General features: G+C 42.5%; 1 protein-coding gene across 4 annotated transcripts; it reads right to left on the bottom strand.

The window, feature by feature from the left end:
• Positions 1-1354: 1354 nt before the first annotated feature.
• CMKLR2 (chemerin chemokine-like receptor 2) lies at positions 1355-41667 on the bottom strand. Of its 4 annotated transcripts, XM_037043505.1 has the most exons (5): positions 41596-41667; positions 37888-38042; positions 25842-25892; positions 22645-22733; positions 1355-2870 (listed from the first exon to the last, which is right to left on the bottom strand). In XM_037043505.1, the coding sequence occupies exon 5, from the start codon at positions 2839-2841 to the stop codon at positions 1774-1776; it is 1068 nt and encodes a 355-aa protein (XP_036899400.1). In that variant the 5' UTR covers positions 2842-2870; positions 22645-22733; positions 25842-25892; positions 37888-38042; positions 41596-41667; the 3' UTR covers positions 1355-1773. The 4 variants fall into 4 exon arrangements, with proteins under 4 accessions (XP_036899400.1, XP_036899401.1, XP_036899403.1 ...); XM_037043506.1 differs by lacking the exons at positions 22645-22733; positions 25842-25892; positions 37888-38042; positions 41596-41667 and adding exons at positions 8898-8964; positions 22517-22637; XM_037043508.1 differs by lacking the exons at positions 22645-22733; positions 25842-25892; positions 37888-38042; positions 41596-41667 and adding an exon at positions 22517-22637.
• Between the last annotated feature and the right edge of the window lie 19281 nt (positions 41668-60948).

Below are 60948 nucleotides of genomic sequence, written 5' to 3'. Positions count from 1 at the left end.
ATCCATCAGTTGCCTCTCGCACGCCCCTAACTGGGCACCTGGCCTGCAACCCAGGCATGTGCCCTGACTGAGTTTCAAACCGTTGACTTTTCTGTTCGAAGGCCAGCACCCAATCCACTGAGCCACACCAACCAAGGCTAAATATATATTGTAAATTGCAGTGAGTAGCAGAGTTCATCTTGATGAAGGCCAGAATGCCAGCAGAGACAAAAGTAGGAACAGAACCATGGGAAGCCCCAGAGTCAGGGACAGAGACTTCCTGTGTTCCCTAACCTCCACACTGGGTGCCATCTCTCTGTACTCAGAACCATGTGCACTGTCCCTAGCTCTCTATGACACTTAGTGCAATCTGCTTTGTTTTCTGATCGTTTTTATGAAAATTTCCTCTCACTTTGTAAACTATAAGTGCCTTAGGGTTGTTGGCATCGCTCACAATACCTGTCTAGCTTTGCATACCTCTTAGATATTCACTTATCTGCTAAATGGAATAATGAATGCGGGTCAAAATATTCTTACCGTCTAATATGCAACAGATGTACATCTGACTTAAAGGTATGTTTTATTAGTCTTTTTTTCAAGATTTTATTTGTTTATTTTCAGAGAGAGAGGAAAGGGGGGAGATGTGTGAGACATTGATGTGTGAGATACATCAATCATCAGTCAGTTGCCTTTCACACACGCCCACAAACAGAGGCCTGGCCCGCAGTAACCCAGGCATGTGCCCTGACCAGGAATTGAACCGGCGACCTTTTGTTTCAGAGCCTGCAGGTCCCCTGAGCTACACCAGCCAGGGCTGCTTTATTGGCTTTATACTGGTGTCTATATAAAGACTGTTATGAAAATAAAAAGCTTATGATGGCTTTTACCAATAGGGTACAATGGAAGTGATACAATGTCTGTGTTGAGCATAGCTTTTAAGAGGACTAGAAATGTCTGCCTTGGTCTCTTGGAGCCCTGAATTGCCGCATAAGAAGTCTGGCTATCCAGAAGGGCCACGAGGGAACAGCTGTGTGAGGAAAGAAGAGAGGAGAGTGGGGGGAGGAGAGGAGAGAAGAGGGAAGGGCAGAGAGCTCAGCCAGCCCAGCTGCTGGGAACCTCAGCCACTTGGGTCCCTGCAGTCCGGCGGAGGTTCCAGGCGTGGCGAAGCGCGGAGCAGCCTCCCCTCTGCGCTCGTCCGAATTCCCGACTCCGAGCTGTGAGATAGCATAGTAATAAATCGTTGTTTCTAAGCAACTAGATTTGGGGGCAGTTTACGAAGCATTAAAATTATCAACTGGAAAAATGCTTTAAACTAATCGCTATAATCAACTATTAGTTTAATGTATAAATGTATACACAAAGGTTACATGAAATTAAGACGTACACATATTGCATTTTAAGGACTTTTCTAACAGGTTACTTGTACAACATTAAAAAGCTTAAGGAAACTTAAACTTTACCATTTTTGAAATGAGTTAATCACATATTTAATATTAAGATTTAGGACTTACAGACATTTGCCAAGATTTATAAGATAATAACTGAAATTGCCTTAACACCCATGATTAATCCACTATAGTATAATCAGCAGGAATGACACAATTTAAGTAGCAGGGAAAAAAATGAAAATCTTTCCTAAATGTTATGTCCATGCAAGAACGTGATGCCAACGAACTAACCAAAAACAACAACGAAAAGCTGCGGCCAGCTCTGTATCTTGGGACGAGATCATCTGAAAGCATCTGTCAGGAGACCCACACAAAAGCCTGAGCCTGATCTGTGAAGAGTAGTGTATCACTGGGCTGTTTCCAGGAGACACGAGTTCTTGGTTTCTGAGCTCCTAAGCTGTTCGCCCGCCATGCCGGAACAGCTGACTTCCCACAGCGTGTACTTTAGTATCTCAGCAACCGAGGCACGAAAGCGTGCTTGGAACTTCTTACTAATTAGGACATAAAGGATGGGATTCAAGCAACTATTGAGGAATGCCAGGGCCGTGGAGAGGGGGATTCCAGCCCGCAGCACCTGGTGGAAATAGCTACTGTGGTGAATCGTGAGCTCCCCAATGCTGAACAGGTGGTAAGGAGTCCAGCAAATAAAAAAGGCCAGGACCACAGCTACGATGGTCCAGAAATACTTATTAGAGACCAGGTTGCTTCGCTTCTTCACCTTGAAGATGAGACACAAGTAGCAAATGCACATGGTTATTAAAGGTGAGAGGTACCCAAGGATAAATTTCACCCAGGTCAGAACATGGTGCCTCATCAAAGCGATGTCAGGATCATGCTTGTGGAAATTGTTATAGCAAATAGTGTGGTTATTCAGCTCCTCAGTGTCCCGGAAGTATAGGGAAGGACCACCCATTACAGCAGCCAAAAGCCAAACGAGTACAATAACAATCTGGGAATTCCTCAGGGTTCGGTGCCGATGAGCTAGGACAGGATGGATCAAGTGTACGTAGCGGTCCAGGCTAATGACCGTCAGGAAATAAACACTGGCAAACATGTTCAGCTGGGCAATGAAGGAATTGGCCTTGCACAACCAGAGCCCGAAAGGCCATTGGAAATTCATGGCCACATAGGAGATATACAGGGGCAGGAAGAGAAGAAAAATGAAATCTGCAATGGCTAGATTGAGAAACCAGAGAGTGGTGACTGTCTTCTTCCACTTGAAGCCCGTGAACCAAATGACAACGGCATTTCCTGGAACGCCCAGGACAAATGCTAAACAATATAACACGAGGGAGACCCAGTGAACCACTCCCAGGGGTACTTTCTCTTCCACATCAGACTCTGGGGAGTAATACTCCATGGGGTAGGAGTAGTTCTCGAAGTCTTCGAATAATGTTTCTTCTAGATCTTCCATGACCTTGAGAAGATGAGGGATGAAGAAACCTAGAGAAGCAAATTGAAAAAGAAAGTAATTTTTAAAAGAACAAGAAATGTTCAGTGAACAGGAATATAAGGATAAAAATATTTCATTCCAGGAACTGGAAATGTTAGATGCCTGAGTAGTACTTGTGATCACAGTCTTGATGTCCAAATCTTGGTGGACTTCAATGTCGTACTGATAATTCTCAAAGCAAGTTTTCAAGGCAAAGAAAACAGGCAGTGCATTTAAGAACACCCTTTTTAACCACGGAGACTGAAACTCCCAAAAACTATGGGAGTTTTTGCAACTGACCATGCTGGGCTGGTAGGACTGGGGCTTTATAAGAAAACGAGAGGCAGCATAGGAGGAGGTGTGATGATACCAGACCTGTGCTGTTTTGGCAGAGTTAACGCCTTCTGCCCTTTATTTCATAATTTAAGTGTCTTCAGGAGCAGGGCACTTTAATGGGTGCAGCAGTCCCAGTCGGGAGACCATGGGATCTGGGTGAACCAAGGAGCAGTGGACTTGCGTTCAGTGCACAGCAGCTAGTCTGTTCCAGACATTTGTTTCCATGTGGGAAATGAGCCCTTAGCATTGCCAGAGTTTTTGAAGAATTGCTGGATATTTATATTTTAATGTGAAAAGTTTCCAAGTCCTAAATTGCTGTTTTAAACAAAATAGCTGTGGGCCATAGTCAACCCAGCTGCACGTTTGTGACTCTTGGGACAGGCGAATTCTTAGAAACGTGGAGCTCTTTGCCCTGGCTGGTGTGGCTCAGCGGATTGAGTCCCGGCCTGTGAACCGATAGGTGGCTGGTTTGATTCTCAGTCACGGCACATGCCTGGGTTGTGGGCCAGGTCCCTGACAGGGCGTGTGCAAGAGATAGCCACAGATCAATGTTTCCCTCCCTTTCTTTCTCCCTCTTTTCCCCTCTTTCTAAAAATAAATAAATAATATATATTTTTAAAACCACACCAGAAAAAAAGAAAAACAAACATTGAGCTTTTCAATAGTAAAAGGGGAAGCTATACATTAAACCAGAAATAGACACTCTGAGTTGGCCCCTGTGAACGACTTGCCCCCTGGTACCAGAGAGGCAAACCCTCAGGTTTAATACTAAATGACCTGTCCAGAAACCTTCGCTATATTCTCTACCCAACTGATACAGAAAGAAGATTGACTATAGAAATTAGGACAATGCTTTTTTCTCTGGAAAAAACAGTTCCTAACTTTACTGGGTTTCTGTTAAGAGTTGTCAAGGAGGACCTTGGTAAGAAAAACAAAATAATAAATCAGCACATAGGACCAGAGCTATTTTTTTCATCATTATTTTGCAAATACTTTTATTGAAGCTGGGGACGGTGAAACAAGGAAGGGCTTAGGGTAGAAGAAAACAACAGGAGAGAGCCCAGGTGGGGCTGCTTTGGCTTGCTGGCAAGTCAGAGAAAAGGGGGCCTTGGAGACAAGTTCGGGGGTTAGCCTGGGGCAAGCTGCGGCTGCCTGTTCCTCCCCTGGTTGTAAGTCCTGTGGGGTCCCCTAGAGTTTGGGAGATGCACTCCTGTAGGGGGAAGAAGAGGTGGAAGGGAAAGGCATGGACGTGCTCCTGGGAGTGAGTGCACCCAGAGCTATTCTTTGAAGCAGGACCTGGTCCATTGGAGGGAAGGGTGAATAAACTCCCTGATAAATGACCCTCGTCCTGTTTCCTGCCATCCCTATATCCCTGCCTCATCATCCGTCTAATCCCTACAGCTTGGATCTTTCAACTCTTACGAGTTGTGCTCTGCCCTAAATGTGAACTCAGCCGTGTTCCTAGTTCAAAGCATAACCTGGGAGTCTTCCTGGCCCATAGACCTCCCTCTACTCCATTCTCCAATCTAAGTAACTGGGTACTGCTTTGTTCCTAGGCCTTCCCCAGGTGTTTCAGTTTTGGATTGCTCTATCGTTAGTTCTTGCTAGTCCTCAGGAGAATGCTGACCTCTATTACCACATTTCCATGACTTTTCTTATTTGCTCTCTTTCAGGTTCCACATTTCTGTGCTCCAAATTGGTTAGACTCTTCACCTACCAACCCAGGAGACAACACCCTGCCACCCACTCCCATCTCTCATGCCACAAAATCTACTCCCGTGATCCTCAACACAGGACAATTTTGCCTCTCAGGGGATATTTGGCAACATACAGAGGCACTGTTGGTTATGACAACAGGGGATGAGGGAAGGGGCAGATGGGTGCCACTGGTGGGTAGGGGTCAGGGGTACTGCTAAACATCGTAGAATGCACAGTCCCCCACAGGAAAAATTGTCTTATCCCCCAGATCAATGAGACTGGCATTAAGACACCCTGACCTATACATACTGAGCCGAGTCTGAGGCCCTTCCCTCTGTCTCTTGCTGGTGAATCTGCCCTTTTCCTGGGAGCACTCTCATCTCAGAGTCCTGGCTCAGCTTGGTCCATCCACCCCGCTATGCCTCAACTGTGCTTTATAATGCTTGCAAGCTGGTGATTGGTGTGTTTAATTCAATTGAAACATTTTTTTAAAAAATATTTGATGTAGATGCTAATATTTAAATATTGGGAGATTTCACAAAAAAAGATTCCACTGCCCTGGCTGGTGTAGCTCAGTGGATTGAGCGCGGGCTGCGAACCTGGGGGTCGCTGGTTTGATTCCCAGCCAGGGCGCATGCCTGGGTTGCTGGCCAGTTCCCCAGTGAGGACCACGTAAGAGGCAACCACCCATTGATGTTTCTCTAACTCTCTTTCTCCTTCCCTTTCCCTCTCTCTGGAAATGAATAAATGAAATTTAAAAAAAAAAAGATTCCACTGTTTAGCTTCTCTGGAAAATTTATATTATCTGTTAGGAATGGGCCTGCATTGCCTAGAATGGCATTTGCGTTCCTCTTTAGACGAGGTGTGTACTCTCTGATCGGCCCCATCACCACCACTTCCAAATAACACGTTTATGATACGTTCTAAGATGCTGCCAGCACTGAATCTGCAATCTTTGCTAATCCTGTGTAAGAAGGGAAACTGTCGAAAAAATTAAAACTGTATGAGAGCACACACGAAGTGGGTGAAGGTGGAATCTCCAAATAAAGTCTGCAACCTCCAAGGAAAAATGTGGTCTACCAAGAAACCTTACAACCTTATGCATTTCTGCCAATGGAAATTTAAGGGTGTAAACTTAAAGAGATGTGTTTTTAAACTTTTAAAAACTGAAATTATGCTGTATCATCAATCATGTTGTGTTATACTTATCTGTTCATTCTTGGTGAGAGAAGAGAGAGCAAAAAGAGGTATAGAAAGGAAATATGGGGAAATTCATCCTCAATGCAACTGCGTGGCAATACACCGGTGTTTTGGAGAAGTGGGGGGAGGTGCGGGGAGGGAGTCCGGGGGGTATGAATACAGCCTCAGGTGAAAACGGAGGGATTTCTGGGCAATGGAAAGGAGCCTTGTCGGGCAGTAAGTAGAAATGGAGATGGAGAGCAGGCAAAATTAAGTCTTTAAGTCCAGGTCTGAAGGAAACGTTGTCGTTTATGAAACGAGCAGAGTCAAATGGTGTTGGCTGGCAGTGACTCCATTGGGATGTCATCTAGTTTTGTCAATTTGGAAGTCCTTGGAGGGGCAAGGTGACAATGTCAGAATGATGCTTTAGGCTTGACTTAAAAAGAGAAAAGAGCTACTGTATTTGTCTTAAACCATGTGTGCTGCTGAAAAGCAAATAAATATTCTGACTGAAATAAAGGCTACTGAAGATCTACATGATTCTAAAACCTTTGGAGTAGCCACTTCAGTATGTGGCAGGCTGCACCGTGGACAAGAATGTGTGCAGATCCACCCAAGTCTCTTAGGAATGTGTGAGAAACGCTTGGTGTGGAGCAAAGGTCAGAGAACCATCCCTGAAGTCTGTGGCTTGGCCTCCAAAGAATGTGAAGAGGCTTATTTCCTGCAGGGATTTAGCTGTCCTGGGGACCCAACTTATCACTTTCTGGGTAACACTGACCCAGATACTTAAGCGGCAAATGTCTACTTCTGGAGCCCAGAACTGTTTATTGAGTTAAACAAATCGGGTTCTGGTCTATTCAGATTTAATAGATGGTGGAGCTGAAATTCTTTTCTGAGTAAATAGATTTCAGAGCAAGAGTTCTGGTGGAAAGTATAATGATAAATAGTCTACGAAATCCAGATGACTGGGGGAAAGGACATCTGGTAGTAATGTGTATCATTAAGCTTTTCAATGTGCCTTTAAACGAGGCTTGGCTGTAAAGGGAAACATTCTGTTTATCTACCTTGACAAACACAAAGATGCCTTCTGGCAGAACATTTGGTGAATGCAGAGAGGTTTAATTTAGTTCCATAATGTTGAGTCAGATAGGTTTTCATGGACCACTGCTAAAACGTATACCTAATAGAATTTCAAGAAAATGTAGGCTCTAATCTGCTTTGAACAGAGAGAAGGATTCAATGACCTTGGTCTATGTGGATTGCTGTGTAGAGTTCCTCAGGCACCCTGGTACAAAAGAACCCAAGGGCTAAATAAATGTGTCTTCTGTGAAAACCATAGGGGCCCTTGAAGGAACACGTATTTTGCTTCTGATCGATGACAGGAATGAGTTGAATGAATCAATGGACATGAAAGAGAACCTCTGGTGAAAAAGTACAGACCCATGACCCAGCAAACATATATGGTAGGCAACCTTAAATTTTCAAGGGCTGTCTTCTTAGGGAAGAGAGATGTTTTTGAAATGCATGTGTGGGGGCGGGGGGGGCGGCAGGTAACAGTTATTTGGAGGCATTGTTCAGTATTTTCCACTATCAAACATAAACTGTACCCCACCCCCAGACTGTACTCAAGATGTTTGGCACCAGTTAAATATTTTGCTGCCCTTTGGATGAACAATCTGCTTAGGAGGTGTTGAGGTAAGCAGTGTTTTATAAAGAGGCCCTGTTTATTGACCCAAGGCAAGCAGTGGAGGTTGAAATGGAAACTGAAGATTGGGTGTGATACCGACCGCTACTGCTGGTTGCTAAGAGCTAGAACAGTGACTGCAGACTGCACCCTCTCACCCAAGCCTGGGCGGAGCCTATCCTCTCCTAGAGAAGTAGCTTGCTTCACTATAGCTCCCATGTCATTTACTGCTTCGTGCCAGACATTGAAACAGTACTGACAGTATTCCTTGGCATGTTAGGAAGAATGGAATTTTGGGGGTTTGTCTGAAAAAGAGACAACAACGAAGGGGAGTGTTCTGGTAATGATGTCCTTTGAATGTCATGCTTAAAGCATTTGGATGTTACTCCACTGCCAGTTGGGAGCAAATAAAAAGGTTTGTCGGAGAGAGTGACGTCACTGCATCTTTGTTTTTATAAACGTCATCTGGTAGCAGTTTGGGAGAAGGTTGTCAAAATTGAGGTTAAAGATGGAAGGGCCTTAGGCAGTGACAGGGAGAATGGAGACGAGGGAGAGATATTTGAGAGACATTCATTTAGGAAGCTCATAGAACTTTTCAGGAAGTTTAGCTAAACTGAGTATGTCATTCACAACTTTTTTATGGAGTTGGCATTGAAAATCAACCTCAAACAGAAAAGCTAACTAATTTTAGGGCATACAAATGTTTTATTCACTTTTAAAGGCAGCGAGGTTGGGAGAGTTTTTTTCCTTTATGAAAAAAAAAAGAAGAAAGAACAACTGAATAAAATGGAAATGATACTTATTTTAACTGTACTGGGATCAAAGGCTTTTAATAAAAACCACTTCCAAGCTGATTTGCAGGTCTAACCCCCTCTTCCCTTGGGCAGTTTAAGAAGCCACAGCACAGCCCTAGCCAAACAGCTCAGCCGACAAGAGCATCGTCGTCCGTCCGCTACACCAATGTTGCGGGTCCAATCCCCAGTCAGGGCACCCACAGGAGACAACCAACGAATGCATGGATAAGTGGAACAACACATTGATGTTTCTCTCTCTCTCTCTCTCTCTCTAAAATAAATATATAAAACAAAGTCTTCTAAGAAGACACAACACATATCTGAGAAGTCAATGCCTACTTACGGACCTGTGGTTCTAATGCGCCCCCCAGAGGTTAGTGCCCCCACTTGGGCAGTCGGTGTGACTGTGGATTGCTGGGAGAAAGCAGAGGGAATGGTGAACCTTGGGTCAGGGAGAAGCTTTTAGGCTTAATTCCTTTTCAAGACTGTAAGATAATTAACACAGGTGTAATTTAAAGATGAGACACTAAAGTGGTTTATGAGCCCTGGAATTAGGCTGCTTGCCTTCTAATCCCCATCTCCTCCTCTTCCTGGCTGTGGAATCTCAGAGAAATCACCTACTACCTCAAAACCTCAGTCTCCTCCTCACTTGTAACATGGGAATCGTCATGGTACTAAGTCATAGAGCTGCTGTGATGATCACACGAGGAAATCCTCCAAAAGTGGCGAGCTCGGTCGGTGTCTGGCACATGAGTGTGGTCAATGATGGCAGCTATGATGATAACCAGTGTAAGACCAAAGCAGGACACTATGGAGGGACTTCTTTGTGTTACTTCATGACGAGGGTAAGAAGTTTGAAGTAGGAATTTTAAAACTTGGTTTGTTTTGTGGGCTTTATGGTTCTAAAAACATGGACTGTATGCAGTCTATGGGGCTGTTGTGTGCCTGCCTTCTGGAGGTGTTTGAGTTGGGGGACCCCTGCGTTTAGCCCCCCACTGCCATTGTTATCTGGCCAAGACTAGTGAGGAAATACAATACTGCGAAGCATTATATTTCTTAAACTTCTCTCTCTTAAAAGAGCTATTTATTCACCTTTGATTAAAGGATCTAGTCTGGGTCTTTATCTTGCTCCTCTCTAAATATTCTCTCAAGTCTGGGGAAGAATCACCACTATTGATGATATAATATTTCAAAGCCTTGGTTATGGCAGCAGGAAACCCCCAAATCAGTATTTCCTTGAAAAAGGATTTCTATGTGTACAAGTAATTTTTTTAGCATCTGAAATCTTCATGGCACAGGACTCCTGTCACTTTATTTTTCTGGGGCATGACTAGACAGCTACTGGAGATCTGAATGGTCCCAGATTATATTTTGGATATTGTCATTCATATAAATACTCAGAATTAAAGCTTTAATCCTTTCTAATATCTCCTGAGCAGTGTTATGTCTCTTGAAGAACTGATTCTGGAAGCACCAGTCACAACAGGGCACCTAACAGTTTATAAAACATCTCATAAACAGACACCGCTGAGGGTTGAAAGATTGTCTTAAAGGTTGACCGTGACAATGTCTGTGTGAGTCTAGAATATTTAACCATGACCCGAAATCTCTGCAGACAGAACTAGGCTTCAGAAAAGTCTGGGGCACACCGCACAAGTTTGTGCTGCTACCACAATATACCTTTGTTTTGTATTTCATCATTACTTGGCACTAAGTATGTTTTAGTTTTCAATCACGTATTGTCAGTGACATTTACAGAAGTCTTAGGGCAAGATATTTCCTTTCTTAAAGAAAGAGAAGGCTCTTCTCCTTAAAAAGAAGGAACAATAGTCAAGGAACTTGCAGAATACATTGAAGTTGCAGCCACTCACAAAACAATACTGTTCATCATTCAGAGATGTAGTAAGTGAATTTGGTGAGGCGGGTAGATGGGAAACTTGTTTTGATAGCAACAGTAATGTTTTTTCAACACGGCAGCAAAAAAAGAAAAGTGGGGGTGGGGAGGGAAGAGCAACATTTCTAGAACTTCCTCCTATTCATACCAGATTGTGCCTGAAAACATTTTTTTTTTGTTTGCCTTTTTCTCCCCCTAGGAGGAGACAGGAGGGTGTATAGGATGAAATGGAGCAGTGGCAACTACAATAAAGCAAGTTGAGAGGCTTGCCCATTGGTCACAACCAAACAATTGAGTCCCAGAATTATTATTGTGAATACTTCTAATTATTTTATGATAATGAAAACAAAGCTAGCAACCTCAGCACTCCACTTTGTCATGGTCAGTCTTATTAGGACTAGTTTGTTGAGGTCTGCAAAACAGATTTCGAGAAGACCACTGGAAAACTAAAGCAGTGCAAAGAAAGAACTCAGGAGGCTGCAGAGACTTGAGATGGTGTCTTTGTTGGAATGGCTGAAGGCATCAGGGAAAAAGGGAGGTCTTCAGGCGTCTGACAGGCACCTTCACATAGGTGAGGATGAGGAAAAAGGAAGGGATTTATTTTGTGTGTTTCCAGGGTTGGAAGCTAGGGCAAAAAATGTTGGCATAGTAGCCAGGAAAATCTCGGCTTATTAGAAATATGAACTTATAGCTGCTCAAATCAGAGAATGTTAAAAGCCTGCAAAACAACAAACCAAACCGATAGACTGTGTTCGGTGGGTGCTTAGAGGGTTCAGGCACAGCCTGAACTGTTGCTGAATGGGACACTCCAGAAGGCACTAACGTATGTGTGCAGGGGGCCTTTAAGGGCAAGAAGCTATGACATCGGATATTATTTTTGAGCCCTTATTCTCTACTGATCAGTAAACTGAAGAAGAGGAAAATTAAAGAACTCGCAAACCGTTTAGTTGGCAAATTGGCATGGCTAGAATTCTTATCCAATTTGTAAATAACCAGGCTCTTAATCTTCAAGCACCCGAAGTACAGGACTCCTTTCTCAGGAGAGTTTAGCATAGTAGAGATTCTGAGAACGACAGAATTTAGAGAATAATTCTACTGTTGCTTCCCTACCCTAGAGCTGTACTTGTGGCTGAATGAAAACAAAACAAAAACAAAAACCAAACAAACAAGAAAACGAACCACTCTTCCCTGCAAATGAGGACGACCAGATAAGAGAAAGCTGAGAATCACCTAAGAAAAAGAAAGCGACTTTGGTTCTTTCTCAGACTCTTCCACACCATTCCCCACCTCCAGGCCCAGCAGACACAGCTTATGAGAATATTTTTTAACTTTGTGACCCTGTCACTGCTACGTATGAGCATTGTGTCAGAGGCGCACATTTACCCAGAATCTACTCTGCCCCTGGGGCTGGCCTTGACTGCTGTTAAAGTCACTGCAAAATGTGGAAAAGTGAAGAACCAAACTGCCAGGCCAGGAATCGAAACCGGCTTCTATCTAGCACACAGCATCTGGATCCTGAGGACACTCAGGCAAATGGGAACGTGGAGACCTGCATCTGCCCGAGAGCTTCTCCTTTCCTCCTGGAACCCACTGCAATTTCTTCTCGGCCTTCTAAGGGCAAGGGTGCTTCCAAATGGTGCACAGCCAGGTCCTGGTTTGACTCATCAGGCCGAAGACGTGGACGAGAGAGGAGCAAATCAGAAAGGGGAAGAAAACTTTCAACCCACTTCCTGGTTCTGATCAAAGACCTTCACCCAAACTCCACTGTGGGGCTCTGAGGGCTCCCTTTTGTCCTCTGTCTAGCAGAGCCCTTCATGGGGACCTCGTTCATTATGGGAACAGGGTCCCCCAGAAGTTAGCGTGACCCACCATCACACCTGGAGTTTTCCCCCATGGTTTTCGGTGGCAGCCTTATATTAAAACAAACGAGAGCTATTTTACCCAAGTACACTACTGTGCCTAGTTTGTGACCCATCTCTGAACATCTGGACACTTCCTTCTATACATTCAGAGATTCCTTTACAACTCTCCTAGCCAGGGGAACAGTTTCTTGTTGGTTTTCCACTTGGTCAACCACAAGTTCAGATTTCATGGCATAGGACCAGGATTAGGGTAAGGCCAGTGAGGTTATATCATGCGCACAGAGTTGGATCCTGACTTCATTTAAACTTTTGATATATTGTTCAGCACGGGATTCTTTTGCATTAAGGGTGATGACTAAGGTTTTTGGCAGCTGTGAACATTTTGCCTCAGTGGCCTCACCCTAGTTCCTGACCTGCCAGGGCACTGGACCTGTTTGAGTCCATGGGCACCAGCTCGCCAGGTAGGCTGACCGAGCACTGGAACTCAGTAGAGATGGTTCAAGTGTCACTTCTGCATGTCACTAGCTGCAGGATTTTGGATGTGTGACCTTCCCACCTGGGACCCCGGGGGGTGACCTTCCCACCTGGGACACCTGCCTCATCTGGAAAAGGCAGGTGACACGCAGTTTTAAACAGTTACGAGGAGCTCAAGGGTGGCAGGGCAGTGCATTCTAGCCCTTGTACCACTCTCTGTGCCTCCAAGGAGCACCGAACCCAGTGCTTTGCAGAGAGTGGGTCTTCAAAATGTGTCGTCTAGTAAATTTTTGTTGCACATTGGATCAAAAATATGAACCAAGATCCAAAACAAAAGGCCTACACAAATTAAAAACATTCTGCAAATGAAAACAAAACCTCCCCAAACAGGAGTACTGTCCCTCTCTTACTCCTTCCAGAGAGAAGAATGAAATTGAAATCATTGCTCTTTCTAATTCATTTACTGATGAGTATGGCAAAGACTTATTGCTTTTTCTCCACCCCCAGCCCCAGCATATATTCAAGTATTTCAGGTTATGAGCGAACAAGACTTGTGTAATCATCCAGCCCTCTGGGATTTCTTTTATTTAAAGATACCAGTACCACCCGAATGAGTCACATTTCATAAAATGTAACATCTGTGAGAAAAGGTTATAAACACGCGGCGGTGCCTAAAACAGCTGTAGAACTGCCGAAGAAACACACTCTCCACTTCTTAGCTAGTTCTTCATAGTGAAGTCTGCATAAGTAGGGAGAGAGAACATTTGCGCCTGCAGCTCAACACTCTTTCATTTTCTCCTTTTCTTTCCTTGCCTGTCAAAGAAAGGAAGGGAGAGAAGGAAGAAGGAAGGAAGGCAGGAGCAAAAGATCCTTGTTCAATGGTAAAACATATGACTATGTTTTCTATATTTTCACAGCTCTTTTCTTTAGTCTGAGCTCATTTTGTATTATGCCATCTTTCCCACTTACTTGCTCTCTGACCACTGGTAGAAATCCAGGAGCAGAACTGCTTCTGAGACCTCTCAGTGATATTATTTTGCAAACTGTTTCTGGACACAGTAAATTTGCAGTAAATAATTTTAATGAATTTAATATTTTTCTTTCCTATTTGATATTACTCAACCTTGTCTCAGAAATGGAGGTCTGTTACTTGAGGAAAATAAAAGTGACCTTCTAAAGGTCATTAAGCATGGTGGTTCATAAGGAAGAAGAGATGTAGGCATACGTCTGCACTGTCCCCATTGTCACAGTATTCTGGGCACCTGAAAGCCAAGTGCTTCTCCAGGCCATCGCGCCCTAGGAGGCAGTCAGAAAAGATCTTGGTGCCTATGCAAGTTACACAGTATATCTTCACTGAAGCACAGTACAGTTTACTTCCTGATAGGGAACTTGAAAGAAACTCAGTTAACAAACTACTTGATATCATCAAATTTCTTTTTAAAAATTCTATTTTAGCCCTGCTGGCGTGGTTGTGTGGATTGAGCCCTGGCCTGCAAACCAAAAGGTCAGCGGTTCAATTCCCAGCCAGGGTACATGCCTGGGTTGCAGGCCAGGTCCCCAGCTGAGGACATGGGAGAGGCAACTGATTGATGTATCTCTTGTACATTGATGTTTCTGCTCCTGTCTTTCTCTCTCCCTTCCTGTCTCTCTAGAAGTAAATAAATAGAAATTCTACTTTTAGAACAGATTCCTATATCTTTTCTGCTCATCACCGATTTTTTCTAACAAGGCAAAGTCAGACAAATTGCTTCCACCTAAAGTCTCATTCCCTGAAACTGTGTTTTATAAATTGTGTGACTAGTTATTAAAAGCAAAACAGCTTGGCAATTCTAAGCTCATCTTTAAAACCACCTAAGAAGAGTCAAATTAATAGTAACCATAGATATCTTGAATTGAAGACACTTAAGTTTATAGCTTGTATTTAAGATGTTTTGAAGGTTCTGAATAGAGAAATTCACAATGGCCATTAAATTACTTCATAAAAAATCTAATTCTACCATACTGACCTGGAGAATGGGACTGGAAGGCAGTGTTCACTGTGTTCTTTTGAAATTACCTGTCTTCTGCCACCTCAGAAGTCACATGTTAAGCAACACTTGCCTTGAACTTCACGCCAGTTACAGGACAAAGCAAGTCATCTCCGGCAGGTTTTCCCGGATGATAACATGCTTAAGCAGCAGTTACAGGCCCTAAACTGTTTAGCTAAAATGGATTTGGTAAGCCAACATGAAAGAGATATGTAATATGGATGAACCAATGGCTCATTCAGTGCCTTTTGGAGAGAAGGCTTTAAACTCTATCATGTGAGGAGCATTGAATGAACAGGTAGAAGCCATTCATCCTGGAAAGAAAGGGCAGGTTGACTTTTTTCAAATGGCTCAAGGGCTTGCATACAGAAGAGGGAACCATGTTATCTGCCAGACAGTGAGACTAAGAGTATGAGGGAAAGAAACACTTTAGCTCAATGTAAGTCAAAACTTCCTGAAGATTATGGTTGTTTAAAATGGGCATTAATTCATTTACTATTTACTGAGCATCTACTATGTGTTTTATGCCCTGGACATATAGCAGTGGACACCAGTGAAAAGAACCCATGGAGTTTTCGTTCTTATACAAACCTGTGTCAGATGATGGCACGTTACTCATAATGGGAGACGTTTCATGAGGCAACTGTAAATTGAGGGTTTCGTAGCAGGAAATCAGCAATTAAACAAGACTGGACTTGATGACATCTAAGTTCTGGCAACCCTGAAACCCTATGTTGTGGTCACTCAAATGTTTTCGTGATGAAGTTTGGTGGCTCTCTTGGCTATTGGTCAGGACGTACAGTTCTAATTCTATGGCTTAGTCAGTCTTTTGTCAGTCACTGTGTATACACAGCGATGTCTCTACTAAGTTTCGTAGAGGGCTTGGCGGCGTGCAGGGTAAAGCGAGAGGACACTAGAAAATGTCTTCCATGCTTATTGTACAGAGAAGAAGCGTAATTTTCCTGATGGCCCGTATTGTCCCCAAGTTGCTGATTGCTATCCCTGTTACTTTCATTCTTTCTCAACTTGCCATTATTTGTTTGGGAATGGGAGTCCTCCCTTTACAAACCAATTTCCATTCTTTAATCTTTTTGAAAGAGGGTGGAGTCAGGGTAGCTACAGATCACAGACTCATTGTTAAAACAGGATGAGATGTTAGAGGTAATTTAATCTAATCCCTTATTCTATACACAAGAAAACAGAAAGTTAGCAGAAGCTTTACACGACCTGAACACTAAAAACAGAAGCACTAATAACTACTGGAATTTTAAGCACATTATCTACTTTGGGACAAGAAAGTTTTATAAAAAATGAAGTAGAACTTCTAGGAATTAAAAACTTAATGTTGAAGTTTAATTTAATAAATACGTAAAATAGAAGCTTAGACCTAGTTGATGAGAGAATGTAGACTAGAAGATACATCCGAAGAAGTTATCCAAAATGTGACACAGAGAGACAATGAAATGGAAAATATGGGGGGAAAAAGCAAAAAATGAGGAGTAGAGGGTAAAAAATTCTAACATATATTAAGTCAAATTTAAGTTTCAGAAGGGTATAAAACAGGTCTTTAAAAGTGGGTCCACAATCAGATGCTATTTTGTACTTGGATATTGTGATCATGTACCAATAGAGAATTATAAAATAATTCCCGTAATATTCCTGATTAGGACAGAGGATGACTGATTTGGGTATCATTCCATCTGATACCCAATCAGAGGTGTCAAATGTCCTCCCATTGTTCTGTCTCAATGGCATCACAACCACAGGCTTGGTCACATGTTTGGCTTGGGGAGAAGGGTCATCTTTGCAAATAGGGTCCCTCTGCTCTTCACCAAACCCCGAATAAACGAACTCCATGAGAGAAGGCAACTGGAAGATGAGAACTCACCACAGAATGAAATTTGGACCATGATTATAAGACCTTTTGTAGAATTACAAAATGCTTATAAACCTTCTATATTGATCTTATTTCTATTATTGACTCTTCTCTGGTGATTAATAATAAAGACCTTAAGACAAAAATAAATATTTGTGGAGCAGAGAATGTGGAAGTTGGAGAGATTCGTGGCCAGAGAAGTGGGCAGCAGAGTCAGCTTCTGAGGGAGAGGGGAATGACTTGAGCTCCTGGGTCCCCTCCAGGATAAGGAGAGAAAATGGAAGCTGGTTGAAGCCTGGCTCTGAGGCTGAACAGTAGAAAAAGACAAGTAGGACTCCCCGAAATGCAGCCATTGCAGTGTACACAACTCACGCCCCTTACTGTATTCAGTACAAGTAGATCCTTCCTAAAGACAACAGTAGGGAAGGAATAGTTCAAAAGCTGGGGGGAGTGACACTTTTTACAATATGGTTACTTAGATGATCCTTAAAAACTCTGAAATCTGTGGGAAAGACATAAATACCATCTTTTTAAATGCATGGCTGAGCTGGAGAGAAAGGAAGGAAAATCCTTAGTGGCCTGAACTGAAATGGGAGCAAGAATCCGGAGACATCAAAGCTGTTGGCTGTCCCACGGCCCCTGTGGCCTTCCCTTTATTGCTACCACCAAGTAGGGCACACATTTAAAATGTTGGACCAGAAAATTTCCTGAAATGCTGGGAACCAATCACCCTCCAAGGGTTTGATGAAGGGCTTGTGTATGTGTCCATGGGGGAGTGGGAGTGGCACACTTTCAGTTTGGCCCTAACCATCACTCTCTCCCTGCACAAAGCCTCGAGTCATCCAGAGATGAAAGCTTAGGGCCTCTGTAGGTCTACATAGTTTCTGGACATGAGCACACTCTATACATGAATGTGGCCTTCCTTTTTTGTTTAATCCTCACCCGAGGCTATGTTTTATCAATTTTACAGAGGGAGGAAGGGAGAGAGAGAGAAACATTGATGTGAGAAACACACACCGATGGTTTGCCTCCTGTCTGTGCTCTGACCAGGGATTGAACCCACAGCCTTTTGGTGTTTCGGATGATGCGCCAGCCAGCTGAGTCTCCTGGCCAGACTGTGGTCATCTTGATTCCCAGGTATGTGTCACAGCTTTCCAAAGCCCCTCTGTATGCCTTGTTCTCCAATTTTTCTTTTAATGCTTTCTGTTAATTGAATGCCTTCCCACAGTTAGTATCCATCACCTTAAGCAGCTGCAAAGTTAAATAATTGCCTGTAATTATTTCTGACAAATGCTTATGGGTAAAAAGCTTTTTACAATGGTTGAGCTCTGAGTTAGCTCCAATATAGACAGTCTTGTAAACGAGGATTTTCTGGGAGCCACCAAACAGGCCATATATTAATTCCCTGAGAATGAAGCTTTGATGGAGCTCCAGCTCCTTTCCGTTGTTCCCAGAGGCTGCCAGGCTGCCAGTCTCCACCTGGAACGCAGGCTATGTTACTTTTCAAGACTGTCCCAAAGCAGAAGACTCCAGGGCGGACGAGGGCAAGTTAAAAATGTCACCAAGCTCACTGAGATTCAGCTATTTCCTCCTTCCTTTGTTCCTTCCTTTAGTCCTTCCTTCCTGTCTTCCTCGCTTTCTCACTTTTTAAATAAACACTTGTAGCTAGCTTTTGAGTAATTTCCAGAGTTCTGAAAAAAGCTGGTTCTGGCCTCGTTGCCAGTTTTTTGTTGCTTTTGTGGAGGAAAGAATTGCTTGAGGTACTTACTTTGTTACTTTTGCTAATGTCACTTCAATAGGGACTGTGAATAGGCGTACTTTGTGCATCTGAAAACCACTTGGCCCAAAGAGTATGGTGTTCTAAAAAAATCAGGCTTATGAAATTTAAGATTATAACCCACCTAATAGTTAAACTCCTACGGAATAACATACATTGTTCTACCACCTTCTTCCTAAACTTGCTTTAGCTTTAGGGACTATACAAATGAATGAATGAATGAATTAACCAATAAATCAATTCAATTTGTGGTTCATCAAACAGTCCAATACAGCGACTTACACAGAAAGGGCACTCAAAGAATGGTGCTGAATCAAACTAGATTGACTCAAACAGGAAAAATCTTTCTGTTCTCTATTATGTCTTATCCTACTCATAGCATTAAATCTTTAGTTTTACATTTCTCCGATATAAAATTGTATAGTCTTTTAAAATTAAAACATGTTTTTTTATTTATTTATCTTAGAGGGAAAGGGAAGGAGAGAGAGAGAGAGAGAAATATCATGTATGGTTGCCTCTCGTGCGTCCCCTGCTGGGAACCGGGAACTGGCCTGCAACCCAGGCATGTACCCTGACTGGGAATTGAACCGCGATCGTGTGGTTCGCAGGCCCGCGCTCAATCTAAAACATGTTTTTTATTTATTTCTTTTTAGACAGAGGGGAAGAGAGGGAGAAAGAGAAAGAGAAAAACATCACTGTGTGGTTGCCTCTCATGTGCCCCTTACTGGGGACCTGGCCTGCAACCCAGGCATATGCCCAACTGGGAATCAAATTGGTGACCCTTTGGTTCTCAGGACAGTGCTCAATCCACTGAGTCACACCAGCCAGGGCTGTATACTCTTTTATAAAGAAAATTTCCCACTTAATTTTTAGCATCATGTACTAACCAACTGAGCTAACCCAGCTGGCTTTTTTCCCATTTAATTTTTATGGAATATATCTTAGTATGAAGAGAAAATGAGTCCTATAATATTGTTTTAACAGTAAATTCTCTCCATACAAAAAGGAACAAAGAAACAAGGAGGGACAAAAGAAAAGAGGAGGGAGAGAAGACACTCTTGCCAGTTGACAAGGTGGTGGCCACTGACAAGTTATAAAAAAGTATTTTTACTAATATACAGCAGAGATGTAATCATTTCTGATCAGGAAACTCTTAATTAGCTCAATGGAAGGACAGTAATTAAAGAAGCCTATTTGAAAATAATCCAAAAGATTGTTGTGTCTCCTATCTTTCTTAATTTGTTATAATGAATGAGTCATATTTTAAGAGGATTAAAGCTGTTTATAATGATAGAGCTACATTTAAAGACTAAAAAAGGTTTAGTAACAATATAATATGATTGCAGTACAATATAATATGATTGGATAAGATTACTGATTCTTTCATTTACTGTTCTTACTAGCTAATTGCAAATTAAAAAAAGAAACAAACTAAGCAGCTTTTAATTTTGTTTCATTCTTTGTCCGAGATGTGACGATTAAGTGGAACCTGGACACACATGCACACATATTGAGTTAATTCAATTTTATAAATGTATAATAAATTGCTATAATAAATCATTTTATGTCCTTAGTTCTGCAGTGACTCTATTTAATTAATAATGAATTCAAAAGCAGGACTTCAATTTCTACTCTAGCAAACATAGCCTACCTACACTCTTCAAAATTGTTTTATCTTCAGTAAGTGCTTAAAGTCATATAAAAAAAAGCAAAGGGGATTTTTCTCAGTTCTTATGACATTGCCTTATGACTTTCAAATTTGAAAAACACTCTGAGAAGTAGAGAGGTTCCTCAAGATACCAGGCCTGAAATGTTTATCATAGAAAAACAAACATGGGGATTATTCCAGACTTAGGAAAAAAGATACAAAAACTGAGTAATATGTGACCACTGATTAGATACTGATTTTAAAAAGCTCTGAAAGGTATTTTGAGAATAATTGTAGAAATTCAATATGGATTGGATATCATTAAGAAAGTGTTTTTCATTTTCTTAGGTGTGTTAATGATACTATTTTGGTAGAAGAATGTTCTGTTTTCAGGGGTTGAATACTGAAGTTTTTAGGGCGGAAGTTTACAAATTTTTCAAATGATTCCGAAGAGCTACATACACATTGCAGTTGTCAAGCTAGGAATGTATACCCTGATTCTTATCACGAAATATGATGAACAGAAATACACTTCCTCCTTCAAGAAAAAACTTGTTGCCCTGGCTCGTGGGAAAGCAGGCAAGAGAGAGCCTCCAGCTAGCAGAGCTTAAGGGACTGCTGCTACTACATGAAGCCCCCCTACCCCTGCCCTTGCCCAAGGTCATGTCCTTCAATGAACACTGAAAGGAAGGACAAAGCCTGGCGAGTTCTGGTCCAATGGGAGACAATTCTGCCGGGCCCGTTTTAGCTTTCAAGTCTGCTACGGCTGTCGGTCCCACCTTGCAGCTCCATTTCTCCCCCTGCCCAGTTGCTCCCCACCCACCCACCTTTCACACACAGATATGGATCTTAAGGGCACAACCTAATAAATGTCTGATTATTAAACTCTGCCTCAGAGTCTTCTAGGATAACTCAACCTGTGATGTGAATGGACATCAAATAATTTCCAAATGAGGAACACATTTTTTAAAACTTTTGTTTCCTTCCTGGGGTGGGAGTGGGTTGGAAGGAGAAGGGCAAAGGGGGAAAAATTGGGAAAACTGTAATAGAATAACAATAAATATATACTATAAAAATTTTTTAAAAATAAAATTAGCAAAAAAAAAATGCCAGTGTCATCAAAGACAGAGACAGACTGTGGAAATATTCCAAATGAAAAGAAACCGAAGAGACCTGACAAGTAAATGGAACGTATGATGCTGGACTTCATCCTGTGCAGGAGACAAATTAAATGCCCGACGCAGCATTATTGGACCGGTTGACAACACTGGAATACGGACTGTCGATTAGATAAAAATATGAAATCCATTTTAAATTTCCTGTAATTGATAAGTATACAGTGGTTATATAAAAGAATGTCCTCATTTTTAAGAAATAGACACTGAAATACACAGGAGAAAAGATTCTGAAAAACTACATACAAACATGCACAGAAAGAATATAAAAGCAAATGGAACAGAACTATTACAGGTTAGGTGAAGGGAACATGCGAGGGGTCTTTGTATTTTCTTGCAACTTTTCTGTAATCTTAAAATTATTTTCAAATGAGAAATTTTAAATATATATTATATGTGTGTATATATATATCACATATAGAGAATCAGTCAGAAATAGTGAAATGTTAATAGTTGATCTAGATAATAGGTATAAGGTCATTCTCTGCCCTATTCTCTCAATTTCTCTGAATGTATGAGTTTTTTCATAATAAAATTTGGAGTGGGGAAATGGAGGCCAGGATGTTCCTCGTTGCTTAACTATGAGATTTGCAAGACTATACCACTTTGCCTTTATTTCAAGTTGCTGCTCCAAGTTTAATGGTCACTCTATCTGTGATTAACTGAGAGAACATACATTAGCATACCAATTAGACTCTTAAAGTTTTCCCCTCCATAAAACTGAATTCTTAAATCATTAATTATTTACCTCCTCACTCTAAGAAACCTCATTAGATGTACAGTGTAAACTCTGAGTACCAAAACCTTCTCTCTTTTTACGCTCTGCTATATCCTTAGTTGCTAGAACAATTCCTAGAACACGGAATATGGCCAATAAATATCTATAAAGGAACAAGTGAGAAAGATCTAAAATAAATATGGTTTTCCTATAGGTTAACAATTTGATCTACTAAACTGCAGCCCCTACCATTTTAGCCAGCATTAAACTCGGTTTGACTTTTTGCTTGCTTTCTTTTTCCTACTGCGAGTCGGGAGAATCTGAATCCTGAATTATTTTAGCAATAAAGTCATTAACTGACGAACCTGCGCCAGGAAATGTTGGAGTTAGCAGTTGCTAGATTCCTAGAGGGAGCAGCAGAGAGAGCTTTTTGAATGCAAGCCCTTCGGGGCACTTAGGTACAAAGTGAGCTTGAGGAAAGGGTGCAGCCGAGGGCCTAGGGGGGAAGGACTCACCACATAGGATCGGGCTGACTTGAAACCAGGAGAACCGATGTTCTACCACACTTGAAGAGGTCCACAGGCTATATGAAGCCACACGTCAGAAAATATAGCTTATTTACTACCCAAGTGTCAATACTCACTCAATGAAACCAGAAATAAGTGAAGCTGCAGGAAGCGATGAGTCAGGAGTCAGAATGCAGAAATCAGGATTGGAACAACAGAGAGGAACCTAAATAGATACGGAAATACATTGCATCAGTTTTGTCCTAATGGACGCGGGTGTGTTAACTGCAAAACAGCTGCCTTGCTGTGGTTGTGACCTCCAGGCAAAAACCCGCAGCTTGCTGGCAGTGCCGGTGGCTAACAAGACTTAGTCCTAAGGGCAAGTGTCATCCTAAGACACACGCTCCTGTCGTCTCAAGGCACTCTTAATATTCTCCTTCACTACACTCTGTATTTCCACTCGAAGCTCAGAATCAGAGAAAGATGAACAAAGATAACCCAGAGCCTTCGGTTTTTCATTTTCACCCTCTTGTCTGGCCCTTGCCTTTTCATTTTCAAATGAAAAGAGCTGCTGGCTCCCTATGCAACTTTTCTTTAAAACAATTTGTTTAGATTTATAATTAGTCATTTTGCATTGAATAATAAAAATTATCCTTTTAACTAAAACAGCCAGCAAACACCTGAAGTGTTTTCAAGGAGGCAACCCACACTGTGTTTAAAGGGCCACTCTGCTCGACCTCCCGGCACACTGCAGCAGGACATCAGAGCTAAGATCAGTGCTGTGGCCTTGACACAGAGGTGCACGGGGAGATGTGATTTATGGCAGGTAGGTGCTCTGAGAAGTGACTAATGGTTGGGCTTTAGCTCAGATATTTTCCCCATTTACAGTGAGAGTGCTATATAATGTTTCTCCATTTTCTTTATTTTATTTTTAAAAAATTTGTACATATCTCTTTAAAGATTTATTTTTTTTTTTTTAGAGAAGAGGAGGGACAAAGAGAGGGAGAGAGACATCAACGTGTGGTTGCCTCTCACGTGCCCCTACTGGGGGCCTGGCACGCAACCCAGGCATGTGCCCTAGACTAGGAATCAAACCAGCAACCCTTTGGTTCACAGGCCAGCGCTCAATCTACTGAACCACACCAGTCAGGGCTCATTTTCTTTTTAGAATTACTTTATTAATACTTAGCTGTTGGCCTCTCCTGAGACTGGGCATACAACAGGACTTTGCTACAGAGGTCACCAGTGTGACTGAGAGCTAAGCTAACGGGAGGAGAGGACTGCTCCAAAGCAGACCATGTTAAAACAGCAAGGCAGGAGCAGTGAAGCCGTAGCTTCTCAATACAAAATTCTGGAAAAGAGATATCTTACTTTCTTTATGAAATTTCATAAAGGGTTTTGTTTAGTGCTTTTTGTATTGTGTTACATGTGAAGAGGGGTAACACGATTTTTTCCAGTATGTGTAGGGTCTCTCTGTCAGGAAAAATTGTAAAGGACTTCAAAATGGGCAAAAAGATTCCTGGGCATCCTGCCCGGTGCATCTTTCCAGGTTCCGTCTGCTGTTGTCTGTTAGGTGTTTTATTTTACAGTTGTGTAAGTGGTACACGACTTACATTCCTGCAAATGATCCTTGTCCATAGAAATCCAAATAAACTGTATCCTGTGGAATGCAACTGATTATTGCCCTGTGAGGGCTGGCCTGTTTTGCAACTGTTTATAAATTCCTTTCAGCATTCCTGATGGTGTGTATATACATGTGCTACTTTGAATTCTCTTTTTAAATATAATATTTTATGGATTCTCTCATAATTAATAGATTAAGTAGAAACCTTTGAAACATGGTCATTTTATATCTGTACATGACTTATGATGTACCTGTATAAAATTGTTTTATTTTTGTTTTCATTCTTTTATTGAAGTATAATTGACACATAACATTATATTACATTCAGATATACCACAAAATGATTTAACACTTGTATATATTGTGGAATGATCACTGCAGTATGGCTACGTAACATTCATTGCCATACATGGTGACCAAATTTTTTTCTTGTGCTAAGAACTTTTAAGATCTAATCTCTCAGCAATTTTCAAGTGTACAATTCAGTGTACACTACAGTCGCCATGCCGTACATGGCATCCCCAGGACTTATTTATTTTATAAGTTTGTACCTTTTGACCCCCTTCACCCACTTCCTCCATTCCCCACACCACCAATCTGTTCCACCACTCTTTTCCCTGTATGTTTGTGCTTGGTGTTTTTAAAAAAATTATCTTTAATAAGTCTTTAGTCCAAAAGCTTTGGTCTGACTTTGGGAGGAGAACTGAGAGTAGAGAGAGAAGGGTGGGATGTGGTAAGGTTTTTAAAAAAATGTACATGAAGTTTCTTTCTGGCCCATTCAATTTCCAAAACCTCAATTTACCTTCCACTCCTAGGATAATGATGGAACTGAACACCAGGGTGGGGAAGCACTCACTTAGGGGAACAGGGGAGGGAGGGGGAGTGGGAGAGTGTGTGTTCAAGTGCAATACGAGGCACGCAGGGAAGGACTTCGGGGAAGGAATTCTGATACCACCTCAAGTTTGATGCTGCCCAGAAATTCTTTCTTTAGAGACCCTAGACCCTCTTCCCTTCCTCCCCGTGTGTTCTCTCTAAAGACCGAGCATCAGAACCCAGATCCTTAATATGGTTGTTGGAAATGAGGACCAATAAGTGAGATTACTGTAATCGTTTTGCACAACTAGAACACTAACACAGTAATCAAATACGTTCAGCTTTCCCTTCCCCACCTCTTACTTTTTTTTTTTTTTTGCGATTAGACAGAGGCCACTTTAATCCCTGCTGCAGCTACTCAGACAGAGCAAGGGAGCTAAACCAATGTCCTAGCCATCGACAAACAACAAAACAATCAGTTAGATGTGGTGCTTTGCCTAAGTGCAATTTGAGAACCCAGAATGTCTTCCTTGGCCCGAGGATACCATCTGCCTGAGCAAAGCGGGATAAAGAGAAGTTACAGCAGCCCCGTAGAAGTTGCCGTTGTATCTAATCTGTGACGCTCGCCTCCATCGCCCTCAGGATATCTAAATACTTTAGGGTGTTTCCATAGACTTGCGTTTTATTTCTGCACACCCCTCCGTGTTCTTTCTCTTCCGTCGCCTTGCCCTCCGCCTTTGTTAAACCTCCCTCTTTCCCACCAGTCCCTTCTCGGCCAGCGCTTCCATGTAAACAATCACGAGTGTTTCTGAGCAGTAATTTATAGCAGTTAAAAATGAGAGAGCCCTGGAGTCAGACAGACCTGGGTTTCTAATTGCAGTGCCATTTTTCACCCACCTGTGTGGCCTTAGGAAATTAGCTAAAAGCTCTAAGCTTCAATTTCTGCACCTGTAAAATAAGGATAATACTATTTACTTTATTGGGCAGCTGTGAGGATGAAATGAGGCAATTAAGTGAAGCTCAGTGCCTGATACAGGCATCTATTACTATTGCAATCTCCTTCCCTGTCTCCTCTTTCCTACTTTACCTCTGTTTTTAAGTGTTTTTCTATTTCCTATTTTCTTATTTGTGGGTACTACTTCACCGCCTTCCGCTCAATCCAACAATAGATTCCAACGGGCTGCGGGACATGCTACCCCCAAATATGGCACTTTGGCCTGTTATATATTTTATGCTGAAAAAATTTGAGAAGCAGTGGGTATAGAAAGGCCTTTTAAAAAAAAAAAAGATTTTATTTATTTATTTTTACAGTGAGGGGAAGGGAGGGAGAAAGAGAGGGAGAGAAACATCGTATAGGCTGCCTCTCGGGTGTGCACAGACCTGACCGAAGCTGAAGCACAGGCATGTGCCCCGACTGGGAATCAGTGGACGACGTTTTGCTTTGCAGGACCCACTGAGCACTGGTCAGGGCTAAAAAGGCCTTTTTGACTTTCTCCCGAAGCAGATCATCAAACCCACATGCAAGAGGTGCCTCTCCCGCACCCAGAGCAAAGGAACATCCTTATCTCTGAAGCCAGAGGGAGCAGAGAGGAATCTGAAAAAATAAAATAAAATAAAGAACTTGCTACACTCCCGGTTTACTGCCCTCCCCTCTGGACCCTTCTGGGCCAACACACTCTGCAGGGCTCTGCACTTTCCACCCGACCTCGTGTGAAAACCCTCTCCTTCAACTGTTTCTTCAGGTTTTCACTGTGAAGCCTTCTTTATGAAGGCTCCTGTGGCATTTAACACTTGTATCACATAAATGTGTATGCTTTTCTGTCCTTTAAATAAAAATTAATATAAAAGTTAAATATATTTGTGATGTGAAATTTATATTTATTTGTTTATAGTTGAAGTAAATAAACAAAAAGTAAAATGAAGGCGTTCATCTGCCTTTTGCTGCAGGAGCTGTAGTTAAGAATTTAGAAGGGGAAGAGGAAAAAACATTTATTTTTTCCTCCCCTCTAATACTGACATTTAAAAGAGTGGTCATATGTACCGTATCTTTTTTTTTAAATCCTCATCTGAGGACACTTTTTTTTTCATTGCTTTTTAGAGGAAGGGGAAAGGAGAAAGAGAAACAGCCACGTGAGAGGAAGCACCGACCGGTTTCCTGTCCTACAAGCCGGGACTCTGGGGATCTGCTCACGGACCAGGGACCAAACTCGTCCTGATGGAGGGGTGGAGGGGAGGTGGCATGAGCCTGCGCCGGGCCAGCCCACAGCCTAGGTATGTGCCTGGGCTGGGAAGGAACCTGCAACTTTTGTGTTATAAGGCATTGCTCCAACCAACTGAGCCACACCAACCAGGGCTGTATTACTTTTTAATTACAATTAATCCCAGTTATTTCATCTATGATCTAAGGGGGGGAAAGCCCATCAGTAAACCATTGACAGTGCCTGGTTCATACTAACACCCAAAGAAGTGTGAGACGTTGTTATTGTTTTATTTTACTGGTCTTTTTACGAGGGTGTATTATGACATAATTCCCATAACTAACATATGACTTTGTTGAAAGGTAGCAAATTCTTGGGTTTCTAGTTCATCTAATGACCGATGATTCTAATCGGTCATTTGACGGTCATTTGTACAGGGTACAAACGAGAGCTCATTTGACAATATTACTTGTGACTGGTTTAGATAACATTGTGGACGTGTTTCATCCGAAGAGAAAACACCAGCTGAAAGATGCCACTGTGAGCGGCACAACAGGGGTTTCCTGCTGCTACGGTAAAGCTGCGTTACGCTCATTCCTTGCTTTCCAAAAGCAGAACATTCTGATCCTGTGACAGTGTTCTACTAAAGGAGTTTATTTATTTTGCATCAAATGATTTGTGTCGATGAGTTCATTTCTTGTGAGAAAGAGCAGAACAGCATAGCTGGGCTTCTTGCTGTAATCTCACCAACTGCTGTAACACAGTGAGCCAGAGAACACATCCATTGTCGGCCTCCGCGAGAAAACACCAGCCCTCCCCCAAAATTTCCGTTGGGGTATTCTCTTAAATTTAATGAATAAATTATTTACTGATTGCCTGAGAAAAACATGAAAAGGAAAAAAATAGTCATTCTCTAGGAAGTTACTAAAGAGCAGCCGGAGGATTCAAGCAGGTTCCATTTGCCATGGCTAGAAAAGAGAGGTGATTTTTTTTTTTACACCAAGGTTTTGTTTAGGTAAGATTGAAATAAATGAGTGAATGTTTTTGTAAATATTCTAATGTAAAGTAAAACTAGAGAAACACCCTGTACAATCTCTTTTTTTTTGTACTCAAGAGAGGGAGGGAGAACGAGAGAGAAATATCAATTTGTTGTTGCACTTATTTATGCGTTCATTGGTTGATTTTTGTATGTGCTCTGACTGGGGATTGAACGTGCAACCGTGACATATGGAGATAATACTCTAACTACCTGAGCTGCCCGGCCAGGGCATGAAAATATCACTTTATTATAGAGTGCCGTGATATTATGCCTCCTTCCAAACAAGCAGCTTCACCTGTGTGCTGAAATCCTCCTTCCCCATTCAATCTCTCAAAAAACAAAAGGCAAACAAATGAGAAGTGCCATGTCTATAAGTAAGAAATCATTCCAGAGCCAGGCATCCCTCCCCAACAAGATAGGGAGCTTAGCATTTTGCCATCTTCCACATTTTCCCCATCTTCTTGGTCAGTGTGTGTAGGGAATTATAATTAACTATATATTTTGTATGTATGTTGATTAGGATAAAATCGTTCCGGAGGTGACTGGTTGTGTTTTGAATAGAGTTAATGAAATGAAAGCCCATGTGAGGCAGAATGACAGTCAAACGGAAAAGTCATGTTTGATATTATCTCTGCACTTTGGCAATATAATACATAATTTATATCGGCTTAGTATTTTTCATGAAGTAACCAACCAATTGCTTTGACTAAGCTCTTATTTCCTGAATTTGTTACTGGTTTTCGAATTAAGGAGAAAATCACCAACGTTTCTGAAGAGTGAGCTGTATTTTTAGATGTTATGTTCCTAATGAACTCATCCCTGACTTCCACAAGCCTATCCTACATTTTAACTCTGGATCCCTGCTCTACCCGCTTCACTCCCAACCTTCCGTTATTTATTTGAACGTACGTTAGGTGAATGTCCCTCTCCCACCAGGCTATGGTTCAGTGTACCTCTCCATTCAGTGTGATAGACACTGCCTATCACAGTGTCTGGCAAAGAGCAGATCTCAATAATCTTCACTGACTGGTGGAAAGACGGCTGTATTTTGCCGTGTATGGTGCACCCCCATGTATAATGAGAGACCCCAAAGTTATTTATAATCATTTCTTACAGAAAATTACATAAACCTTATTATTTCCTTTCCTATTGTTTAAAGTTCGTTTTTAAAAAAGTTTTGGAAGTAACATACAACGTAGTTTTCAAAGTCAAATAATAACTGAAAAGCCTATCTTTAAAAATATAGCAGGTTCCTTTCTCCCTCTCTTCCCACCTTCACAGCAATCATTTCTACTTCTTTTAGCTACTTCTTCTGTTGTTTACCTATGTATGGTATTTAGTGGGTTTTGATAAAAGGCATTCATGCACATGGGCATCTCAACAATAACGAATATTTCATTTTTGTCTGAGAAGGCAAAGGTGAGTTTGAGAAGGGAATTTAAGTTCTTAATTATCATCAGCTCCATTCATTCTATGTTCAGAACCTCTTTTTATTAAAGGTGTTAAAAGAATGTTGATTACCTAGGAAAGCTAGCCTCCTGAGAGGTGTGAAATGTTCCAGCACTTCATCAGACCAGGACTTTTGATTGACAACAGGCTCCACTTCCATAGAAAGATGATGGAAAATTTTCTCCGTATTATTATTAAGATCACCTAGTTCCCTGAAAACCACATGACTGTCTAATCATGTATTGCTTATAATTAAAACCAGTTCACCTAACTACATTCAAAAGCACAAAAACCAAGCACATTTAATTACATAATATTATTTAACACAGTATGGTAATACCTGTCAATGTCTGAGGACTTGTTAAATGGCTAAGCAACTTTGCATGCTTTTCCACATTTAATTGCACAGAAATCCTGTGAGATACTATTATTATTTTATTATATTTCCATGTGGCTAAGAGCAGTTGGGCAATTAGCAAAAGCAGTAAAGCCCTCCCAGGATTTCTGAGATTGTCTGACTTCAGGTATTCCTTTCTTAACCCTGGTACAGAACCTCTCTGTTAGTGTGTTTATCTCCCTTCCTGAACTGTGAGAGCCTCAAGGGCAGGTACTATGTTTTGCTCGTCCTCATATCTCAAGTACAGAACAGCGTGCAGGAAATATAGGCGCTCAATAAAACTGTAAGAAGGAAGTGCTTTCTCAATATCTCAATATCAAAACTATAGTAACCTTAATATAATTTTAAAATTTTTTAAAGATTTTATTTATTTATCTTTAGAGGGGAAGGGAAGGAGAGGAGAAAAATATCAATGTATGGTTGCCTCTCGTGAGTCCCCTGCTGGGAACTGGCCTGCAACCCAGGCATGTGCCCTGACTGGGAATTGAACTGCGATCATGTGGTTCGCAGGCCTGTGCTCAGTCCACTGAGATACATGAGCCAGGGTTATAGTTTTTATTTTTAATGCTCACCCAAGGACATTATTTCATTGCTTTTAGAGAGAGAAGAGGGAAGGAGAGAGAGAGAGATACATCAGTGCAAGAGAGAAGCATCCATAGGTTGACTCATATGCTCCTGGACCAGAGATAGAACCCACAACCTAAGTATGTGCCCTGAATGGGAATCAAACATTCAACTTTTCAGTAACGAGATGATGCTCCAACTAAACGAACTACACCAGGGCAGCTTAATATAGTTTTAATGTTAATATAGTTAACTGTACAATGTATATAAACAAAATACACAAACCAAACACATATTTATATAAAACAATTAAAGGACACATGGACAATAACTAAGGTGGGGAGTGGAAATGGGAGGGAGGTGGGGAGTAGTGGGGGTGGGTGGGCAGGGCTGGGAATTTAAGACTGAAAACTGTACTTGAACAAGAATTAAATAAAAAAATAAAAATAAAACAATTATATACTAGCATATCTCACTATTTGCATTAAATTAGTAATCCATGTTTCATATTGATACATAAGAAATTGCCATTTTGTTAATTTCTTATTTTTAGGTCAAAAAATGGTCAAGATCAGATAATATTGGTTTTGTTTTTTAAAGACTGTATTTATTTATTTTTAGAGAGAGGGGAAGAGAGGGAGAGCAATGCCAATGTGCAAGAGAAACATTGATCAGTAGCATTGATCAGTCACCTCTTGCACAACCCCAACCGGGGACCAGCTAGTCTGCAACCCAGTCATGTGCCCCCACCAGGATTCGGACCACCAGCCCTTTGGTTTGCAGGCTGATGCCCAATCCACTGAGCCACACCCGTCAGAGTGACATCAGGTTTTTTAAAAGATTTTATTTATTTCTTTTTAGAGAGAGGGGAAGGGAGGGAAAGAGAGAGAAAGAAACATCGATGTTCCTCCCTCACGCCCTCATCTGGGAACTTGGCCCGCAACCCAGGCCTGTGCCCTGTCTGAGAATCCAATCAATGACCTTTTGGTTCGCAGGATGGCACTCAATCCACTGAGCCACACCAGGGCAGGGTGACATCAGTTTTAGATAGTGCGGACTAGGGAAAAATTTTATGTCAATTCTTGGTTATATAATTAAGCAGAATGCTCCACTACTAGATTTTTCCTACTCAAATAGAGGTCTATCATGATAAACCACCAAACAGAATGTTTTGTGAACAACTTGAAATGTCTTATCTATAAGGACTTTCTTCTAGGTCCAATGATCTACCTTTATATACAAATTATTTTTCATGCCAGTAGGGATAATTTGGTTCTATGAACATTCAACCCTGCACACATTTATTACCCTTGGCTTGGATTCTCCATCTTTTCCAGACTGCCAAGTTGCATACACCTCCTTTCAAAATCCTTCTCCATGAAGTCATCCCTTTTTAATGTTTTTCTGCCTTTTCCCAAGCACTGATGCACCCACCCCATAGTGTTCCTCAGACACTTTTGTAGTGATTCTGCTACCTGTGTCTACAATGGTCACTTTTAGGGGAATATGAGGTCTATTATACTCAACTATGCAAACAAAGCATTTGCAATTGATGAACTAAATCGAACTGACTCAGTTGTTATACTAGATGATTAACTGGTTGACCATGAGCCATTCGTTAATAATTCTTTTGCATTAAAAAAAAGCACAATTAGAACATGAGAGCGTAGCATTGGAAACCATTTTATGCATACACAAGATCTACTTTGCTTCTGTTTGACTCCAAGGGTAAGCTATGACCTCTCCATATTGAATTCTTTATGTGTTAAATAAAAATGTGTGTGTCTAAATATGTTATGTGTTGTGAAATTAATTACTGTCTTGGCTTTACTTTACTTGGAATTGTGTCATCTAGGGACTTTGTCATCAGTGATGCGGACAAGGCCTCCTGTTTGGGGTGTCCTAAGAACGCCTACCTAATGCACTGGTGGGCCTGAATTCTCTCCCCACTCGACTTCAGATTTGAATTTAAAAACTACACTTCATGTCCACTTGGGAATTTTCCAGCCTAGTTGGGTTAGCCTGGCTTTAAGCGCAGCCCTATTGTTTGGGTTGGTTAAATTCTGCAATACTGCAGGTAGATCGGCAGCACTGGTATTCCACGTTTTCAGGACTCAAGTAAGAACCTTCACTGCAGAACTGAGTTACACATGGATTCCCGAGAGGAGAGTACGCGACAGTGTTTTCCAAAGTGTCACCATGAAAAATGTGAAGTGCTATATAAATATATTTCTGCTGCAACCTGAAATTTTCCCCAGGTGACAGTGGACACAAATAGGGGAGTATTTGGAGTTTCAATTCAGGGTTCAATGGACCTAGTGTCCCCACTAGTTGATGTGGTACACCCTTGTGTTTTCCTAATAAATATATCACACTTAAGAAAATTTACTAAAAAGTATTTCTGGAGCCTCCAGGAGGTGGATTACACGTTTACACACCAGTTTGCTCCCCTTGGGCACCAGCACTTTGTCCGGGGTACCACCAGAGCACTGGGCTGTTTGCCTTGTCCAAGCCAGGTAGAGCTTTGGGATGGAGGGAGCACTGTGTGCTAGAGAATTCTCCTCTGTTAAGATGTTCTTTGTTATATGAGACCCGAAATAGGGCTGTTTGTGCCCTGATGTTTTAATGGAAACAATGATCTGTGCTTTCACTTGCAGGCTGTTCTCATATCCTCTCTCCTCTCAGAGGTCAAAGCCTGTTCTGGGCTCCTCCCTGCTAGTGAGCTCTCCCACGAGGCTCCTCGGGCCAAGAAGGAATTCTGGTGGGTGCACCCCATCAGTTGTTCAGTCAAGTCCAGATCTTTTCATCTCACTTGACTCACGATGGAGCACAGCTACCCCACCTCTCTCTCCCGCTTCCTCTGTGGATTGTTCCCTTGCAAACGACCGTCCGCATCCATTCCTCCCTTTTCTGAACTCCATATTCTGTAGGTACTAGACACTTCTAACACTTTTTAGCTGAGTAGCTTAATTCTGTCTCCCAGACAGCACAATTCTAAGCTTACTTAAAGCAGGAATCTTCCATTAAAATCCTTATGTCTACTTCCACCACAATACTGAGGGTTCGGTCAATATTTGCTTGATTGAATGTTATACACAAAGGTGGCTTCTCCTGGTTAATGAAAAACAACCTCCCTTCCCTACAAAAATGGAAAAGAGCAGAGTTCCAAACAAGGAACCACATTTTTCCAACTTCCCTCTTCCTTTGCTTAAACATGGAGGTGAAAACTCAGATTTAGAAAACAGAGCAAAACAATATGTCAACCATGCAAAAGCTCTAATATGCCTTATTTATTTGACTTCAGGAACTCCTTTATCACAAACCAAGTTTTGTGTGCATTTGTCCTGCAGGGAACTGCCGTACACAGCATTTCACACACTTAGGTTCACATGGGCCAGTTGGTTGTGTTTGCTGAGCAAGGGGCCAATGTGACCAAGGTTGAGTGGTTGGCTCTCCCACCACCTCCTCGGGTTCCATTTAACCCCTGCCTTCTACCCTCCAATTAATCATTGACTGATATGGCTGAAAGGGAGACTAATAAATTTCCAGCAAAACATTCTGCCTGAATCATGTGTAGTTTGTTCCTGCTGACACCATTTTCTTTAACAATGAAGAGATTTTTTTACCATCTTGCTTGAGTATCAATGGAATAATCAGAACATACTATGATAATTGACATATAAAAATATAATCAGAATAAAAGGTGTGTTTCACTGAATATTTATTTGGTATCTACTGTATGTGCTAAATACCCATTACATGTATCACACCGAGCAATGACTTAATAATAAGCAGCGATTAAAAAGGTGGGGAATGACAAGTTCTAAATCTAACTTGTCAGATTTCTTTTACAGCAGTGATTTTCAACAGGCATGCCACAGCACACTGGTGTGCTACAAGAATGTTAAACCATGCAATACCTGACTGTCTAGTCAGGGGCACGGGCCTCTTTTCCCTCTTAGATTGTCAAGTAAAAATATGACAATAGCCAATACTATAAGAGCTGCCTGCTGTGAACGATCAAAATTACACCCATTTTTTTTTTGTCAGATTGGCAAAAATATAGCATATTTTTTAGTGGGACAAAGTAGTTTATTTATTTTTTTGAGATTTTACTTTTTTTTTCTTTTTTCTTTTTTTTTTAAAGAGAGGAAAAGACAGGGAGAAAGAGAGGGGGAGAAACATCTGGTCAGTTGTTTCTCATATGCCCCCCAACCAGGGACTGAACTGGGAATCCAACCAGCAATGCTTTACAGGGTGATACCCAACCCACTGAGCCACACCGGTCAGGGCGTGCTGCAGAATTTTTGTGATTAGTTTATGGGTGCCGTGAGTTGAAAAAGATGGAAAATCCCTGTTTTAGAGGAAAAGAAACTGAGATCCCAAGAATTTGTTCTGCTTCAAGCCATGAAAACATTAGAGGCAGAGTTAGAATTAGAGCTCCAGGGAAACAGAAATAATGAAAACACGCCTAAAGATATTGCACAACCATAGACCTGAAAGATATTTGGAAATTGTCCAATTTAAAAGAATGCTATGTTAGTAATCTTCATTTACCTAGTCACTTTTTCTCCTATATTTTAAATTTTTATACTATCAGTTTTTATTGATGTCTTGGTTTTTACTAGATTCATTAGAAAGTTTTCTTTTCTTTCTTTTTTTTTTTTTTTGAAGCAGAACCCTTTACTAAAGTTGGCATCCCCACAGAAACCAGATGAATTAAAACTGGAGTCCACACTAGACTGAAAGATTTAACTTTCTGTGATCTACAGAAAAAATGATAGGAATTTTCAATATTATAAAGTTTCTAAATTATAAAAGTAATGGACTATTAGAGAGAGTTGAGGGCGGGGGTCGGGGAGAAAGGATGTATCACCCATAGGGATCCAGTGCATGCCACTGTGGCACAAAAAGTATTTTTAGCAGAAGGCATTTGAGGTTCCAGAGAGAATAAATTGTCATTCGGGCCCTCCTGGAGAGCAATCTGGGAAGACTGGCTCTTACACCACACCTACACAGAAATGGCACAAAAACATGTCTATCTACTTTCACCTGAATTTTTGTCAAAGATTTTATTTATTTATTTTAGAGAGGGGGGGGGAGAGGAAGGGAGGGAGAGAAACATCAATGTGAGAGAGAAACATCCCTTGGTTGCCTTTCGTTTGCACCCCCCCCCCCCCCCCACTGGGGACTGAATCTGGAACCCAGGCATGTACCCTGACTGGGAATTAAATTAGTGACCTTTTGCTTTGTGGGTTGAAGCCCAACCAACTGAGCCACACTGGTCAGGGCTATTCTCCTCTCATTAAAAAGTCATTAATTTTCCCATAAATGCCCTTTCTCCCCCTCTTTTCTTCTTAATGAGTCATTTGTATTCCTTTAAGTGCCCTTTTCTACCTTCCTTTCTGCCATTTAGATGGTTTATAAGCCCCAAATTCTAACTCCCTCTGAGTCACATTTTTCTGTGAACTCCTCTATGTAGATTAATAAAAATGTGACTAAATGTGTGTGTTTTTCTCACTAATTTGTCTTTTGTCAATTTAATTCACAGGACCTCAGAGACTATACTAAGAGGGCAGGGGAGAAGTTTTTCCTGCCCTTTTCCCATCCCAACACACCATCAAGTCACCATCAGTGCGTCGTCAGCCCAACACAACTGTTTCCAGTTGTGCGTATTTTCTACACTGTTTTCAACTGTATTTACTTTTTATGTTACTATAATCATTATTAACATTAGAAGCACCCATCTGCGATGCTACACAACCCTCTAAATTATGATTTCCTAATGACTGCAAACCACTTCATTGAGATGACAAACAATGAACTCCTTAACTAGCCTCCTGCTGTTGGGTATTTAGATTGTTGCTGATTCTTTCGATGTATTACTTCCATGAGCTAGCTCCAAGTGCCATGGCCTTTGGTTAGGGGTCATTAAACATTAAATATCCATCTCAGGGAGATGACACTTAGTGGTCAGGTAACATAGGAAATATCTGATATTCGTTTATAAACTAAACAAGTCTCAGGTAAAATCATATGTAAAGGCCAAGGAAAAAAACAAAAGAAAAGCCTTCTTGTGTCTGGAAGATGGGCAGACGTGATGAGAAGTATTCAGTAAGAGGAATTACGTGGCCCTGGTTGGTATAGCTCAGTGGATTGAGCACGGACCTGCGAACCAAAGGATCACGGTTTGATTCCCAGTCAGGGCATGTGCCTGGGTTGCAGGCCAGTTCCCAGGATGCACAAGAGGCAACCATACATTGATGTTTCTCTCCCTCTCTCGTTCCCTTCCCCTCTTAAGATAAATAAATGAAATCTTAAAAAAAAAAAGGAATTACTTGAACTAGGTAATTTGAAACCCAGAGAAAGGTCCCTTGGACTTTTTTTTTTTTCACAAAACAGACAAAAATATAACAGTGGATTAATTTAGCATCAAGTTTGTGGAAGCTTGGGTGGATGAGTTTGCTTTAAGTGCAAAGGGTCAATTTCAGAGAGTAATTGCTGATGAAAGTCCCGTTATCAAACCTTCATTTGGTTTTCATTAGCTTTCATTGGCAGGAAATGCTAAACTATTAGATGAAAAGCAATTGTTGCTCGCAGTTATCTGACTACCATTGGCACAATCGAGTTAGCTGAACCTTTCCGCCCAGCTTCTTCCCTGCCTGTAGCCATTTGTGCTTCATTAGGAGGGCCCAGGTACCAACTCGCAATTGATTAGGAGATATCAAAGAGCAACCACAAAGAAATGTTTGTTTTGAAGAACCACAAGCTATTCATCTTAAAAAGAGAGAAGAGGTGGGAAAAGCAACCAAACTACATTACAACTCAATTTAGAACTTTTTTCTTACTTTGTAATCTAAGGAGGGCAAAATCAATTTTCATCTCCGAGTACCATTTTCTTCTATTAGATTTCTCTACAGTGGGCTTTGCACAAATGATACTTGATTATTTCTGAGTCACTGCTGCTTAAAATCCACACTTATGAGCCATCATTTTCTAGGTAAAAGCAAGGAAATTACAAAAAGTCCTTTGTGCCCTTATGTTCTCTTCCAGTGTTTTCGATTTAATCAGCAGCTGTAGCAAAGCCCGTGATGATCTTCCCTCGACACTTTTGACAGGACCAAAAAGATGAAGCTTCACATAGACTACTTTTCATAAACTACCAGGAGTCCTTTTTCTCTTTGGCCAGCTGGTAGTTAGTCAAAATATCGTTTGGGAAATAAACTGTCTGCAGAGATCCTTCTCAGGTCAGCTGCAAATGCATCGGTTTGAGAGAAACAAACAAGAAGCACTTACCAGTTCATTTTCTGTGAGGAGAGAAGCTATTGGGATGCCTGGGTGTGACCTCCCCACTGCAGTACGAAATGGAGGGTGGTTTTCACAAAGCTACGCTCTGCACTCTTTTTTTCCCTGTTTCCTCATTTGGTTTTTATCTGGCTTTTGAAATGACACTGTAGAGGAAAATGATGTTGGGTTTCATTTGAATGTGGTTCTTCCCTTGCTACACCACCCTCCATAAAAATGCATCATGTATTCTAGGAGAAAGTAAGCAATGAGCACATTGCCCACATTATTTCTTTTGCTCAGCATGTTTGTCTGCGTGTAGCTGAGATTTGGTTTTTTGAATGGAAATCATGGCTATTGGCTGCAGTGCCGCCGGCTGAAAAGCAGTGGTGGGGGAGGCACCCCTTTCTCCTTTGTTTGGGTGGGCTTTTGCTTATGAAACAGTCAAGTTAAATTTCATTCCAACCATGGAATGAAAAGAACCTTAGAAATGCCAAAGGAGAGCTCTTCAAATGCACTGGGTTTTAGTGCATTTCTGAGAGCAAAGACTTGAAATCGCATTATTAGAGGATGCATTTTAGTTTTTTTTTTCTTTACTGAGGCAGGTTTTGAGAGGCAACTTTCCAGACTCAGAGGAAATTAAAGGTTGGATTTTTATCTCTTATCTCACCTGTGGGCCTGGCAGATAGGGGCTCGTCTGTGTATCTGAAGCAGGACTCATAATTCAGAAATTCACGGAGCCAGAGTTGGGGAGGCTGAAGGGAAGCAACCCTTGATGTGTTTAGCTTCCCTCTGCAGGGCTAACTTGATTATTCTGGTAAGGTCTAACATCAGCTTGACTGTGTGATATTGGAAATCGAACACTATTAGGTCCTGAAACCTCGTCAGGCCGCCTAATTGAACGCTGTTCCAGGAGCACACGGTTTGGGATCTGACCGCTGTGAAAGACTGCCGGGTAGCACCGTGTGCCTTCCCAAAATACGCCTCTTCGGCCTAAAGATTATTTTGAGCTGAGTATTATTTTTTTTTTGAAAGCTGCAGACACAGAAGCAGCTCTGCAACAGAGTAGAAGTTGCCCTTTTGTAAGGGAAATCTACATCTATGAAAGAAATTTACATTAGAAAGGAGGCCTGCGTCTGGGGAGGAGGGCTACTACTGGAGATCCTGCCTTCACCTGAGGGGTTCATCTGGCCATCAGGGCAACCTTTGTCTTCCAGACATTTCCTCTTCTTGAATTGCATGCCGATCTTGAAATCCCAGGCCCCTATCCCTTTCCGTGGCTGAGGATCCTCTATAATCCTCAGTCTTCTGGCCACCATTTAAGGCTCTTGAATGTACATAATTAAAATTGTTCCCCCCCACCCCGCCCTTATCCTGTTAGTGTCTTTTTACACAGGGTCTTAGCCCAGGACAATGAAAGGCAGAAAGAAAATTCTCTTTCCTCCCCTCCAAGACCAAGTCCAGAAAATTTAAAGGGGTATCCTCTCTGTAGTGCGTAAGGGTAGGGTGTGAGCAAATTGGAAGAACCTCAGGGGATGGGGTAGGGTAAGCTTTTTCAGACCACAAACACCTCTTGTCCTGTGATGTACACTCTCCCATTTGCCCCCAGTCCCTTGAGTCCATGTAAGTAACCGCTATTCATAGTCTTGGCATATTTCTCTCAGCATAGAAAGGTAGCAAGTAGTAGAGTTCTCTGCTGGAGACTCCTACCTAGTTGCCAGCTCCCACGGCTTTATCAGCAATGTTACTATTTATTATTAGTTTTATGTTATTTTCTGTAACTACACAAAAGCACAATTTTATCCACAAAAGACACTTCAAGGACAATTTTGAGTTTTAGTTAACTTACATGTTTGGGGTTTTGTCTTTTTTTTTAAGTATATAAGGCTGGGCAAGAGGACAAGGAAACAAGGAAGGCCTTAGGATAGAAGAAGTGGCAGGAAAGCAACGAGGGGACTGCTCACTGAGAAGTCGAGAAAAGGGGGTCTTGGAGACGGATTCAGGGGGTTGGCCCAGGATTTTCTGCCGCTGCCCATTGCTCCCCGGGTTGCAAGCCTCATGGGGACCCTTCGAGTTTAGAATATGCGCACCTGAGAGGGGAGAAAGGCATGGGTGTGCTACTGGGAACAAGACTGCCTTCTTTACATGATTTGGAGGAGTTTTTTGATAGTAGAACAGGAAGCATGGAGAGGCAAAGGACAGACAAAGGCAAGAAATGACATTGAACAAGGATTTACCATGCGCGAAGGATGGTTTAAGTACAGGACACACTGAAACTCAAGAAACTGTATACATTTTTATGTTTATGCTACCTCCTAAAGCAATAGAGTTGAACATAGGATTACTTAGCTTTGAAATGGGTCCCCCCCAAACTAGTAAATTTGTAGGAGGGTGCAGCCAGGGGGCCTCCAAAAGAAGAACTTGCAATGGTGTCCAGAACTCAGGGTGTCCAGGAAATATTAAAGAATATGGGATATCCTCACCCCCACAAGTCTGAGTTGGGGGGATGGGACGCATGGAGCAGGGTCATTGTGTTGTTTTGCATAGCAACAGTTTCACAGATAACCTCTAGAATAGTCATTTAACATATCTATAACCTTTAACTGGTCTCATAGATGTGTTAAATAGCTGTGGCCATGTTTGAGCCAGGGAGAAGGGAGTGACTTCCACTCAAGATGTAACTGGGAGGCAACTCCCCAGCCCCTGTTACAGCACCTGCGTGAGAACTTGGAGACCACTGGCTCCACACCATGGGGCCACACCTGCCCAGACTCACTATGGCAGCCCAGTAAAGCTGGGAGGATACGGGGGTCCTGACGGGTGTAGCCAATTGTGGGAGGAGTCAGAAATGGCGCTGCAGAGGAAGATTGGCGTGGGGCATTTAAACGCAGATGCCGCAGCCATTGAAGAGAGAACCACGCACTTTTGGCCAGAATGGGGACTCTTGCAGCCATATGAGAATCACCATATAGCTTTAGAGAGAACCACGAGGCTTTGGCCAGAGTGGGGGGACCCCCCCCCCGCCCCAGCCATGAGAAGAATCATCATGCAGCTTTAGCAGAGAAGCACCATGCGGCTTTCTATTTCTTTTCCTGAGATACGGTACCTTGGGCTGGGCAAAGGGGGAAAGAAGGACTGTGGGTGTTTGAAGGGCCTTTGGGATTTTGAGGAAGACATTAAGTCATTACTCTTAAGTCTGAATAACTTGAATAAATAATTCCTTTCCTTTTCACCAATCTGTAACATGGAGAGCTATAATTCTCTAACGAAGGGAAAGGCGAACCTACTACAGGGGGAGTCAGCTAGGTAACAAGGCTGGACCCCCTTCCCTGGTGGCCAATCCAGGAAAACCATGGGAGACCACATGTGCAGTAGCTTTACAACTACTTGTCACAGTAAAAGCCACCAAAACTAGCCAGGAAGGGTCCGCCCTATAAGAATAGAGTCCTTTCAGCCCATGAGGTCAGTCTCTGCTTGGAGTTGGCCTGCTCCCACGTTCTCAGCTATAAACTCGACGTTCAGTTCAAATCTCTGTCCTGATCACCAAGAACCTGGTAACCTGTACCCACCTGTGACAAAAGTGCATAAAATCTCTTGGCTGTGCATCTGAGGAGCTCCCCTAAGATAGATACACACCAGTATGTGTATATCTCACATCTGATCCCATTATTCAAAAAGTAGTTGAAGCTGAAGTGATCAGAAGTGTTAAAGATAACTCACCTGCGTGCTGGGGATGCCAAGGGTGCAGTGTACTTCAGCCAGGCTGTTGGGTGGTGCCTTGGTTAAGCTGGTGAGTCATGTCCTTGGAGATTTTTTAAGAGAGACTCTACTATATAAGTTGAGATCTGGAGTTCATCTCTGGCACCGACCCTAAACCCTCCCTTTACAGTGCCTAGAGATGGTATGTACGCAGGGAACAAGGGAACAATAAAGGTTTCTGTGTGATCTGGGGCTCTGGTGAGGGGGTGTGCCCTGAAGGGTTTGGAAAAAGAGATAACTCTGAAATTTCAAAGGTGATGTTATCTTGGATGTAAAAAGACAACAAACAGGCTCACTTAAGATCACGATGACCTTTGTCAAGGAAGCTACAGGCCTAGGACGTGACTACCTGCCTGCCTTGACCCACTTTTAGCTAAGAATTATGTCCAGGCCCTCCTATACCGCTGGTTCCTTTTAGTCTCTGAGTTTGTAGGGCCCACTGTCCTAGCCTCCCCTGAGTTTGTCAGGTTTTCGGTGTGGCAATAGGACAAAAGCCCCTTTCTCGTGGCCCCTTTCCCAAAGCTGGCTGGACCCCACACAGCATGGCTGAGCCTGATTGTTTTATGAGCCTTTATCCTCAGGACTAGAAAATCACTGGAAGTACCCTGAAGGCGCCAAGACCCCAGGAACTTATGAAACAGGACATACCGGACCCCATCGAGGGAGTGGACCCTCCACCCACAGATAACATCGAGACAAGCTGCAGCCCAGCTGAAACATCCTGCTCTACGACCGCCCCCTCACCCGATGAAAGTTCCCATCACCCGATGAAAGTTCCCAGCCGCTGCCCCTCGGGGCTGGTGCTGGCACTTTTCTCCACACCTAGCCCTCTCTTTCTCTTGGGAAAGTAAAAATGAAAAACTTTGCTTTCGGCACTTTGTGAATTCTTTCACGGTGCACATCACGGACTGCCCTAACATGTGCCCCCCCTTTTTCTTTTTTTGATTTTTTTAATACTCATCTGAAGACATTTTTCCCCACCACTTCTAGAGAGAAAGACAGAGAAAAATAGAGAAACACTGATGTGAGAGAGAAACACACATTGGTTGACTCCAATATATTCCCCCACCAGGCAGCAAAGCCACAATCTAGGTAAGTTACCTGAGTGGGGATCAAACTGGCAACTTTTGGTTTACAGGATGATGCTCCAACCAACTGAGCCACTCAGGCTAGGGCATACAGCCCCCTTTTCATCCACACTTGTCTTTTTTGGTCATGAATCAATCCAAAGGTTGCATTAATGACCAAGCTCTTGGTTGGAGAATGTGTTCTCATGGTGCTAGGAAAGCACATTCCTAGGAAGTCTCTTTTTTCCCCCCTTTGTTAGTTGTTGGTTCTTTCCACTGTTTCACCATTTCCGCAACCAGTCTCCAGATTTTAACGATTCTACCCATCTCCTTCTCACCTGTTCTGTAAATTTCATCTTTCATAGAAGGCCCTTTGATTTTCTTGTAAAGTGAGGAATGGTTTGCCTTGAAACCCTTATCCTCCATGCCCTCCGCTGCGGTGGGTGTGCAAACCACACGTTATGGGATGGCATCAAAGCCCTGGGACTGCTGTAGGCACAGAAACGACACTGGCTCTTCAAAGGACATCTTCTCAAGCCACCTCTATGGTATTAGACGAGCAGCACCCCTCCCCCTCCCCACTTGAACCCCACAGTCAGATATGATGGGCACTGGTGCCCAGGAGAGTTCATTCTTGTCATCTTTTTTTGGTCAACATCCTCCGAAAGGTAGGAATGCCATGTCAGTCTTTCCTTAGGAGGTAATGAGAACCCGGGGGCACGTGCTTTGGCTTCCTGAGCAAGGCCCGGTCCCGTCAGCCTCATCAGGGCTTTCCCACTTCACCGGGACTGGGCATGCTCCCCTGGAGCTGGAACACTGGCAACCATTCCGGCTCCAAACCCTGCGCAAAGCCTCACAGCCCTGCTGACTCTTCTTTGGTTTGCGCCCCTCTCCCTCACCTTCTCATTCAGAGTCAGCTGTGTGCTTGCCTCCCTCTGACTTGTCTGTCACATGTGCTGTTCCCTGTAACTGCAGAAAGTCAGCTATAAGGTTGGGGCAATTCAGGCTCCAACGCTAGAAGTCTTAGTGTCATCAGTTGTCTTGCTGAAATTGATACAGGGTGCAGCCAAGAAGGGGGGGGCGGGGCAAAAAGATTTGGAATGGTGTCCAGAACTCAAAGTGTATAGGAATATTGGAGAGACATATTATTAAGATGTCCTTCACCCCCACCCCCCCAAGGTGTCAGTTGGGGGAAGGGACAAATGGAGCAGGGCCATTGAGAGCTGTTTTGCATAGCAACAGTTTTGCAGCTGACCTCTGGAATGGTCATTTAACATATCTATAACCTTTAACTGGTTTCATAGGTATGTTAAATGGCTGTGGCCAAGTTTTGAGCCAGGCTTGAGAAGGGAGTGGTTTCTACCCAGGATGGAACTGGGGGCTGATGCTCTGAGACAGTGCCTTGGAGAGAGCCAGGTGGCCTTAGCTGAGTGAGGACATCCTCTTGGTCAGGTGAGGGGGAGAGCCACGCTGTTTTGGAAAGATGTAGACCCCTGTAGCCCTTAGGAGAGAGAGCCATGTGGTTTCAACAGAGTTAAGAGCTCCTCTTGTCCAGGTGAAAAGGGAAAATCACGCAGCTTTGCCAGAATGGAGATCCCTGAGGCCAGGTGAAGAAGAAAGACGCGCTTTTGGTGGAGTGAGGCTTTGGTAGAAGAGGCCCACGCGGCTTTGGGGTGCTCCCTTTGGCTGAGTGGGCTGGAAAGCAGGAGAGACTTTGACTGGAACTTGGTACAAAGAACTCTTGCCAGTGGAAGGTGCCACATGACTTTGGATTAATTGGAGATCCTGCCTGGACAGGCGACACAGCCCACAGTGCCAGCGACCTGAAAAACGGACGTGTGCTCTTTTCCTGATTTATGGTACCCGGAGTTGGAACAGTGGGAGAAGGGAGCGCTGTGTGTGTGTGTGCATATCCTTAAAGACTTTAATATTTTAATGAAGGCATTAGGCCTGAATAGCATTAAATAAACATTTTGTTTCCTTTCCACAAATCTCTGGCATTGAGAGATGTCTTTCCAATTGGCAGCAGACAGAAGAGCCCAGTAGATATTAGTATACCATCCTTGGGAGGGGCCTCTGTTTTCTGAAGCAGTTTTTGGCATCCTGGGTGGGCCAAGTATTGCCCCCCCACCCACCCCCTTGTTCAGTAACAAAATGGTGGACCATTGGGGATGCGGGGCCGCAACCTTAGATAGAAGTCCTATTGTCCTTCTGCATGTAAAATACCAAGGTTTTGAAAAGTAACAGCCCTTTTCCAGACCCTTCAGGGCACACCCACCTCACCACATACTGAGCTCACACAGAACTTCTGACAGTTATCTGGCTCCCTGGACGGCATCTCTGTAAATGTTAATTACTAACTATCCTTTACCATTGTAAAAGAACTGTCTTGTTTTAGTTTTTATCCAGTCCTAGTGACCCCCCCCTTTTTCCACCCTCTTAATCTTCCACCAATGGATTTCATGCAATCCTTGGGTCTTCTTCTTTTATTCTAATGTATAAAATAAGCTGCAAAACTGCAATTCTCTGGAGCATTTTCTCAATCCGTTGCGATTTGGCTCCTAGGTTTGGACATTTCCTATGTTGACAAGATTTATTTTTGGTAATGATCATTTCTCTTTTTGTTGTTGCTGTTCGTAGAACCAGAAAAAAAAAATTAGCCCAGAACATAGCACTGGGAAACAGATAGTAGACAAATGGACAAATTTGAAATAAAAGAAACTCTCTTGTGAAAAATGGAAAGACTTAACTGCTTTTCCATGTTTTCCCTCTTCTCATGCAGGGAGTTGATTGCCTCCTGCTTCTCCAGGGCAGGCAGGATTGAAGATCCGACTCTGGGGCCTTGGTTGGGTTGAACAGTGGGGCTGGAACCATGAAAAGCTTTTCCTAGGCACTGAAATGGGACTCAACAGTTGCAGACTCCATGTCTCTGGGAGGTCACATGGAGAAACCGTGCCAAGCTGGCCATACTGGGCAGCCTTCATGCCTCTTAACCCAGTGAATTCTCAAAAGCCACTGAGGACAAAGCCTTTTCCACATTCTTGCTTTTAATTCTGAATGGCCCCTGCAGGAATTGAGCCTTAAGGATGCTGAGTAAATCTGTTAGAGGATTTAGCTCTACTTCTTTTTAATTAAGATACACAAAGCTCTAATTACCTGCGGAAATGTGGGGAACAGCTTCTATTGTTATCTCTAATTTGAATAAACCTTCCCTTTTAATATGCCAAATGCCAAATCAAATGAGGTCCACACAGGATTTAGACTGGTTTTCTTAACTAAACCTCAGTTTCTCAGGGCCGGAAGCTCTTAGAACGCAAAGCAAACACTCACCTCTGAAAAGGTGCTTGTGGGGCCGCCGCAGGGGGGGTGTGGGCAGAAGCTTCGAGTTCTGTTTTCTGAATCTGTGGTTAATAATTTCTCTGAAAGATCTGGTTGCAGCTACCCTGAGTCTTGGAAAAAGTATTCCCTCTTTTTTGGTAACCGAGGGAGGCCAATAATCTTTTAACTTACTGCTCTAGGAAAAGAAATGTGGTTTGCCGGTGGTTAAATAAATGTGGTGTGCATCGCTTAGTCAACAGGCATCTGGGTGACACCATCCTTGGCCCTGACTCAAGGGAAAGGAGCGCTTTGGGATTTCAGGCCACTCCCAACTATTTACTCTAATTATGCTACTTTTCCTATTAAAGTGCAGATTATGGTTATGATGTAAGTGTCCTTGGATTTTTCTAAAATGTCACAGTTTTGAGACAGGGAAACTTTCAGAGAATAAAGCAGGACTTGCATTTTTCATATGAAGTGGTAGCCTGGGGCATTTACCGCTGCTGGTGTGTTCTGTTGGCGCTGCACAGTGTTATCTGGAGTTTAAATGAATTTCCATCATTTACAAATCGGGAGATCTTACAGAGCCATCAGATTATCAGATTCTCAAGGGAAAAAACCTGCCAGATCTGCTAACAACAGGCCTGTGTCCCTGTCCCACACGGATGCAGCTGGAGGGGGCTGAGTGCTCACTACCACCTGCCTGCTTCCAGCAGGCATGGCCTTCCAGTTCCTCTCCTTTGTCCCCTACCTCCTCGTACCCCTTTTGAATGCTTTCCCTGTTGAGTTTCTCCAATTTAGGAAAATCAAGAACACATAAAGCTGTCATCGGACAATATTTTTATTGCATAAAGTATTTCAGATTTGCTTATTTAAAAATATGAATCTCGGTCCTGGTTGCTGTGACTCAGTGGACTGAGTGCTGGCCTGTGGACCAAGATGTTGCTGGTTTGATTTCCAGTCAGGGTACACGCAATGTTTCTTTCCCTCTCTCGAAAAACATATAAGTAAAATCTTTAACAAAATTAAAAATTTGAATCTCCTAGTAAAACCTGAATGCATTACACAATATGATTAAATCGACAAAACCAACGGAACCATCTAACTACGGAATTGCGATGTGCCAACGCAGGTGCAATGGGTGGGATCTGCCCAGTACAGGCAATGAGGGAGTGTGCTCTCCGTGGGGGATTTAAAAACAAGAATAAAACCAAGTACAGCTCTTCTGTGTCAGCAACTCTAAACAAGGTCAGTGAGGAAATACTGCTTCCCTCAAAAACTCTCTTGCTCACTTAGTCATGACCAGGTAGCTGTGTTGGTTAGAGCATTGCTCCCATACACCACAGTCCCAGGTTCGATCCCTGGTCAGGTTACACACAAGAATCAACCAATGAATGAATAACTAACTGGAACATCAGGTCAGTGTTTTTCTTTCTCTCCCCCCTCTGTCAATCAATAAATTAAAATGTTATTTATTTTTAATAAATAAAAAATTAAAAAGTATTTTGTTGGCTTAAATTCTAAAAATATTGCTAATTCTTATATATTTCCATTTTATATGATTATGTATGTAAAATTTATTATTTTAAATTTTTTATTGAACTTTTGTCACTGCATAGACCCAGGGGTGGGGGTACAAAATACTATTACCGAATGCACCCCTCTTTTCCTAGGGTCCCCCTGTACTTGGTTCACCTTGCCCTCCACCAGGGTATTATGGCTTTCAATGCCAGAGATTGGTGAAAAGGAAAGGAATTATTTATCCAAAAGTTATATAGACTTAAGAGTAATGACTTAAGGTCTTCATTAAAATCCCAAAGTCCCTTAAAACACCCACAAACACACACAGGCCTTCCTTCCCCCTTTTGCCCAGTCCAGGGTACCCTATTTCAGGAAAAGAAATAGAAGTCCAGGGCTCAGGTAGCCCCTGGTTCTTCCCACTAATCTGTGCTCAGCTGGCGGGCCTCCTGTGGTTCCCAGCACCATCAGCTGTGTCACCCCTGCGATCTCCAGTTCTTAGTCCAAACCCACGGGGCACCTTCTCATAGCCCACCACCGGGAGTCCTTTCGCCCCTTTCCTTCCCACATCTCTCTGCATTCTTCCGAACTACTAAGCTAGAGCCCCGCACGGCTGCTACATCTTGCTTTACAGCTTCCTAACCTGCTTGGCAAGGGGAGTCAGTCCCAAAGCCCCCGAGTCCCCCTCTTTCCAAAGCTGAGTGGTTCTTCCTTGCATGGCTGCCATGTCTGGGTTTACATCCCAGTGCCAGCCTTCCTCTGTGGTCTCATTTCCGACTCCTCGCACAATCGGCTATACCTAACAGCCTTCCTGTATTTTTCCAGCTTTTCTGGGTTGCCATAGCAAGTCTAGGCAGGGTGGCCCCGTTGCACTAAGCGAATCATCTCCAAGGTCTCGTGCAGGCACTGTAAACAGAGGCAGCTGCCTGCCAGTTATATCTTGAGCGGAAATCACTCCCATCTCCCTGGCTCAAAGAATAGCCACAGCTATTTAACATATACATGAAACCAGTTAAAAGTTATAGATATATTAAATGACCATTCTTGAGGTTATTTGCCAAACTGTTGGTATGCAGAACAACTCTCAATGGCCCTGCTCCATGTGTCCCATACCACAAGTTCAGACTTCTGGGGATGAGGACATACTATATTTTTCATACTTCCTGAATACCCTGAGTTCTGGACCCCACTACAAATCCCTTCCTTGGGGGCCCCTGGCTGTACTCTGTTACACTTTTTCTATCTCCGTTTATCTGCCTGTACCCTCTTTCACCACCCCCACCCTCTCCCCCAGTATAATCATATTGTAGTCCAGGTCCATGAGTTCTTTTAGAATTTATTTTTAATAGACACGTGTGTGTTACATACAAGGTAATTTCCTATTTTAATGTGTTACTTATTCTTGAATAGGCCACGTCTTTTACATGGTAGGCTGCTGAAAACACTGCCCACTGGTAGAGTTACCCTTGTGCCTCCCAGTTAACCATTTTTTCAGATTGAAAAAATGGACTCAGTTAACCATTTTTTCAGATTGAATTGGGAACGGTTCTAATCACTGGTTTAGTTTGTACTTCCCTGCATGTAAACAAGAGATCTGGAATACACAGTGATGGCACAACCCTGGGAAAGATGAGGAAACAGAACTTACAGCACTTCAACTTCTTTATTCCAACTCACCAATGGGAGTTTCTAGTTTTACACTTAAAATGTTACGTGGTGAAACCAAGGGTGAGCTACAAGCCGTCTTTTGAATGGCACACATAAGTTTAATCCACACACTGTTAAAAACAAAATTTGGCAATATTGCTTAATTAAAATTCATTTAAAAATTGTTTTAGAATGAAAGGCTGATTCAAGAAATAGAAGCATTACAGCAATGATGTGATGGAATAGTTGCCTAAATCATATCTTCTGCAGACACATCAGTTTTATTAAAACTCAGTTATTAATTGCTGATGTGGAAGAGAAAGAGGATCTTCCCCCCTGTCCATCTAAGTGGGGACCCTGTAACAAAAAACAGAATAACAAAAGAAAAGCATATAAATTTACTTAATAGACATTTTACAGGACACAGGAGCCTTCATGAGGAAGATCTGAGGAAACCGTGAAACCCTAGTGTTTTTATGTTAGGTTTGATGGTGGGTAGAAAACTGTGAAAAAGTGTGATTGGACAAAAGAGGGTTTGAGCTAAGTAAATTGGGGGCAACAGCAAGGCTTGTTTAGTCAAACTCCTCTTGGCACCTTGGCGATAAGGATGGTCTTTTCCTGGGATGTAGACCAGGCACCTCTCACGGGAGAGTCTAGGACCTGCTTCTGGAGAAGCCAGGAGGTTCTGCCTGCACCTGCTGTTTCTCAAAGTCCTTCAGCTTAAAATATTCGACCTGCCAAGGTACCTGTTGTGGGGTTGTGTGTCGTGAGCCCTGTCACAATTATTTGAATAAAATATCCTATCAGACTGTAACCAAGGAATCTACAGTCAAAGTGTTTGACATCAAAAAATGTGGAAGAGCCCTGGCTGGTGTAGCTCAGTGGATTGAGCTTTTCCCAAAACTAAGGCTTAGTTTCCCAAAACTAAGATCACCTTTGAAAGGGAGGAGACTTCAGACTGTCAATGAGATTCAGGAAAATAGGACAACATAGCTGATGGCGATTGAGAGAACTGTGTGAGATCCCCAAGTGCCTACTGTGAAGGGGACTGAAGTAACATTTTCCTAAGTACAATGTTTCTTGTATCTTGTGTCTTCTTCAATAAATGTCTCTATTTGGCATACTGCATGGCTGGATACTTTCCGGACAGACTATTTGTATTGCGGGAAGGTCACAACTAGGAAACCTATGATAGATGACAGTTCCTAGTAGGTGGTATGGCCTGTTTGTTTTCCTCCCAAATTTCTGTGTTAAATTCTACCCCCCCAAAAGGGAGAACAGAGTGTCCCTCCTGTATCTCTTTCTTTTCTTAAAATTACTTCACCTCAAAATAATCCTCATGCCAAATATGCATATTTTAGGGTGGCATATGCCAATTTCCTTAAATAACTTGAACTCAACAAGCTATGGTTATGTCCACTGGGTTTATTCTGTTGGGTTAAGGGTATCTGTACCAAATTTAATTTTTTTCCTTTTTAAAAAACAATTGTGGTTAAAAAAATATACAAGACTCATCATCATCATTATTTTTAAGTATACAGTTCAGCAGTTCAGTATTTACATTATCATAAAATACATCTCCAGAACTTTTTAATCTTCCAAATGTGCAACTCTATCCCCATTAAACAAGAACGCCTGTTTTTGTACTGAATCTTTCAAAGAAATTGCAGCCGACAGGTTAGTCAAGGGAGCAGAGCAAGCTAAGTCTCCAGCATGAAGCAGGGCAGAGTGAGGAGTAAGGGAATGAACTTCATGCTGGATGGAAAGGACAGCACAAGCCAATCCTGACAGGGACAGACAGGAGTGGCAGAAGTCCAGGTGGAGGTCCTGGAGAGCCTAGAAAGGGGCCAGTCCTTAAAGATGCTTGGTATCCTTGCACTGAAACTGCCCATGGAGTGAGGTATCTGCTGCTTGTGTAGTAGCTTCATAGCTCTGCAGCCAATGTCACGCCGTAACATCTTCCACCTGATACAGGGTGCAGCTGGGGTGGGGGGCCCAAAAAAGATTTGGAATGGTGTCCAGAACTCAAAGTGTATAGGAATATTGGAGAGACATATTATTAAGATATCCTCACCCCCACACCCCCAAGGTGTCAGTTGGGGGAAGGGACAAATGGAGCAGGGCCATTGAGAGCTGTTTTGCATAGCAACAGTTTTGCAGCTGACCTCTGGAATGGTCATTTAACATATCTATAACCTTTAACTGGTTTCATAGGTATGTTAAATGGCTGTGGCCAAGTTTTGAGCCAGGCTTGAGAAGGGAGTGGTTTCTACCCAGGATGGAACTGGGGGCTGATGCTCTGAGACAGTGCCTTGGAGAGAGCCAGGTGGCCTTAGCTGAGTGAGGACATCCTCTTGGCCAGGTGAGGGGGAGAGCCACGCTGTTTTGGAAAGATGTAGACCCCTGTAGCCCTTAGGAGAGAGAGCCATGTGGTTTCAACAGAGTTAAGAGTTCCTCTCATCCAGGTGAAAAGGGAAAATCACGCAGCTTTGCCAGAATGGAGATCCCTGCGGCCAGGTGAAGAAGAAAGACGCGCTTTTGGTGGAGCGCGGCTTTGGTAGAAGAGGCCCACGCGGCTTTGGGGGGTGCTCCCTTTGGCTGAGTGGCCTGGAAAGCAGGAGAGACTTTAACTGGAACTTGGTACAAAGAACTCTTGCCAGTGGAAGATGCCACATGACTTTGGATTAATTGGAGATACTGCCTGGACAGGCGACACAGCCCACAGTGCCAGCGACCTGAAAAACGGACGCGTGTTCTTTTCCTGATTTATGGTACCCGGAGTTGGAACAGTGGGAGAAGGGAGCGCTGTGTGTGTGTGTGTGTGTAGGTGCATACCCTTAAAGACTTTAATATTTTAATGAAGGCATTAGGCCTGAATAGCATTAAATAAACATTTTGTTTCCTTTCCACAAATCTCTGGCATTGAGAGATGTCTTTCCAATTGGCAGCAGACAGAAGAGCCCAGTAGATATTAGTATACCATCCTTGGGAGGGGCCTCTGTTTTCTGTAGCAGTTTTTGGCATCCCTTAGTGGGCCAAGTATTGCACCCCCCCAGACCCCTGCTGTTCGGTAACACACCCACCCATTCAGAGTGATTTTTCAAATAATAGCTTTTTTCAACTATATTATTTTTTCATAGAATATTTTTATCATGGAACATTCCAAAAATACAAAAGAATATAAAATGACCATGAAAGTCATCCTTGTTCAGGCCAGTAGGCTCAGGTGGTTGGAGCGCTGTCCCACACACCAAGGTGGCAGGTCTGATCCGCTGTCAGGGCACAGACCCCCGCAGTTACAGGTTCAATCCCAGGTCCGGCATGTATAGGAGGCAACCAATGGATATTTCTAAGATCAACAAATATATGCTTGAGTGAGGATTTTTAAAATATCACCCTTAATCCACCAGTCTGAGAAACCAAACCCTTGGCATTTGGCATACTTCTGTATTTTGAAATATTTATGCGAGATGATGTACTCACAACTTCATCACTTGCCCATTTTGCTTATACCATGAGCAGTTTTCCATGTTGTTATGTATCATTCAAAAACATGTTTTCAGGACTGCAAAATACGACATTCTACAGTTGTTCTTTAAGGCATGTAAAAAAGTGGTAACCTTGCCCTGGCTGGTTAGAGTATCATCCTGTAGCCAAAATATTGAGGGTTTGATTCCCAGTTAGGGCAGGTAAAGGAAGCAACCAACCGATGCTTCTCTCTCCCATCAATGCTTCTCTTCCTCCTTTCCTCTCTCCTTAAAAGCAATTTTTGAAAAATGTCCTCTGATGAGGATTAAAAAAAAGGGTGCCATCCTAAAATGCAGAAGTACAGTGCAGTCACACCTGTTTTCAAAACAATTCCTGGAAATCTTATCTGAAATAAAGCATTGTAATGAGGTGCAGCCAGGGGCTCCCCCTCCCCACAAATCTGGCTGGGGGATGGGACACATGGAGCAGGGCCATTGAGAGTTACTTTGCACATCCATAACAGGAGACTAGTCTTCCAGCCTTAGGGGAGCCAGAAAGGTATGCGAGACTTTAACCTGTGATGCAGCTGGGAGGCAGCTCCCCTTACCAGGCCTACGCAACAGCTTGGAGATGCTTCACTCCACACCACAGGGAAAACACCTGCCCAGATTAGCCATGGCAGCCAAGAAAGGCAGAAAAATACAGGAGTGCTGGAGGGCGTAGTCAGTTGTGGGAGGAGTTGGAAGTGAGGTTATGGGGGAGGTTCCAGGCTGGGATTTAAACCAAAGGGGGGCCACCACGTGGGAAGAGAGACAACACTGGGGACAATATGGTGACAATGAGGGAGACAATGGAGGACAATGAGAGACCATGTGTGAAGACAAGGGGTGAAAGGCCTCGCGCTGGTGGGCCATGAGGAGGTGCCACGCGGTTTTGGATTAAGAACTGGAGATCAAGGTGGCACAGCTGATGGTGCTGCCGGACACCTGGACACCTGCCCAGCCGAGCACGGATGACTGGGAGGAACTGGCAACCTAGCCGAGCCACGGACTTCTGTTTCTTTTCCTGAGATACAGCACTCCTGACTTCCCTGGCTGGGCAAGTGGAGAACGCAGGACTGTGTGTGTGTTTGCGGGTGTTTTAAAGGGACTTGGAGATTTAGTGGTAGAATTTCGCCATTACCCTAAACTTGTATGACTTTTGAATTAATAGTTCCTTTCCTTTTCACCAAACTCTGGCAATGAGAGCCATAGTTCATAACACGGCAGTGGACAAAGAACCCACAGTGACAGAAAGACCCCTGGGGAGGGGGACACTGTTTCTGCAACAGCATCTGGGTGCCCCCCGAAACCGTTCCTTTCTGTAACATTATCAAGCTGGATCCCGAAGATAAGCACATTTTAAGAAATGTTAAAGTGGAATATAAAACACTAGCACAGGCGGCAATTTAGGCAAATAGAAGCAGAACGTGGTATTATCTGTCAACAAACAACTTAGAGAGCTTTTCCATAAAATTAAGTAATGATATGATGTGTTATCCACCACATTTGCAGGAGCATAATTACAATAATGAGACATATTTAATATAATGAGACTCTATATTTTAAAAATGTTAAGTCATGCCAAGCATGCTATTTGGTGTTGCTCAGCTATTAAGCCATTTTATATTTTTCATTTCAATTTTATGAGGCCCAGGGAGCAAAGTGAGGAGAAATGTTTGTTGAATGATAAACATATTGAAATGGAAAAATGAGAGCTTCTCCTGCATCCTCCAGATCAGTTAACAACAGACTTGCAAGTTTGTAACTTCAGTTATAGTCCACCAGCCCTTTCCAATGAACACAGATTTATGGCATTTGAAGGCATAATAAAAAGAACACACTTAATATTTTATTTTCATTCCTGTCATTTCAGCTATCAAAACATTGCAATGAATGTTACACTTGGAAATTTACCTGAAAAAAAAAACCCCCTCCAAATCACTATGGTACCAATGCACATAAGGATGATACATGCAAAGAACAGAACATGGAAATAGCGCTGAAGAAACTGCTCATTAGGAGAAAAAGCGGAGTCAGACTGATTAATGGTGCTGTTCCCAGTCCTGAGAACGGCTCTGACCACATATTCTTCCGGGAAAGGCCGTTCCCCTCTGGAACAGTCTCTCCATTTGGGGGTCAGTGAGTTATTTCAGAAAGGAAACCACCACATACTGACGGCAAACCCTTGGCTTTAGAGGAACCTGGATTCTAAGCCCAGCTGCTCCTCCCATGACTTTCCGAATAGTTTTAAACCTGTTTCTGAACTTCTCCAAGCCCAGGTGTTCTTGTCTGAGGAATGGGATCATGATTTTACCTCCATCGTAGTGTTGCTGTGAGGTTTCAACGAGAGAGTCGATGTAAAGCACATAAAGAGCAAGGTCTCCATAAATATTTACGTTATTGTTACTTGCCGTGTGTTACCCAGGGTGCTTTCCATTTGTACTCTCTGTTCATGAAAAGCGATTATCACCTATTATTAACTTTGTGGCAAGAACAACAATCGCCTCCTCAAAATCCATTCCTTCCTTCTTTCACATCATCAGAACCACAATTTTATTTAGGACAGCAATGCATCCAGATAAAACACTGCATTTCCCAGCTTTCCACTGGTGCTGAGATTGGTCACTAAGATTTATGTAGAAAGTATGGGCTGGGGCTTCAAGGAAAGCTGGTTATGTCTTGGAGGTATGCCTTGGAAGACTGACAAGATGACTGAAACTCTCGGCAGCTCTTTTGGAACGACATGGAGAAGTTACACAACATAGAATCCCAGTGAGCTCAGCCTTGAAATTCTTGAGTCACTGAAGTAATGCCAACAACGTTCTACCTCCAAATTCTTGAGAGATGTAGGCCTTTATATGTTAAGGTTACCATTATTTTGAGGCTTTTGTTATCATATGTTGCCAAATCAAATTATAACTCATATACACCACACCACATTAAAATCCTTGAAAGATAATGACAACTTCGTTCCAGGTATTGCTATAATACCGTCTCGTTGTTTGCACGGCGTAAGTTTGTTTTCGGAACAAACAAAAAGCTGACTGAGAATCTACCTCACAGTGTTGTTATGAGGATGGAATGAAAAGAAAGAAAGCACACAAACGCACTGGCCTGGTATAGTCCCTCAGCATGGCGTGATTGGTTTAGTGTGGCTAGCACCACAGGGCTATCACACAGAGGAGCAAGCGAGAGAAAACCTTGTCTTGGCCTTGGAGTTGAAACCAGGGACAATCATTTTTATAGCTTACCAGCTGACATTCTGCATTATTATTATTTTCCTAAACTCACGGTCTGATGAATTCCTGACTCAGGAGCATTTCAGCTCAAAAGTGATTGAGAAGGCAAGGCATACAAGAAAAGTCAATAAACCTCATGAAACCGGAAGCACAAAATCTGTGGCCTTCCACTCAGAGAGAGAGAGTGCCGGGCAACAATCTACAAGCTTCTGGTGTGGGGTTTCTGCGATAGGAGGGAAATCACATACTTGTATCCTGCCTTTTAGTTCTGAACTAATGACATCATTGTTCAGTGTGCAGGGAAGATGTACATTCAGAAACATGCAGCTGTGCCTGGTCCTCAGAGCCCGACTCATCATTTCCTGACTCTACTTTTATTTGCAGGTGATACAACCAATGCACCACGACACAGAGTAGGCTTGAACTTACGAGTTCTGTGTGAATTTCTTAAGTGGTGGAAACCTCTACAGCCTGCGACAAATGGGTGATCCATGTGACAAATGGGTGATCCTGAAATTGGCAGATGGACATCATTGCCAAAAGTCCTGAGTGAAGTCACAATTCACATGCCAGGGAGAATTTTTTTATTGGCTTAGTCTGTGTTAGCATCACACTGGTTTTAATTAAGCTCTAAAACAGCAATAAAATGTCAAAGACGGCTCTCAGGAAACGTTTATCTCATCTTGAGTTTATTCTCATTGGTTTAGGATGGAGGCTAATCTCAAAATTGTTGGCAGTATCCTGAGGCATCTTATTGTACAGCCACAGTGTCCAAAATGATGTGCAAAACACATTAAAGATAAGATTACTGCTTTCCCAGCATTCTTCCCTGCTTATCCAAACTATGACCTAATTTAAGAGGAGGAAAACATTTTTGTACGGCAGCCATATATGGGTGTTACAAACATATAGTGTAGAATTGGTAACCACATTCTAAAATTATAAATTGTTTTATGACATTAAAAAACAAGCGAACTCAATGTTATGCTATATATAAAAGACACACCTTTCCGTAAAAAAAATATGGGTCTGGCTGTGTTATAGTATGCCACCTTTTGAGAGCGCACATGTATGTACATATATACGCATATGTGTATGTTGACAAAGATTCTCTGTTTGAGCAAACTTTACTCAGGCTCACCTGAACCCTCTCCTCAACAAGGACTCTTTCTTGTAGAATCCGGTTTCGGCAGGAATCCTGCTGAGTCAGTTTACATGAATTCCCCACAGTGATAACTAGCTGATGAATCTGCAAAAGTAGCGGTTTCTTCCCCAACCACTTAAGAAATGTAAGCAGTTTCCTTGGGTCTATGCCCCTAGGTCCCATTTCAAGGCCTTAGCCCCTTGGTGGGATTAATCACCCTTCCTTGAGGAAGAGAACTTCTTTAGGATGACATCTCACGAAATCACAAAAGAGGAGTGCATGGGCCACATAGCAGCTGCTGACTGAGAAAGCACCGGATGGAAAAAGCTGGAAGTGTATTTAATCCACTTTGATGGACACTGGAAACACCGAGATGGCAGCTTGGTGGCTCCTGAGTCCGCCTCTCAAGTCACTGTGTATGGTCTGCACAGCATGGAAAGGATGAATTGAGGGATGTATTAGACAAACAGAAGTTTGGACCCTTCCCACGGAGGATGGGGGCCTCTTGCTGAACTGACGTACCGAGGTTTTTGCTAGGAGCCGATTTTCCAGGGACTGCACCGACGGGCCTGGGGTCAGGTTCGGGAGACTGACAGGAGTGATCGGACACGCTTTGTCCACAGCCGCATTTGTTTCAAATCATTAAAAGCACAAAATATAACCAAGTGAGGGCAGTACAAGGGAAGACAAATTCTCCTCGACTCTCTTTGGATCTACAGCTGGGCCTAATATTTAAACTGATTATGATCCTGACAGATTAATAGGAGAAAAGGATAAAATTTTAGCATATGTTTACAGTACATCGGAAACTTCACAACAGGCTTCAGAACAGGATAAAAATTCAAAGAAGTGACTAGAGCAGGAAGCTATTAAACCCTCAGACAAAGTGACAAGAAACTCGTGAAAAACTGGCAAGACACAGGGATTTGGGCTAAGCATAGTAAATGATGAAGTAACAAGGAAGATAAGGGTTAGATTAACAAGGTTTGTTTGGACAGATTTTGTGGCTCCAAATTTCTCGTTTCTGGTGATAAGAATGTCTTTCCCCCTCCTGGCAGGGGAGGGCACTTTTCACAGGAGAGATTCATCTTTTGCTTTCAGGGCAAAGAAGGGTCAGAGTGTCCTTCTTGTACCAGCTGTTTCTTAAATGCCTTTAATTCAAAGTAGTCAATGTGTGAAAGTGGCACATTTTGGGGTGGCATATTCTGGTTTCCTTCAAGAACAATACTTAAACATTGAAACAAATGGAAGCTAATGAACCTAACTATACATGAAGTTGGTAGCACACCCATACAAAGAAAAAAATTACTTCAAAAGACTTTACAATATTTTGCCTGCACATCCCCGTGAGATATATTTTAGGGAAAAATAACTGCAGAGAAGTTTTTAAAATTGCAGTTGATAGAGATATTGGCACAGCATTGCATATGGAATATTCTTGTTTAAAAATAAATTGAACCAAACCTAATGATGTCTCTAGAGCTATCATTTTACAGGAAATGCAGAGGATGGAGAAAAAGTTAGATGACATTATAAGAAAGCAATCAGCCACATCCAAAATGCGGAACATTCAAAGATAAATGATTCTCTGACAAATCCATGGTGTAGGAAGAAAGGGTTAAAGGGAGGTATTATAATATAAAAGCAGCCTTGGCTGGGTAGCTCAGTTGGTTAGAGTGTCACCTGTCCTGTCTCTGTGACGCTGAGGTTGCAGGTTAGATTCCAGGTCAAGTATCGGATAAGCATTCATACAAGTGAATGTGTGAATGGCTGAAGCAACAAAATGGTATTTTTCTATCTCTCTCTCTCCAAATTAATTTAAAAATGTAAAAAATAAAAGATATTTAAAAGGCATCACAACCTAGTCAATGTGTGGACCTTATCTGAATTCAGATAAATTTTATCTGAAAATTAGATACAGTTTAATATGCATTGGGTAGCAGATGAGGCAGGTAAAGGAATGGTTCACTTTACCATGGAAAGGTGGTTATGTTAACAAATCATTATTAGCTAGCAACACATCCTGAAATATTTATGGATTCAATCACATGATATTTAGGTTTTTAAAATATGTCAGTGTCCTAATGCTAAACAAAAGGATTTAAAGAAGAGTATGGCATTAGATGGAAATGCTTCAGGGGTGACTAGTGGGGCAGAACGGGGAAGGAAGTCTTTTTTGGGTTAAGCCCATGATTTTCAACCTTTTTCACCTTGTGACACACATACACTGCTAAAATTCTGCAGCACCTCTAAAACAGACAATATATTTCATTGATCTGACTAAAAATAGATATAATGGTGATTCATTCATGCCAGATAACTATTGTTGCACTGCCTGTTGCCATTTTTTTATTTGACCATCTGAGGGAAAAGAGGTCAGTGCCCCTCCTCCCCCGCCCCTATAGCTAAGGCACCGCATGTTTTTTTTTTAAGATTTTATTTATTTATTTATCTTTAAAGATTTTATTTATTTATTTATCTTTAGAGGGGAAGGAGAGAGGGAGAGAAACCTCAATGTATGGTTGCCTTTCATGCGTCCCCTGCTGGGAGTTGGCCTGCAGGGAACCGGCCTGCAACCCAGGCATGTGCCCTGACTGGGAATCGAACCGTGATCCTCTGGTTCTCAGGCCCGCGCTCAATCCACTGAGCTACACCAGCCAGGGCCTTATTATTTATCTTTAGAGGGGAAGGAGAGAGGGAGAGAAACATCAGTGTATGGTTGCCTTTAGTGCATCCCCTGCTGGGAGTTGGCCTGCAGGGAACCGGCCTGCAACCTGGGCATGTGCCCTGACTGGGAATTGAACCGTGATCCTCTGGTTTGCAGGCTTGTGCTCAATCCACTGAGCTACACCAGCCAGGGCAGGCACTGCATATTTTAAATGTTCTTGTGGCACACCGGTTGAATACCACTGGTTTCAGCAAAAGGAAGTCATTGGCAACTTTAGGAAAAGCCAGACCAAAGGATTTAGTGTTTCATTGGAGAAGGAGGGGCTCGCAAGTGGAGCCAGTGAGATTTTAGTTTTAAAGGGCTGGAGAAATACTCATAGAAATAATAGTAGTAATTGTAATAGTAACACAAGCCTTTCATGGGGCGGGTGGAGGGGAGCGGGGATAGTAATTACAGGGGTTTGGGAAAGGTTGGTTTGCTGACTTTTTTTTTTTTAATGTGAAGCTATTCTGCAGGGAGGAAAACCAGATTCCTTTTTTTTAAACTCCCCCCCCCCACACACACACACAATTCAATCCGTGCTCTCTCTTTTTCTCTGCCAGAGAGACGGGCAATATTCCAGGAAGTGTGTGCTCCTTCCCCAAGGTCCCCCAGTGAGCAAACTTGGAGCAAAGCTTCCAGCCACGGGATAATGAGAACAAGAAATAAACGCTTATTGTTTTAAGCCACTAACATTTTGGAGTTGTTATTATAGTATACTTTAGCCCATCTGCCTTAGGGAAACTTTAAAAAATATATAATGTATGTATTTATTTATTATCTTCCCCATTACCCCACTGACTCCCCTCTGGCCACCATCAGCTTGCTCTTTGTATCTATGGGTCTGTTTCTGTTGTTGTTGTTTTTATTTTATTTTTTGTTGTTGTTTTTAGATTTCACATATATGTGAAATTAATTGGTATTGTTCTTTCTCTGACTTATTTCATTTAACATAATGCCCTCTACATCCATTCATGTTGTTGCAAATGGCAAGATTTTATTCTTTTTTAATTGCTGAGTAATATTCCATTGTGTGTGTGCGCGTTGTCAATGTAAGAAACATTTACCTCTGTAGAGAACTGTTCTCAGTTTATTTGAGCCAAACTGACAATTGCTCAATGGATTGAGAAAATGCTCCAGAGAATGGTAGTTTTGCACCTTATTT

This window comes from Sturnira hondurensis, unplaced genomic scaffold (assembly GCF_014824575.4).
Source record: "Sturnira hondurensis isolate 20B ecotype Veracruz unplaced genomic scaffold, ASM1482457v3 Scaffold0004136, whole genome shotgun sequence".
In the NCBI taxonomy this organism is placed as follows: domain Eukaryota; kingdom Metazoa; phylum Chordata; class Mammalia; order Chiroptera; family Phyllostomidae; genus Sturnira; species Sturnira hondurensis.
Note: the sequence above shows the minus strand (reverse complement) of the source record. Positions and strands in the feature narration are given on the sequence as shown.

Coding starts and splice junctions, on each gene's coding strand:
- CMKLR2 (XM_037043505.1), bottom strand. CDS start 2,841: ATGGAAGATCTAGAAGAAACATTATTCGAAGACTTCGAGAACTACTCC.